Source organism: Podarcis raffonei, chromosome Z (assembly GCF_027172205.1).
Source record: "Podarcis raffonei isolate rPodRaf1 chromosome Z, rPodRaf1.pri, whole genome shotgun sequence".
NCBI classification, from domain to species: domain Eukaryota; kingdom Metazoa; phylum Chordata; class Lepidosauria; order Squamata; family Lacertidae; genus Podarcis; species Podarcis raffonei.
In genome coordinates this window covers 36,034,455-36,106,543 of record NC_070621.1, presented here as the reverse complement: position 1 = coordinate 36,106,543, position 72,089 = coordinate 36,034,455, and the positions used below count along the sequence as shown (strand labels likewise).

The following is a 72,089-nucleotide window of genomic DNA, read 5'->3' as shown; positions in this document are numbered from 1 at the left end:
TAAAATGCAAACCTCTTAACTCTGGCTGTGGACACCTGAAGTGTTGTGTGTTTTAAGGGCTACCCTATTCCTGTCACCACCCTGGGGCGGTGAAAGAAGGGCAGGTAATAAATTTAATCATCAGCATCATCACTGGGGGAGGCAGAGGTTCACCATCCTCCCCTTAACTGGAAATTCCAGGGACTGAGGCTGCAACATTAAATCATCCACTGAGCTCTGACCCTCCCCCTATTCCTATTCTTAGCAGAAAGGAAGAATGATAATTGTCCCCTTTTTCTCTTTCCACCTGCAAGCTTTTGTTTTATCATTTGTTTTCTTTAAACAAGCTTCTTTTCTTTTACACCAAAGTTTCTTTGAAAACCAAAAGTAAAATCCATTGTTTCTGTGTCACGCTATAAAAAGAATAGATTTGTGACTATGGATGGTACTCTGCTATTTCATTAAGAATGTGATCATAAAAAGTAGAGCCAGCAGAGGGAGGGAGGGAGGGAGGGAGGGGGTGCTCATCAGACCATCACAGCAATGAGCAATTCGCTTGTTTTAGTCAAGAGGCAGGTAATAGATTCAGCTATAGATTTTCCTCTTATTGCATTTTTCTTATGATATCTATATTTTCAGAGGGAAATGTGCAGCTGCTTCATGTGGTGAAAAGGAAGATGGGAAGCATTCTAAAAGCATTTGAAGGTACCTGTGCAGTTTGCCAGTCCAAATTCACATCAAGGGCATTGTCTCTCCTTTTTGAAGCATCTGCTTTAAGTAAACAGAAGCAGGCTTTTGTAAGGATAAATTAACATCAGTTTGTCACATAGTAATTGGACCCATTTATATGCAAAACCTCTAACAGCAGCCGATGTATATGTCATAATTAAAGCAGGGGGGTAGGGCGGGGATTATCAAAGTGGCCTTACTTGCATGTGGCAAGGTAAGTGCTTCCTTCATCATTTCATTGGTGGAAGGAGGGAAGGAAGCTGTCTTTCCAAAGGAGGCCTCTGAAAGAACAGCTGATAGAAAAACTGTCAAAAGAGTAATGTATCCAACTATATAGATTCTTGCTCTAAATGCCATATAATCTGTGCATCCAAAAAGTTGAAAGCAGAAAGCTTTAGGTCCCTAAAGACATGCCTTGTGAAAAATAAATGCTTGTGTGGATGCCAAAGCTCTGTGGTGTCTTCTGTGCTTATAATGTAAGAAAGCTGAAATGATAGAAAGTTTTGCTGGCAGTTCAATCTGGTGATTGTAGTGAGGCACCTGCCTTTTAACAGCCAATCGGACTAAAGAGTATCCATTTTCATTCTCAGTCAAGTGTGCAAGGAAAAATTATGCTTACCCACATAGAACAATTTCCTAATCTTTCCACCTGAAAGAAGGATAGATTTATCTTTTCCCAAATGGAGTGGTGCTTTAAAATAAATAAATAAATGAAGAAATGGAATAGAATTATGGATAAAATCATGCCAAAGCAATACTGATAGGAAATAGACAGATTTACTTTAAGGTTACCAGATGTCTCCGTTTCGCGGGGACAGTCCCCGGATTTACAAATCAGTCCCCATACAAAATCCAGTTGAAATCCATTGGGAAAAATCTGGTAACCTTAATTTACTGAACTCTTTTATAATGAGCACACAGAAACATTGGAACCACAGGAGGAAGAGTGAAGATGAGCATCCTAGCCCCATCCCTCATCACATCATTATCACCTACCAAGAATTAGAGGCAAATATCTGCAGTGGAGAACCTACTCTAGTTAACCCTATACAACTAGAGTAGGTTCTCCGCTGCAGATATGGTACAGAACCCTGGAAAATCAGCAGCAGAAAAGTCTCTCTGCTTCAGAAATTATTCCTCCAAATCATGAAGTTCAGTGGCTGAAGTGGTAGAGGAGAAGTGGTTAGCAGCTTCATTTCCAATTTCTTAAAGTGTAGCTGTGAATCTTTCTCATGGCCTCATTCTCTTCTGAACAAACATTGCCAAAGGCAACCAGGAGACATTCTCAAAGTTCAAGGGCATATTCCAGCCAGGCAGAAACACTCAAGCAGGGCATAAAGAAGGCCCAATGTGGGGGTGTGGCCTAAGGAGAGTCCCAAAGATCAAAGAGACCAGGAGCACAACCTTTGAATCCTGGGCCTGAAATTTTCCACCCCAGCTATAAGGGATTAGAATGATTCAAGAAGGCTAGAGATGAATACATAAATACAGGCAGTACAAATCTACAATGAAATGGTCCTATTTATTTTCCTACCTACAAACTAACCACTCTCTTATTTAATTTGCCATCAATTGATCACTGATTCCTATTGTTTATTGATTCCTAACTTGCCCGGTAAACTTATTTTGACTCAGTTAGTCCTATGACTAGCAACCAATAATATATATTCTATGTAGGAAACCCGATTTACAAAAAACATATAGGCCGGCTGGCATATAAATTGATATATTTTATTTGTCATAGCCACAAGCTATTGGTACAAGGATTTAAGCAGGAATGGTATCTCATGCACAATCATGTTCCCATACCTTCTTAACCAAAAAATGCTATAAATGAACCGTGATAGAAGTCATCCTTGATTAATTGACTAAGGAGACTGGGCATCATAGGGGGGACCTGTACTAATGCATTTTTCACTAATGGCTATGTTGGGGAACTAAAGGAAGATAAAAATTGTATGAGCATTTTTACTGATTTATGCACAGATGAAAACTGCCAAGGACAAGCAGAGTAACAGATTTAAAGGAATTTATAAGACTGAGAATTAGATTCAATTATATTTCAATCTGGCCATGAAAAGAACAACAGAAATTATATATAGGGCTGATTTTTTGAGGACTGTTACTTAGAGTTCATGTAAGTTTAAGGATCTTTAAAAATTGCAAATGAAAACATTTTGAGAATTAAGTAACACTTTTAAAATAAATAAATAAATGGAACTTCCTGCTCTTTAAAAAAAAAAATTGCTACACATATGCCTCATTTAATTCTCATCCATATGAACCTCCCTTATTTTGAGGCCCTTCTAATAGTGTCCTCTTCCTTTTGGGGGATCAGATATGTGATGACCAAGGACAGGGCTTTCTTGAGTGTGTTCTTTCCATGGAGGACCACAAGGTTCTGGATCTTCATATTTTCAGAAGCAAGAAACACTTTTTCCATGTACCCAGGCATGTGCAATGTGACAGGCTGGAAGGGGCAGATGTCTCTGCCCTTCCATCCAAGACAAGCTCCTCCAGACTCCACCTATGTAGTGATGCTCCTCATTCTTTCAACACAAAGTGTGGGTGGGTGGTCACAGAAAGGGTGGTAGCTCACACAAAGCTCTATATTGGGGCATTACAAGGATGTGGAGAGGCTGTCACTTGATGGCAGCAAACCTGATCCAGATAGTCTGTCTGCCCCTTTACCATCCTCCCTGGCTGCTGTGAGAAAACAGGCTGCAGGTGTGGCAAAGGCTGAACCACTTTGACATAAATTGCTACCGCCCAGCTGGGGTTTAAATTGCTCTGTTACATCACAGAATTGAGTGGAGCCTTGCATGTCATCTAGGCTAACTCCCTGCTTGATGCAGGAAATACAGGACAAGAGAATCTCTAACAGTTGGCTGTCAAACTTGTGCAAAGTGGCCTTTTCTTGGGGGGTGGGGAGGAAGTGAGAAAAAGACAAAACTGGAAGAAATATCAACTCAGCTCCAAATGGAGCCAATGACCTCTGTCTCTGAGGGAGTTTCCCATGCCTGTCAGAGGTGGATTTCAGGGAGTGTGACCAGTTTGCCCACACTGGGTACCAAGCTGAGAAGGCATCCTAACAATGGCATCCAATGGAAGGTGAGAGGTGGAGGGGCACCAAATTTTGGCATCGTACAAGGCACCACTGAAATATGAAAGCCACTGCTCCTCTTCAGTAATTGGTTCCATTTAGAGCTGAGTTAAAAAGTAACATGTTTATCAGATTCCTGAGATGTTTACTTTTTCTCACTCCCACCCCCTAAAAAGCCACTTGGAATATTTGGAAAGCACAGGTTGGAGAAGTGGGATCTGGTGCCTGTGGATCCTCATGGGAAAATCCAGGGGAGTGAATCCATCTCTTCCTTGGGGATACTGCTACATTTCTAGCATTCCTGCCCTCTGAATCTTGCCTTCTTGCTTTGCATTAACCACAGCTTTAGAGTGAGGTTTCTCAAAGGGTTCAGAAAAATCATATCTAACCATCTTTCCAAATTAGTCAACAACTTGGAATAGAGAGACATTGGATGCCAGAGCAATGAGGTATAATTCATTTGAAGGTGATCTTTGACAGCTCTTCTTGGTCATTTCCAATAAACATCATTTTGGCATATTAGTATCTCCTTTGACTGTAGAGAGACACTCCAGTCAGAGGCATGGATAGGCTTTCCATCAAAGTGGTCTTGTTGACATATAGAAAGCTGTACTCGAGCACTTTGAAATGTTTTCTCCTGGTTTGCAGAAAATCCCATCAGTCAAAATTACAATCCTTTTCACTGAAACTCCTGAAAGAGGCCTTGATGAATCATCACCAACCAAGTACCAGTGGGAATCTCCATTCTCAAGAAATTTGCAACTAAATGAAAGTCTCTGATCTAAACACCACCTGTTTGGCAGACTGCCTAAACTGCATTTCTCCAATATTGTGACTGATGTCTACGTAGACATTTTCCCACCACCCTGAAGAAGTTAACCACCAGTTATTTTATTTGATTCAAACAGCCCAACTCTGAATTTTTCATTATAATGTACGATTCAAATAAAGAATATCCCAGTTGTGTTTTCTGGTTGCTGTTCAACCCTGAAGCGGTATCCATTCTGAATTAGATTAAGTTGAACAAGAATAATTTCAGTGTTTCTGAACTACCGGTTTCATTTTTCCTTCTTCCCAAAACCTTCTCAAGCTCAAATTACTTTCACTAGCCTGTAGGTGTTCGAGATGTTATTTCCAATGTGTCAAATATATACTGTCTGGTTTCCACTCTGCCTGTAGCATAGCAAGATTGGTGAGGCCTACATGACTGTGTTAAAATATGTTAATGCACATCATCTCAAAGCTGCCCCAACTTCCTTTGCATCTTGGACCATAGAAGTTAAAAGACCTCCGTAAAAGATATCAATCATTGTCAAGCAGTACTCGTGGTTAGGTTGCCAAATGAAGCAATATTTTGTTTCTAGACCTGTAAGAAGGTGCATATGTTGTGTGGTAGATTCTGCTCTATCTATGCACTATGTAGAATCTTCTGCACTGGACTGTATTCTTGTAAGGAATGCATCAAGGATAAAGCACTCATATTTCTCACCATTTTTACCATATTATTAGAAATCACTAGTTGTTTATTATACTTCATAGACCACTAGTGGTCTCTGCTTCTGTCATTAGGCATTGACTGGACACTTGAGCAGGCTATAGCTGTGGGGGAAGGATTCTGTTGTCCCAAAGAATGGTCCACAAAACCAGAGGCATATGATAACTGAAGACAAAATGGTGATCAGGTTGCAAATGAAGCAAACAATACATTGTCCTGTTCATTGTGGGCCAGATTTCTATTATTTATACCAGGCGGAGTCAATTCAGAATCTTCATACAGCTCACCAATTGCTTGCAACTGCATGCAGCTGGAAGCAAGTTTTCCACACATTTTAAAACTTTTTAAAGTTTTAGGCAATGGGTGTGTAGGTGTAAACAATACATGAATTCAAAAACTCATGTGGTATGGCTTAATTTCTGAATCAGAGGTGTGGAGTCAATCTTGTCTGAAAATCCTATTTGGGCCCTCCATGGATGCTCCATGTCCATAGATGTGCAATGGAGGAAAAAAATTAGAGTGCAAGAGATGGTGACACTTTGCACATGTGCAACTGCATGCTTTCCTAAATAAGTGCTGTTCAAGTCCTATTGTGATTAAACAGCAAGGTTAAAAAAATGCAGTCCTACAAGTAAAAATGTTACCAGCTTTCCAAGTCATGTGCCAAAGGTAAGAAAATGTTCTTGTTCAGACAAAGCAAGCAAAAGTAAAACACTGGTTTTCAAGAACTTTTTTAAAAACAACAACAACACTGATGTAAACTATATTTTATAGATTTAAGCTTTGCAAAAGGTTTCATCATGCTGTACATTAGCAACAACCTTTTTACAAAACCCCCCCAAAGAATCCAAACCACACACACATACACCTAAACACACACAAACACACACAGAGAGAGAGAGCATTTTTAAAAAATATATCCAAATTCCTGCTTATGTGATTAGCCTGGGGTTTCAAAAGAAAACTGACCACAGTTCCTCGGTATTAATCTGAACTGCTAATTACCTGCAAAGAATCAGGGAGGCTGTTCATTACTGGAATTAATTTACCATACAGTTGAGACATGACTATTCATTCCAGAAAGAAAGGAACAGGATTAGTTTTTATTTTGTTTGTTTGAAGCAAGTACTGCTACCAGAAGGAGAAAATAATAATAATAATAATAATAATAATAATAATAATAATAATAATAATAATAATGTAAAAACACAAAGTAGGATGTATGCATGAGGTTTTCATCCGATTGTGCTTCTTAACAAAATTATTGTGCCAGATTTGTGTAGTTGCCGTAATCTGCAGCACCTGGAGGGTAAATGCATTACTGAAATACATTTGATATGTTGAAGGGTTTATGATTTATCCACTATCTAAGAAGGTACTGGCTGAAATGGCAACTACTTCAAATACAAGTAACTCATGAGAGCATAAGAAGGACCTGATGAATCAGGTCAATGACCAGTCTAGCCCAACATCCTTTTCTCATAGTGACCATTCAGATACTTGTAGGAAACCCTCAAGCACTCTCCCCTGCTGTTGTTTCCAGCAATTGGTATTAAAACTCCAAATATTTGTACATGTTGCTATCTGGCAATTAGCAATACGAGAAATTCTTCATCCTTCCCTATTGGCAGATGCACCTTCAAGGCATTTTCCTACAATGGGAGTTTCCATATCATGATGGGTATACAGGTCCTCTATGAGTGAATACAGAACACTGAGGAACACCAGCAAAATTGGGCTATATATGTGTATATGCACTACCTGTGTGCTTCCCATGGGCATATGATTGGCCATAATTGGTAACCAATACAAGTCTAGGTAGGTTTCTTTCTATTTGATTGAGCAGGGTTCTCCTTGTGTCTGCTGTGTGAGCTTAGTTCTCAGTGGCTCCTATCAAAATTATAGGGGTAACAAAATGGACTGTTAATAAAAGTCAAAGTGGCAAAGCCAGCCTGTCACCCTGACCATTGGAGTCACCAGGAATAGGGTGCAGACTTTACCCTCACCCCATGATGGACTTAAATGCACCCCACTGTTTGCCTATGTAAGTGAGCAACTACCAATTGCATCTATGGGGGAAAGTAAACATCTGACTTGATAATAATGCAGTTGTGATGGGGAAATGTGCCGAACATTGAATGACATGGACTCTAAAAAACAGATCATCTATGCAAATGCAATGTGACCCCTCAGCGGATTCCTGAAATGTGCACTCTCCTTCCATGTTTACTGCCCTTTCACAATGATTACCTCTCAGGCACCTGTATTAGCTCTAAAGCAAAAATGCTTTAATTACTTGTTTTTAACTGTTTTTATTGATTTTGATTTTTCTTGTAAACCTCTTAAATGCTTTGTTACAATCAAGCAGTATATAAATTTTGTAATGTAAATAAATATATGAAAGTGCTGAGTCTATCTATATCCTTAGTGTGCCCAAGCAATGGTATTCCAGATTTGCATTTCACACACACAGGGGTTTGGTCGGTCCCCCCTGCATTCCCAGTGTACTTTCTCCAGAACCGATCCCATTAACAAATCCCCCCCTTCCTTTTCAAGCAACTGTAAGTAACAAGAAGAATGACAAATATGAAACACAACAAACAGTGTTCTCAGTTCTTATACCTACTGCCTCCTGGAAGCATTGTAATTTTCTGACTAGCTCTTGAGCACTTCTACAACAAGAGTCTTTTCACTACACACTGCAATTTATAGGTAGGAATGTACACAACATCCATTTAGCTGGTCAGCTCCCCAAGGGGGAAGGGCAGCACTGTCAGGAAGTGCCAATTGCCTCATTTGAAGCTTTGTTCTATAAGGGGAAGCAATTATTAAAACTTTGTACCAACTGAGCTTCAGCACTAATATTTTAATACAAATTGACATTTGTCCTACCCACCTACCAGTATCGAGCCCCCACCTACCCCCCATGCCAAATACTGACATCCCCTAAAACAGTGTCTTGTGTCAGCCATGACAAGGCAGAGTTTACCTCATTGCACAGAGAAGTCAATATCCCAAGTGCAGCAGTCTGAATTCTTGCAAATTTCTGAAGTGCTATAGAAATACATGCACACATACTCATTTTAGATTGAGGTGTGAGGGTCTGAATATATGGCTTTGACATTCTACGGCTTCCATCTCTGCTGCGTTTCATTTAAATGAACAATTTTTTGCCCAAGTCAGAAAGTAAGTGTGTGTGTGTGTGTGTGTGTGTGTGTGTGAGAGAGAGAGAGAGAGAGAGAGAGAGAGAGAGAGAGAGAGAGAGATGCAAGTAGGACCTTAAGAACACGTTGCAATCTGGCTGCTCCTGTGAGTTGTATCCAACTTTAGCTATACTCAAGAGTAGACTCACTGAAATTAACAGACATGACATCCTTAGGTCTATTCATTTCAACTGGTCTACTCTGAGTAGAAATTACTTGGCAACAACATCACTCCCTCTCTATGTAGCTGTATTTTGGCTGTGTGTGGCGGCATGTAAGTAGCAGCAATTTTTCAGGACCATGGATAGCTGAGAGTAAACTCAAGCTCACAGCAGACTTTTGGAGAAAGAGGGGGTTTCACATGCTGCCCCAGCAGTGTCCTCTTTACCAGTAGATTCAAAGGATTCACACAGCAAGGCATCCTGGATCAACAGCAATGTTGTCCAGCAGGATTGAAGTAGGAGATGCTCATTAGGAGCTCGGTAAGCAGGAGCGCTATCCAGCAGCAGCTGGACTTACAGGACTATCCTATTTTCAGAAGAGTTGTTGCAAAAGCTTTACAGTGATACCTTGGGTTACAGATGCTTCGGGCTACAAACACTTCAAGTTACAGACCTGGAAGTAGTACCTCGGGTTACTTTGCTTCAGGATGAGAACAGAAATCGTGCTCTGGCGGCGCGGCGGCAGCAGGAGGCCCCATTAGCTAAAGTGGTAATTCTAGTTAAGAACAGTTTCAGGTTAAGAACGGACCTCTAGAACGAATTAAGTTCTTAACCCGAGGTACCACTGTATACTGAGCAGCTTAATGGTGACCCTGCAGTCCCACTTTTTCCTGAAATAGGACCAGTATAGAACTTCATAACAACAACAATTTAAAAAGAAAATGGCTAGCAAGATGGGACTGGATGGGCCAGGGGTAAGGCAGAGTTAGAGAAGGACAGGATTATTTGGGAGTGGGGAACCTTGATGTTGGGGATATTCCAATTTTTGCAGCTTTTTATGTCATTCCCTCCTGCATTCCCATCTGTTGCTGTACCTTTATTTATTTCACCCCCTTCCTGGGCTTCTTTCTATTTCATAGAGTGATCCAAGCCAATCAGGGATAACATAGACATGTGGGTTAAGAAAGCAAATTTATACTTAGGGCATTCCTCCCCCCCGGGGGGGGCTGGCTACAAAAGTGATCATAGCCATTCAAAAAAGGACCATAGCTTAGTTGCAGAGCATTACCTTCATATGCAGAATGCCATAAGTTCCATCTCCAGCATCTCCAGGTAAGGATGGGAAGGTCTGTGCTTGAAACCTGCCAGCCAGTGCAGACAATATTGAGCTTGATAAACAAATGGTCTGACACAGTATAAGGCAGCTTCCTATACTCCTAAGAACCGGATAGAAAAGAAAGAACCACTAACCGGCTGCAGGGCACAGGTTGGGGGAAGATGTCATTTTCTCTGATTGCAGTAGCCTGCTAGGGCTCACCCACGATTGCAAACAGTCCCACCATAAGTCTTATGCTGCAAGTCTATCCTTGGGTAATCAGGCAGGCCTTGTGTAAGACTTTTTAAATGGAAATGTTCAGTCACCATATTCGGGGCAGGGAGGAATTTGCTTTCAGACAATATTGGGCCTGTCTGCAGGTTTTGCCTACCTCACAGCAACTTTCACAATACATTGTGTTGGATCCTTATTCAAGGTAGACAGGGGAGAAGATCAACAGCATCAGCCCCCTGATCTAATATTTAGGGTATCCCATTAAGGGGATCCAGGGGGAAGTGCTTCTGTCTGGACACCCAGATGGGGGCTGTTGGGCCATAGCACACCCAAAATAGTGGTCTTGGAGGGGTCGCTCTGATTTTTATGTATTTCATAGGGCGATTTTTAATCTTCATTAACCCTGCCAAAATAATCAACCACCGGGAGGTTGATCGATACAGGATACAGACCCAATGCCTGTTCCAAATCCTGCTGACATCTGTTATCAATAAAGTTGTGGCTTGTTTTATCCCAAAATGGTTATGCTGTGTTCATTACAGCTTCACCATGCCTTGGCCCCACTACCTATGGTGTCACTGTGCCTCAACCTGCAAGCATTATGCCTCTGAATTATCAACTGTTGTTGGGGAATAACTGTGGAAAAGGGTTGTTGAGCCTATGTGATCCAGCAGAGCTTTTCATATTCTTCTGCTTCTCCCCGCCCCCCAAACAAAGGTACCAGAACTCCAATCTGAACCTTCCAGCTCAGATCAGTAGTGAGGTACATGTGAACTTGCTGGGTTTTTTCATGCAAATAAAATGTGCACTTTCCATCTTCAGTTCCCCTCAGCCCCCTACCTTTCACCCCATGCTAAATTTCCAGTTTGATAACTTTCATAGCAAAGAGTGAGGAAAATTGATGGCCTGGTGACAGTACCTAACTGTGATGCAGAAGTGTCAATTATGGAGGTGGGGGATAAGATTTTTGAAGCAGGAGGTTTCTAACTTTGAAATTTTTATGTAAACCAAGCAAGCAAAATGCATATATATACACATATATATATGGTGTGTGTGTGTGTAAATTGCTGTTGCATTTCTAGTAAGAGATTTTGCTTGAACAAGAGTTGTTTGTCTGCTACTGCCGTGTCCTACATATAGAATGCCCTAAAATTTCTCAGGCTGGAGACATGCTAAAATAGTCCTACAAAGAAGGAGTATGCATTTGAGAAATTGCTGAGGGTGCTTAGATGTTTCACTTAAATAGTATGCTATTTAATAGCATACTGGTATGGGGAGTCTGTGGCCCTTCCAATGTTGTTTGACTACAAAGCCTATCATATGTATCATTTTCCAGCTGACTGGGACTAATGGGGTCATCTGAAGGTCACAGGTTTGCCTCCCTGATATATCAAATCTCACTGATGTGAGATTGGAGAGGTGAAAATATCCTCCTATATTTGTTTTTCTTTCTAAAAATAATAATAATCAGTGAAATGTATTTAACATTAGGGGTCCCATTTTCTTGGGAGTAAAACCCATGGACTCATTCAGTAGACATGCATGATTAAACTGTAAATACCACTCTTCTATCAAGTATAGAAAGATTCTTATTATGCAGGACAGTACTCATTTTTTTAAAAAAAATATGAGATAAATGCCTGAACAGGGGTCATGTTTTCTCCAACGCAGAAGTCCAAAGTCACTAATAAGACGTTTAAAACTAAACTCTCTGTAAAAGACAATTAGGAGAACGAACAGCAGCAGGATAATCACTGATCATAATAGCAGAGAGGTCTCATCAGGATGAGGAAACTGCTATGGTGTGTGTGTGTTTCATTCTTATAAGAAGTTATTTATCTGCCTACAGCAGATTATTCTGTCACACTATTAAAACATCATTGGCCCAACACATGAGGCAGATCATTCCCCAGATCATCCCCCCCCCCTACTGGGCAACTAGTTCTCAACCCTTCTGTTTGAAGTTAGAACCAACATTGCTTTATTAGTTTTGTTTCCTGTATTTCTAAGTTCTCAATGTTCCTTGACCAGACCACAAAGAATCCAGCGGTACCCTAAAAACATGCATTAGAACTTAGTACGACTTCACTGAGGGAGGTACTGCAAGATGGTTTTTTTAAAAATATAAGACTAGTATGATGGACAAATCTGTCAATTTCAGTTCTCCCAAGCTTTCCATTTTTTCCAATCTTAAACTGAGTTCTCCATTTTTCCATATATTTGTGATTATGTCCTCACAAACATTCATCAGAATTTTAGTGTGAATTTTTCCTCATAAGCCTATTTTTATATGCACTTTTGAGTAATATACACATTTTTAAAATTCATTTTCTCTAAAAATAATGCAGTATATTCGTATAATTGGTACACATTACTTGACTGGAAAACTAGAATGCAAAATTCAAAGTGCAAACTTTGAAGGATAGTGTTTCGGTTCACATATTGTTTCAAAATATATGAATTTTGTATTCTCCTTTCAGGCAAACTGAATCAAATTTCACCCCATCTCTAAAGACTAGCCCTGCTAATCTTATTGGATGCATCTTCTCATATTTAAGTGTACTGGCATGCATTTCTTTTCTCCATCACAATCTCTGACACTCATCTTTTCATTAGAAGTTCACCCCATCTCTTCTGATAACTCTCTTAGAACACTCCAAACCCTAATAATCCTGTGCAAACTGGTCTGTGCTTTCAGTACAGAATACAGCCTGTGCTACAATTCCACTGTGAGTTCTGAGAAGGAAGCAGGGAGGAGGAAGAAATTGCAAATCCATTAATCTAATATTCTCCCTCCTTTTTGTCATGGAAACAGAAGAGAGAGAAAAACATTTCTCTCTCCTTTTACACACAATTTTACATTATCTTTGCATGCTAAGGATGTCTGTAACAGAATCATAGTGACCCACAGGGAAATCTATCAGTTATACATTTATGTCATAAAGGATACATTAATGTCATATTATTGTTACAGGGAACGAGGGCTGTTTATTACCCTCAAGAGAACATTTTGCCTATATTACCCAGAACCCAACTATCTTACTCATATGGTATACATATAGAGAGAGAATATACAGAAAGAGTGTTTGTACACACACACACACACACGCACTGTACTGAGATGTTTAACTGTCTGCATGGTGGAAATTACTCTACCATGCTATTAAAAGACAGATTGCTGAGGGAATCATGGCATAGAATATTGACATATTTCTATTAGCTTCAAAGGAGAGAAAGTGATAGATGCTAATGAAACTGTAGAATAAGGAAATAATTGTGATATGCTCATAGGTGGAGTATGTGACTAGGAGTGCCTATTTCCACCTATGGCTTGTTGGCCAGTTACAGCTCCTATTGGGAAGCTATGACTTGGTCATGGTACTCCATGCTCTGATACCTTCCAGAACGCAGCTCCCCTTGAGGATAACAGAGAAACTTCAATTGGTTCAAAATGCTGTAGGCAGCTTGCATTTAGAACTCATATGATCTAAAAGAGCTGCATTAGCTGCCAGGTTATTTCTTGACTCTAAATGACTTAGGCCCCAAATATGTGAAAGACCACCTCCTTCCCAGGTGCAAAAGCAGAGAGGGCCTTCTTGGTATTTTCACCTGTCTCAGTGGTTTAAAGGGCTGTGGCCCAGGATAGGGCACTGCCTTTATGGAAGGGAGGAGCATGGGGATAAAAAAAAAATAGTTTGCAGTGCCTGTGAATCAGCTCAGACCTCACCTACTGTTGGTCTCCCTGCCTTCCAATCCACTACTCCCAACAGGCAACAGCGGCCACCACCGTCTATAACAGAGTAAGGAGTCTGCAGAGCAAAAGTGTGAAATCTGCAGAAGATACTTGGGAGCATTGTGCTGACAGGAAGCATTTCCAAAGTCATTTGTGGTGATTTAAGGAATGTCACAGAAATGAAGCACTCATAAAATGGAAACTTGCTTAGTTCAGATACAGGGGGTGGGGCCTAACCACTCTGATTAATTCGTAGTAATCATGCAAGTGAACATCCCTCCTTCCTGCACTGCAGAAAGTACAACACACAAGAAAGGGAATGTCAGTATAACCATAGTAACCTCAGTAATACAATTTAGAAGTGACACTCTAATCATATACTCCCATTATTCTGAGAAAGAAGTGGAAAACATTTAACAACAAAATGTGTTATGGCCATAGCCATCTTCTAGAGCTCTTCAGATAACACCTATTCAGGTAAGGACTATTTGACAGATTAAATTGTTTAGGTGCAGTGTCGGAGCTTCAAGCTCGGGGGGGGGGACGGCGGAGAGCAGGCGGGGGCATGGCTGGCGCATGTCCCAGGGGCATGACATGCTACCTGCAGGGGCGTGGCGTGCCACCTGCAGGGGCATGGCACCCAGCACTGGAGGGGCAGCCGCAATGGCACCCCGCTGGGATTGTGCCGCCGGGGACGGTGCCCTCCCCCCCGTTCCTCCGCCAGTGTTTAGATGTACAGCTGTTGAAAACCTCCTAATGAAGGGGAGTCTACCACCTTCTGTGGAAGTCCATTCCACTGTTGAACAGCTCTACTATCAGAAAGTTCTTCCTAAAATATAGTCAGAATCTTCTTTCTTGCAATCTGAATCCATTGGTTTGGGTTCTACCCTCTGGACCAACTTTAAAAAGGTACTTCCAACTTCCATGTGACTACCCTTCAAATATTTGAAGATGGCTGTTATATCACCTCTCAGTCTTCTAGTCTCCAGGTTAAACTTATCCAACTCCCTCAAACATTCATCATAAGCCTTGGTTTCCAGACCCTAGACCCTGCCTTCCTCTGCATATGTTCCAACTTATCAATGCCATTTTTAAACCATAGTGTTCAGTACTGGACACAGTACTCCAGCTGAGGCCTGACTAAGGCAGAAGTGAGTGATACTATTACTTCCCTTGGTCTGAACACTATACTTCTGTTGATGCATCCTTTCACATATGCAGTAGTATTCCAAATATTTCCTTTCTCTGATGCAGAAGCCCTCCAGCTTTTGCTGGACTCCAAAGCCAGTAGTCCCAAACAGCAAGATCAATGATTAAGACTGATGGGAGTTATTATCCAACAGCAGCTGAAAGGACACAGGTCCCCCGCCCTGCATGATAGAAGTAGTCTACTAAATTCATTATATTTTATTTCTTCATTAAATAAATTATTCACTTAGCTCAGTTGGTTAGTGCATGGTGCTGATAATGCCAAGGTCGCGGGTTCAATCCCCATCCAGGCCACAAGCATATCCCTGCATTGCAAGGGGTTGGACTAGATGACCCTCAGGGGTCCCTTCCAACTCTAACTTATGCGATGAAGGAACCAAAAGCAGCAAACAAGTCAAAAGTAGAATAAAATCAAAACTTCCTTTAAAAAAAAAAAAGGCGAAAAGCAACTAAAAAGAAAACGATCACCTTACTCTCATAGCTCACAATTTCAGGGTTTCCTGGAACAGATCTTTCAGCAACCAAATGCCTGGTTAAATAAGAATGTTTTAAGATTCTTCCTTAGCGTTTATAATGAGTGAGGCAGACATACCTCACTAGGGAAGGCATTCCACAAATGGGGAACCACAGATGAGAAGGTCCCTATTGTGGTTTTCTGAGAATTGGGCACCACCAATCAGGCAAGCCCTAAGGATCCTCTTCTCATCTGACCATTCGTTGTTGTTGTTTTTTAAAAAATTGTCGGAAAATGTTATTTATGGATGCCACTACAGTGGCTCATGTTTTGTTAATGACTGATGTTTTAATGTGTTTTTACTTTTTTGTTGGAAGGTGCTCAGAGTGGCTGGGGAAACACAGCCAGAGGGGCAGGGTATAAAATAATAATAATAATAATATAGCAAAGCAAGCAGAACAGGTACTCTATCACTGAGCTATGGCCTTCCCAAATTATAACATATTTTTGTTATTATTTCCCTTTGTTCTTTTAGGATGTTGTTTTAGGCATTGCCACAATATCCCACATCTTTATTATCCACGAGAGAGCAGATTCACAGTAACCTTCCCCAGGTTCCCCAATATACAGGTCCTGAATCCACCCGCTTGACTCCTTTACTATAAAGATGGGCTGATGCTGTCTTTTGATACATTGTAGGTTAAGTACAGTATGTGAGCTTCAATATCCTTGCAGGCTATGCTGCATGCATTTAACCATGCTGTGATTTATGCATCTTTCCATCTTAGAAATAAATTCTCTTTTGGTGTATCATTTGAATCTTTTCCTCTTGGGGGACTACAAAATATCCCGTCCATTTCCTCTGAGACATCCTTTTTTCAAGGCTGGTTCACTTTCTGTTCTTAATCTCAATTGGGGACTGGTGGGGCGTGCGTGAAAAAGCATGCCCCACACGGTTATCTCTTAGCATCTGGCAGTGTCAATTTCTGTTACTGAATGCAGAAAAACTACCCATTGATTTTCCTTTGGTGTCACTGTAGCCGGGTGCTCTCATGTTTTAATAGCCTTATTTATTATTGGCCAACTGCTATTCTGTCTGCCACTCTAACTGCACACATTATTTCAATGCTAATAAACATCCAATATGCCCCCCAAACATTGACCACTACAGCCTTTAACAAGACACGTTTGCAGATTTAACTCACAGAATGCAGAACGTAGAAAAGACACCAAAGGGAATCTGATCATCATTTGTTTTATTTTGTTTTATTTCTTGCTCTAAGGTTTCAATTTCCTGTTCCAAAAACATTATCACACTATCGGGGGAAGATTTCTTGAAGGCTGCAGAGAATTAACTCTGTCTTGCATGCTGCCTTATGTCTGCTTTTTCTTCAGTTTGTGTTTTATTCTCAAAGCATTCGAGCGATTGCTGCTCCTTTTGCTGACACTACTGTGGCTTTGAACAGCTAGCCAGAGATAGCAGGTGATAGGAGATTAGATAAGAATAAGCTTTAGAAAACACAAACAGTACAGTGATGCTTGAATAGGAAGTAGAATTTATTTATCCCAGGTCTGTTCTTGTGGATGGAAAAAATGTCTTGAACAAATGAATGTTGTTTTGCCAGCACACCCTTAAAGAAGGCTGAAGAAACCATAATGAAAAAAGTTACATTTATTCAAATACAATATAGAAGATCTGCAAACAGCCAAACAAACATAATTAGCCAAATAAAAATATAGCATGGGCAGTGAAATTCCCCACTCCTGGATGTGTTTGCAGGCTTCACCTGTGGCCCCACAGGAAAGGATTATAAATAATTCTTCATCTTTGCTATAAGAACTGTGAATATTTGAACCTGACAAGTGCACAATGGCACTAGCAGGTCAGTATTCACCCCATTGCAACTCCCAAATCTAAAGGGCACCCCAAGGACAAAAGTCCAAGGTGGCATATAGAGAGAGTGCCCTTACCCCAGTAATGCCTCAGTTATTTACACTCAATAAAATAAAACAATTTCCCTTCTGTCCTACTTGTGGGTTTTAGAATTATCCTTATTTGGGTGCAGAACTGTGGCAATCTTTGTGCAAATAGTTGTTTCTTTGGTTTAGTGCAGAGCTTAGTTATTTGTTAAATTTTAACCTACCTTTCTTTCCAAAGCCTGCTTTGTCCACACAGCTTTCATTAGCCAGTATTCTCAGGGCTATGTAGTCTGAAGCCAGATGGTGCAGCCACCTTACTGAAGGCAAAGAGGGCTGGGTCAGTGCCTGGAGATTGCCAGGGACAGGGGTCACTAGCAGGGTACCTGCAAGTTACAAGAGAGTCTGACTAAATGTTAGAAAGAACATTTTGTGGTAAGAGTTATTCAACAGTGGGATGGTCTCCCTTGGGAGGTTGTGGGCTCTCCTTCCTAGTAGCTTTTTAAGCAGAGGCTGGATGGCCATCTGTCATGGATGCTTTGTTTGAGATTCTTTTATTGCAGGGTGTTGCGCTAGATGACCCTCAAGGTCCATTCTGGCTCTACAATTCTATGATTCTGTGTGCCCACAGAGGCTTTCAATGGACCCCACATGGTCCTCTCCCACACTGAAAGTCTGGAAGGAAGCATCCTATTGCATCCAGTAAAATAGTTTGTGATTTGTTGTGGTGCCTGTGTGGTGCCCACAGTGGTTTCTCTGGCTTTGCAAAGATGCCCATGGGTACAAAAGAATTGGAAACCACTGGTTTAGGAATTTGTGTAAGAGCCCAAGTTCCATGACAGAAGAAATATAGGATATGTTTAAGCGATATATTTTAAAAGTCAATTTGCATTTAGCAAATTAGGAAGAAAACTTGCTAAAAGCTCCATTTTATAACTCTTACACAGTTTCTCAAAGTTTCATCTGAATAAAAGGAAACCACAAAAGAATCATGTCCTTTTTGGGGGTAAATTGCAAATGCATGAAAAAGTTATAATAGCCTTCAAGTGATGGATAAAATTACCACACTGTCCATTATAATTTTCATCTTCCTTTAAATTAAAAGAAAGATAATTTTCATGATTAACTCATTTCTTTTTAGCTCATCAACCCTGTCCTACAGCTATATTTCCAGGGAAATTGGCCACTTAGCTGTTTCCCAAGTGATTTGACCTTTATTCTTGTGGCTAAATGAACAATCCTTTCTCAGTGTTGGGCTAGCAACAAGAGCTCTGAAGGGGACTTTCTTGCTATTAATATTGGTCCAGTGACCCAAGAAACAACAACTGAATGAGAGAACATCTCAGATCTGAATATTTATTTTCTTTGCCTCTATCATGGGTTGAGTAGCTTCCAGCTGCTTAGCCCCACTCCTCTGCCTCAGAAGATATCAGTAAGCTCTTCTGCCTAGTAGGTAGATGTCTATGGGCAGCACCATGCAAGATCAAGAATAAAGTCAAAAAATACCACCTAAACAATCCTGACACTATGCTATTTCTCCTCCTGATTCCAGACTTGAATGAGATTTCCATTTTGATATTCTTTGTAAGCCACCTTGAGAGCCTCTTGGGGCAGTAAGTTTAATAAATTAATAAACATTGTTCCAAAGAAAGTGGTAGAATAATAATTTAAAAAATGTTATATGTATTCAATTGATCAAACATTGGTCATTTAAGAACTTTCTCATTGACTCAAAAGTCCGTCCGTCCCATTAATTGAGCAGCAATTACTTTTTGCAATTATTTTTGATAAAAATAATTAACAAACAAACATCAACACAAAAACAGTCATTCTCTTTTGTGAGAGTGATTCAGGCTTCAGTCTTAAACAAAGTTATCTGAGAGTTGGGCCCATTCAACTCAATGAGACCTGCATCTCATGTGCTGTAAGGGAGAATGCTTTTTTAGAGGTGAGTCCTTTGGCCTGTCTAACCTCACCCTAGCTTCTGCTATAGGATTCAGACATCATTCCTCACCCACCATAGTAGTTGGAAATCAAGGAGGGGGTAGAACCTCTGAACTCATGACTCACCAAAAGGGGCAAATAGAACTGTGAGTGAGGGAAGCCCTTTTGCTAACCTCTAGATATCTTTGTTCTTCCAGCTGCTTTCAGTCTAAGTATGGGTCATACTTTCACTCCAGCAACACAGATAGTGTTGTAGTTAGTCACGTAGGGGTGTCCACACATTACATTCAACAAGCGCACAATCTATGTACCTGTGTGCACAGATGGTTGAGCTGTACACCCATACAGTTGTTCACATGTAACATTCAACCAGTGTACACAATATGTACACAACAACTGAGCTGTACAAATCAAAAAGTGTACATTCTTTCACATAAATACTTGTGCATGTATACAGACAGATTGCACCTGTGTTGACTGTTACATGTCAGCAAGCCTAGTTTATCCCTGCCTTCATTAGTATGTATACAACACCATGCATATAATAATAATATTAGTAATAATAGTAGTATTTGAAAACAAGACATTCCAAAGAGTGTCAAGCTGTGCCTTAGAGCTACCAAACTCCCATAACAAAGGCACAAGGCTTATTTTACTTCAGCTCAGCCTAAGGAAAGTTTCAACGCTTGCCAGACTGTTCACAATTACTCAGGAAACGAGGTGCTTGTAGCCAAATATATGTATGATTGTTCTGTACAAAGAGGTGATTTATTTCTGCTACAAGGGCATTTGTTCGCCCAATATATAAAATAACATTTTTCAGAAACTTCAAAGCCCCAGCGGTCAGGCAAAAATAAATCCTCAGACTAGTTTTTATGTGAAGCAAGAGTAATCATATAACCCTCGATTCCCACAACAGTCCTTTAAGAGATCCTCCCCTATTACATTTTTATACAATGCTCGCTTCCGTTTCTTCTGTCAAAATACCAGCTCGGCTGCACTACCATCTTTAATCAGCAGACTTCTAAATCTTCCCTGCAACTGGAGTGGGGGGGTGTTGTGTGGGTAAAGAAGTGTGTTATAAGAAAGCTATTCATCACGTCAGGCCAAAACAAACTGGTCACTGTGCAGGAAAGAAATTATTTTTCAACCGCACTTGTTAGTCATTTATAAAATTGAGCAATACACACAGTGTATATTTATGGTCTGGGAAAGAAAACTCTGCCCAAGTTATTTTTTACAATAAAGGAGAGGAAGTGTAGCTATTTGGCTTGGAAACAGAGAGCTAAGAGATATATTTGTATGTATAAGCATGTGCATATGTATATCACAGTTATCTTGTTGTCTTCCTTCGGAGAAAAATATTTCTCTCTTGTCCTTTGAAAATGTCTTTCTGGATTTTAAAGGTGAAGTGCCTGCGATCTTTGGAGGAGACTGAAGATTTCTCACAAATTAGGATATGTAGTACTGAAGGGGGGAAATGCAAACTTTGATGAGCAATGGCTGAAAAACTTTTCAAATTATGAGGGATCTGTGCTTTCCAATTTTTGGAAAAATCAAAGTCTCCTTCCAGGTGTCCATTCAGTGGATCTGAGAGTATTTATTTAAGTGTAAAGAAGTATTCTTAAATCCAGAGGTTATTTCCCTCAATGAAAATTAATTTGTTGGGGCAAGGAGTGAGGTCTATTTATCTTTTTAATAACAAAAAGTACATCCCACACATCTTTCAAATAAATTCTAGGCTATTAATAATCCAAAGCAAAAATTAAATGTAGTGGTCCCCATTAAAATCATCAACACAGTGGTATCTCGGGTTACATACACTTCAGGTTACAGACGCTTCAGGTTACCAACTCCGCTAACCCAGAAATAGTACCTCGGGTTAAGAACTTTGCTTCAGGATGGGAACAGAAATTGTGCTCTGGCGGTGCAGCGGTAGCAGGAGGCCCCATTAGCTAAAGTGGTGCTTCAGGTTAAGTACAGTTTCAGGTTAAGAACGGACCTCCAAAACGAATTAAGTACTTAACCCAAGGTACCACTGTATGTATGTAAAAACCAAGACTCTGCAGCAAAATCCAAACCAGACAATAACAGATCTAAAACATTGAAGACCCACCAGCAAAAAGAGAAAACATGGGTAAAAGACTCTTTTTTTAACAGCAGGGGTGAATAATTTGTTTGCCCTTGGATAGCTCTCCAGGAAATTCATGCCAATGGTGGGTGTGGCAAAAGGTGAGCATAGCCACTCTACACACAAATTCACACATGTAGGATTGCCATATTTTGAAGAGCAAAAATGAAGACACACTTACCAATTTCTAATTTTACCTATGGATCGCTATGACAACTCTACCCATGAAAAAGAGGACATGTCCTGGGAAAAGATGACATATGGCAACCCACACATATACAAACATGCGGGACAGAATTAAAATGAGTGTGGGAAATGCAGGACAATGAGGCTTTGGAGCATGCTGTGGACCTCCAGATGTTGTTGGTCCCATCAGCCCGAGCAAGCACAGCCAATGGTTCAGGATGATGGGAATTGTAGTCTAACACTTTCTGGAAGGCTGGAGGTCCCCCACCCCTGTTTTAATGTTTTGTTTTGTTTTGTTCTACGAAGCAGAAGTCTTCTGTTAAAAGTTTTTTCTTTTTTTGAATCAAGATTGAGATAATAGTTAAAAAATCTGCTTAAAAAGCTGGATGTTAATGCTACTGAGAGCAGCTTCCTTGTTCAAACATTGGTCTTAAATAAGGACAATTGTGTCTGATCTCTCTTGAGCAAAATCATTATGGCTGTGGTGCAGCAGGTGCAGTCAGCCAGACGCAGAAAATACAGAATAAATTTATCTGGGGTGGCTCCTTAAATCTGGAGGATCCTCAACTCTGATACGAGCCTTATCAGGACACTGCAGTCATTTCACCAGCGAGTGAAGAAACATTTCTTTGTCCAGGAGGAGCAAGTTGAGTTGGACACTCAGGGCTGTCTTAAGCATATGCAGCCCCGGGATGCAAAGATCCCACCCCACCCCAGTTGCCCAGTCCCAGGCACATAGGAGGGTGGAGCCAGTCAGCTGCCTCAGTGTTTTGCTGGCTTGGTCGCCCCTAAACTCATGGCACAGAGCAGCAGAAGAGCCCACCACGGCGCTCCAACTGACAGGCAGGCTCTTCCCCAGACTCAGCTCTCAGGCCCCAGACTCTTGGCCTGGCACCTCTGAGAGCCCAGCACCCGGCAATCCTAAAAAAAAGGTCAACAACTTTGGTCGGCCCTCACAGCTCTTCACTTCATCAAATCTGGCCCTCTTTGAAAAAAGTTTGGACACCACTGGCCTATAGGTAAGACCCCCCTTTGGACACTAACATTTCTGCATCCATGGTTGATTTTATTTCTAATTGAATTCTGCATCATGTTTTGCTCTTTGTTTTATTCTTGGTTTGAATTGTATTTCCACCCTGGAAATAAATGTTTTATTAAATAAATGTTGCCAGTAGTTATTATTGGTTTATTTATCACAATTATATACCAACTTTATCTTCCAATGAGCTTAAGGTGCTATACTTGGTTTTCTCCTCCTACCCATTTCATCCTCACAATAAACATGTGAGGCAGCTTAGGCTAAGAGATGTTGACTGGCCCAAGGTCACCCAATGAGCAACTTGGCAGAGTAGGGATTCGAACCTTGGTCTTCCAGGTCGTGGTCCAACACTTTAACCATTAAGCCACACTGGCTCTTATCATGATGGGTTAAATTACTGAGGAATAAAATATGTTATCTTCTCTAGATCAGTAGTAGAGCATCTGCTTTGCATGTGGAAGGTTTCAGGTTCCATCCCTGGCTTCCTCAGTAGGGCTGGGAGACACCCCTGTCTAAAAACCTGGATATACAGTGGTACCTCGGGTTAAGTACTTAATTCATTCCAGAGGTCCGTACTTAACCTGAAACTGTTCTTAACCTGAAGCACCACTTTAGCTAATGGGGCCTCCTGCTGCTGCCATGCCGCCAGAGCACCAATTCTGTTCTCATCCTGAAGCAAAGTTCTTAACCTGAAGCACTATTTCTGGGTTAGCAGAGTCTGTAACCTGAAGCGTCTGTAACCCGAGGTACCACTGTATACTGCACGTTAATGTAGACCAATTAACTGACTCAATATTAGGCAGTTTCCTACGCCTGTATTTTTACCAACTTTTCTCAGTGCTTTTAAAAACATCAAAACATGCAAAAATCCCAAGCAGCCAAATGTTGAGAGGGAAAATCAATAGCAATTTAAAGGAAGCCTGTCCACCATTACTGACCTTCTAATTCAGAACCCCTGGTAAGCTTCCAAGGAACCTTGAACAGAGGTGTGGGGGGGGGAGAACCACTTCTCTAAACGATCTTTTACTACGTGAGTAAAATCAATACTTTTAAAGCAAAAAGAAGAAGCAGATAGAAACAATACTTGCTTTTAGATGATGGAAGCCTGCCTTGTAGCACGCTGGTCTTCAGCTGGTGGGTCAGGACCTATTTACTGGGCCATGGCCTGATCTAAGGTGGTCTGCAACAACAGCACTACCACCACAGAAAAATACAATAAAAGATGAAGAAATAAATCCGCAAATGGGACTTCTGGGTGGGTGGCGCCTTCGGCAATGGCTGCCTCCCTCTGAACTGGAGGGACCAGCTCCGCGCGAAACGGGTCGTATCCGCTGCGGCGAAGCGGGGACCCTCTCAAAAATCACAGGCGGATGAAGCCTGTGACCATGGGACTCGGCGGGCACCTTTAGCGCCCCCCCAACCCACTAAGGAACCCACCAACGGGCTCCGAAGTGAAGAGGGGGAAGTGGCGCAGTGCTGAGAGTCACCGGCTATTTCCGTGGAGCGAAGTCGCATTGCTGTTGCCGGAGAGCGCTGCCTTTTTCCTGGAACAATTGGGACTTTAAAACAACAACCCGTGAGTAGTATGGAAATTGGATTTTTTAAATATTCTTAAATTCGGCACTGATCGGGGAAGGTCCAAACAGGAAGTCTGCCTCCCCTTTCTGTAAATATTCTAAAGCAAAGAACCTCCAACTAAGGTCGTGGAGAACTTTATTTTTTGCAAAAGATTTTAATTCTACTGATTGAGATTACAAGAAAACTTATCTGGAAGCAGGGGAACCTGCGGGAGAAGAACTAAATTTAAAAATTGATGTGCCACCCCCCCCCCGGACCCGGGAGTGGTCTGTGAGAGCCGGTTGAGGAGTAATTGAACAATTTGACAGCTGTCAAGTTAGCTGTCAAGATACAAAAAGACGACTTTGTCTCTGCTGCTTATATTGGTTACAAGTTTATGTTTTAAAAGAAGGAAGGACTGCTACAATTTAACGTATGGAACTTTTGGTTTTGTGCTGAAAGGAGTAAAAAGAAACTTAAATCCCCCTTGGGACATTGCATTAAGAACCAGCTGAGAAATTGTTTTCTGACCTTGATACGCTTAAGAATGGCAGTTGGTAAGGAAATACAGTCTGAACTGAACAAGACTTTCTTTCTCTTGGGAAAGCTGCAAGGTCAAATAGGTGTTTTGACTACAAATGCTACAACTTTGGGCACAAGAGCTAGTACTAACAATGAACTTGATAAGAACTTGGTACAGGAATTTTACTTAACTGAACAAACAGAGAAAATTGAGAAGGAGAATAATGTTGCCTTTGAAGAGAAAAAAAGGGGGGACTCAACCCAGCAGATGCAAAAGGTGCTGAAGATGGAAGCCTGGCCTGAATTGGAAAATGAAAGATGGAGATACCTCCTTATCTGGAGATCATATGACCCTTGGATTATAAATTTGATTCAGTTGGAAGTTGGAGCTATGGGGACATTTGGAATCCTAAGGAGAATGAAACAAGATGTGGAATACCCTATAGGCCTTACTTTCAAGTACGTAGGCCTGGCTGGAAGAAACATGGATGCTGCAGGGCGGGAGTCTCATCGAGATTTGGTCTTGAATATTAAAGACTACCAAAGAGACTGGCAGAGGAGCTATGAGAGAGACTTAAGAGCCTCGGACATAAGATTACCGGGTTGATGGTTTTATTTTGAGATTTGTTGGGGACTGAAACGGGGAAGGGGGATGGGTGGAATGAAAAATGGGAATTTAAAGTGTACATAATATAAGTTGCTTTTTTGTTTTATTTATTTATTTTGTCTTATTTTTAGGAGAACTGGAAATTGGTGGAAGGGAACTTTCTTTCGACCTTAGGGAAATGTTTTAAGAATAAGTACCGTTATATAGATTTGGATGAGAATTAAGTTTGGATAAAGTAAAAAAGTGGTTTTTATAAAGGAAAAATATGGTAAAATCAAGGTCTTTGTGATAAGGACTTGCTGAACTAACAATTTGAACTGGAACATAAGGATTTTCTGAACTAATAATTGGAATTGGAATACAAAAAAGGGAGGTATGAGGAGGTCGGGGAAATATGTTAATGAAAAATAAGTATTGGAAACTTTGTGTTTTTAACTATTTTTTATTCTTGTATTTTTGTTATTTCTTTTTTCTTTTTGATTCTTTTTTATATTAATATTGAAAACTTTAATAAATATCTTTAAAAAAAGAAAGAAAGAAATCCCCAAATGCCTGTTTAGATTAAAGATCGCTCCTGTGTCTGAAAAGGCTGCAAAACAGTCCAGGCTCTTTTTAAAATTAAAAAAAACAAAAACCTGTAGGGGCCCCAGATCCTCCTTTGGCCCATAGGATATGGGGTAGAACTCCGTCTCTTCCTTACCACCCTACAGTTTTCCTACAAAGACTGTCTTGCCCATAGCGCTCTTTGACCCTGAACACACAGCTTGCTGCAATGGCACATGCACAGGAAAAAAGCAACTTCCCGGGAGTGATTTCAGCTGGAAAATTGGGAGAGGGGATTGTCAGTTACCTTCCTATCAAAATCCTACACAGCAAAATTCCACACAGTCACTCATCCAGCTGCTAATTCTTAATTTATAAAACAATTATAGGCTAGACGACCACATGGGCTTCTTCTAAAGGAGTTGTTTTCTTCTGTGTGTGTGAAAAGGAAAAATATCTATTCTAAGATGGTATACATTTGTTGTTGTTGTTGTTTTATTTCTTACACTCCCTTAACTATAATGGATGGAAGGTGAAGCTGTGGGATGTGAAACACATAGCAGTCAAGTACAGCTCCTTCCTTTGTCTCTTCTCTATTTTTGCTCTTCTACATGTTAGCAGAAGTGACTGCCTGTTTGCAGTCACTTAGGAACTAACTCCCTTATGGGATAGTTCCACATGTGTATATAGTTTTGTAACCTAAGACTGCCTTCAGGGATACAACTGTGAACTGAATGAATGTGAGTAAACTACTTTTATATTGACTTTAATAAGACTCTCGTGTCTATTCTTTTTAAGAGGGGCAGGATGGGATCTTACCAGGAATCTTATACTGAGAGACTCAGATGAGACTGAAACAAGTAAACCGCTGTGTGTTTAAAGGGGAATGTTACTCTGCTAAGATATAGAACTTGCTAACGCAAGTTAGGAAGGATATCATTAAACAATATATCCTCTCCTGCATCCCTGAACATTCCCACAAAAGCAATGTAAAAATACAAATTAAAAAGAGTTTAAAGCAAATTACTGTCACAAGCAGAGGGTGTTAAGGGCTACTGTAATGAAGTATTTTTGCAAGTACCGAATTTTTCCGTGTATAAGACTAGTTTTTTTTATTCAGATATCATCTTTAAAATTGGGGGTTGTCTTATACATTGATTGTGCAATGTGGGGATGTGGGATTGTTTGCTGCTGTGAGTGGTAGATTGTTATTGGTGGCTGTGGCAAAGGGTTGGTGTTGATTGGCTGTCACTGCAGCAATTGGGCGGGTGATTTGCTGCCTTTGTTGGCGAGGGGACAGAGGACAGGTAGCTTTTGTGAGGCGTGCGAGAGGCATTATCGGTCTTGCGGGTGAGCGATTTTCGGCATTCCCCCCTTAAAAGAGCTCAACAACTGTGGGCCACCCCCACAAAAAAAGCTCAGCAACTCTGGGCAATCCTCCCCCAAAAAAGCTAAACAACTTTGGGGAATCCCCCCATTTTCTTAATTTTGAGTCCCCAAAACAGGGGGCATCTTATACAAGGGGGCATGTTATACATGGAAAAGTACGGTATATTTTCACCCAATCAATGAAGTTTTTCAATTGATTCAAAATTGCTGTTTTTCAGCTGATCAATCTATGGCAGAGTCTTATGCATATCTACTCTGGAGTAAGTCCTAGTAAGTTCTGTGGGGTTTTGATTCCATGTGAAAATGGATAGGATTGTAGGCTCAACCAATTAGTTGATTAAAGTTGCTGTCCTAGGAGATATTCTGGCAATTTTTCAGAGGACAGAGGTGTACATAGCCTTTTGTCCCCTCTTCTTCAGGAATCACTGAAAGGTCTAACAGTACCTGGTGTGTGGAGAATATCTCATCTGAAATAGATATCCCACCCTGCACAAAATCAAACAAATAGAGGCCATCTCTTGAATTCACTACAGTCACACTGAAGACACCCATATAGTAATTCTTTCTTAGTAAATATTTCTAACCCGTACACGGGCTTTGCCCAATAAAATTATCCGGGATCAGATCAAATATATAACTTCAACTAAAAGAGAGAAAGTGGGTGGAAGCCTATTTTAATCTATGACAGAGTTTCAATTACAGTATTATTCTTTTTGATATATGCACATACACTCGCTGTGCATTTACCCCTTCCCCACAGAAAAGACCAATTAGCTTCATATCCATTTAATCTCCCTCCTCAACTCACTCTCCAGAGCAACTTGATATAAAAAAGACATGAATCACTAATGTAACTAGGATATTAATATGTTAAACAATTAATCACACTGGGTTATATTCAATGTTAGTGCAACTCGGAGAAGAGACATTGTAATTGGTACAATGACTATAGGTCCAATAATTTCAGTGGGTCTACTTGAAGTATAACATAGTTGGGTACAGTCCAATGGTGTGTTGTTATTGTTGTTGTTGTTGTTGTTTTCAAAGTCTGCATAAAGTGTGAAATTTCACACTAATGATTTAGGGGATGTTTTCAGAAATTTCTAAATATATGTTTTGGGTAATTTTGGACAATAAGGCGTGGTGGGAGTTGTAGTCCAACAACATCAGGAGGGCACTGCATGGGTGAACCTAATTTTGCATAGATTTTAACCCATAAGAATATAAATAGAGTCCTGCAGGACCAGACCAATTTATCCATCTAATCCAGCGTTTCTCAAATTGGGGTCGCCAGCTATTTTTGGACTACAACTCCCACCATTCCTAGCTATCAGGGCCAGTGGTCAGGGATGATGGGAACTGTGGTTCAAAAAGAGCTGGAGACCCAAGTTTTGGAAACCTTGAAGTCTAATCCAACATCCTGTTCTCATAGTGACCAATCAGATGCCTGTGGAAAAAACGCAAGCAGAAACTGAGTGCATCATCACTCTGCTCATCTGATTTTCAGTAACTGGCACTGATCACATTCTACAAGTAAAAGGCATTCCCTTGGTCTGAAAGGCTAAAGGCTACTGCTGTGATGAGTTATCTCTTACTATTCAGAAACCAGTGCTACATCCACTAAAAACACTATGGAAGCTGTGTGTTGCTTAGATTTCCAGCTGTGATCCCAGAATATCTGTGCAATAAATTCTTTCATAGGCCAATATGTGACCATATTTGTCAATGTGGATCATGCCAGATAGAAAACATTGTGCAGTAGATCATGTAGCTTCTTGTCACCTAGGGGCAGATTCCTCTATTCATTTCATAATTATCTAAGTCAGCCAGACAATTTGAAAATAAGATGGTTGCTGGCTGATTTGGACAAGTTTGATTCCTGCAGGTTCACTTTATAGGTACTAACAATAAGAAAAGTTACAAACTACTTTTTTTTGAGTGCCAGGTGGATTTTTTAAAATTTAAAATAATTGCTGAACTTTACTCTCTCTCTCTTTTTGGCAACTTGCATTTCTGTAAATTTATATATTTACCATTATTTTTTATATTACTTTTTTGTGAGTAATAGCCATTGGCTATAAACTGTTAAAAAAAAATGACTGGACTACTGAACATTATGGTCTCCACTGGATCAAGAGGTTCCTTGACTAAATGCTTTTAGATTAAAATAATAATGTGTGTTCTTTTAAAAAAAACACTTTGTAATAGAAATGACATTTTTATCACCAGTGAGATATTTGCTTCTATTGTAAAGCTGGCTAGATTGTGGCATGGTTTTTCAATATAAGCGATGGAACAAAGAACCTGTATTCAAGGAAAGCTCAACCTTGGATTTCATATTTTTAAAGGAGTGAGCCTAGGAATACAAGGAAGTCAGCTATGTCTGTTTAGGAGGATGTTCATTTAATAAAGGAAAAGTCCCCAAGGCCATGTTAAGCTGCCAGGTTTATAATTAAAAACACACACACAAATAAATCCCTTCAATTCCAAACGCTTAAAATAGACTTTGAGCATTGAGTTGATGCCACAAGGAAAGCTCATGTTCAACTCTCTCTCTTATAACTGTTAAAGTGGGGGGAAATTACAGATGAGTCTAGGACAAGCTGAATGAAGAACGATATTGCACTATAATGTTTCAGGCCAAAAATTACATGGTTTTGTTTTCATCAGAAAAATAACTTCTAACAGCCTGTCATGGTTTACTGGGTAACAATGGATAAGACTCCATGCCTGGGTTGCATGCAGTCTAAAATGGTAAGATACAAGTTTGCTTACTCACTAAGACAATTAAGCCTATGTTATGCTGCGCACAAAGACCATAAAATCGGGTAATGTGGTTGGGCAATGCCACAATCCCTTCTCAGCAATGGAATCATGAGCAACTGTCAATCTTGATTTGCACAAGATGCCAACTAGCCCACAGTGGTACATGATCAGATATTACCAAAGAGACCTTCAGGTGTGCACAAAAGGAATCTTAAGGAACCATTTCATACATGACCCTTTGCATTTTTAGCGAACAGTTATTTGATATGATACCAGCCATAAGTGTCAGGGTTCTCCTCCATCAAAAAAACATTGCTGCCTCAGGAATCAGTTTTGACACTCAGAGTGACAAAACTAGTTAACAAGTTGATTTTGCAGTCAAATCTTTCAAGGGCGAAACTGCTTAAATAAGGCAACATGACAACTGAAAGATACATGGTTCTGCTCTACAGGTTGCCTAGTTAGCACATACTCTTTCTTGGTTCTGGCTTTATTAGTAGTAATAGTAGCAGAAATAGTTCAGAAGGGAAACATTCTCCACTGCATAAAAAAACACACTATTGCACACTATGTAACATGGCCAAATGAGGCTTCTCTATTTGGACTTTGGGACTCTTCCTCAGTCCCCAGGAATGCAATCCTCAACAGTCCTGCTGTGCATCATCCTTTAGTGCTTTTGCCTTGATCCTTGACCTCTCTCCTTCATTGCCTATGTAGAGATGGGTTTGTGTGAGTGTGGAGACTTCTAACTTCTGCAGGCTGGAAAGTAGACTACAATAAAAAGTAGGAATCATGTACGTGGCTCCATCCTTCTGGACCTACCCACCCCTGGCATAAGGTCCCAATACGTTTCCTCAAGAAAGAAAGCAGTCCCCAGTCTGAGGAAGGTCCCCCATCCCTAAACATAATGTCGGAAGCACCAGCTCTCCACTTTTATTCAGAAACATGTGCATCTGCAAGGTTCCACTGACTTCAGATACAGACTATAGCAGCATCAGATGGGCAGCAGTAGGGTATAATGTCTTCTGTGTTTAGACAGATTTTAATGGTTTATTTTTCTCCCAGGGGGAAAAACAGCTCTAAATTAAGGAGAAAACATGAGAAATTCTTACACTTATTATGTTTGTGTTAATCCAATGTCTATGTTTATTTATTTATTTATTTACATACCCAGATCTGGCAGATGGCAAACCTTAGCTTGCAAATTAAGTTACTTTACTTCTAAATGGTGCATCTTCTAGAGAAAAATTGCAGACCTAACCCGCATATACATGTGACAAGGAAATGCAATTAGGCAGATAAATTTAACTACGAATGCAGTGGCTGCTTCAAATGAAGGAATGAAGTCTACCTTTCCTTCCTGTGCATTACAAATGGTTCAATTAGAAATGTAGCAATGCCATTTTCATAGATGTTTAAAACATATATCAAATGCACTGCCTATTATGAAATACATTTTTTCTGTTGGCTCAACTCCCATTGAGATCTACTTCTAGGAAATGAGTTTTTGTAAAATGTTGGCAATTGCTTGGGTTCCATCCTCCCCCATGGAGCCATTCTCACAGATCCAAATTATATCTAGATATATTTTTCTGTTGACCATAATCCACAATCAGTTAACCCATGCATCTAACTAAATGGTTGTTAATTTTTTTTTATTACAATGGGGAAGAAAATATGCCAAGATCCATTTTACCATGGTAAAGGCAATTGTGTATTGATTGATTGATTAATTAAAGAATTTAGATGCCAAACATTCATAGCCCAGCCCAGCAAGGCAGTTCACAACATAAATAAATTAGAGAGAAAGAGAGGATAAAAACTAAAAACAACAGATACAACCAACCATTTGAAAGCAAGACTAAACTAGAAATAGATTTTTGTCACATGAATTTCAACCACAAAGTTAGAGGGTCATCATTCTTAGCTGCAAACTTTGCCTATGTGACAATCATCATATCACCAATGAATCTTGCCTTCCCATTTGATCCCCTGATGGGACAGGCTTGACAAGGTAACTTCATACTCTGCAGACAAACTTATACACAGTGATTACAATTAATACAGTTCAGAGCATTTCCTATGCACTGCAGAGTAGCTGGAGCACCCAGTCAGATTACTATTAATAATAACATTCATGTTTCCTTACTATTGTGACATCATTCAACTTTACATTCAACTGATTATCAGGCTGATTATCAAACTAGGCAGAATTTCCTTTCCGCTGCCTTTAATAAGAGTTCTGCATAACTTTAAAATGCCTCCAGCATTTTTAGGGGCCCCAAGGCAAAGGAGAATATGTCTTGCAGATATAGGACTTGGCCATCTTTTTCAAAACTGTTGACAAGAGAGTGTCCACCATATCAGATAGCAATAAGCTGCCTTAGGAGGTGCATGCTACACTCATTTCTGTACACTTTAATCTTGCCCAGCGTCTTCTCTGCCTGCTGCCAGCTCACAGCCCACTCAAACAAATGCTGCAGTGGCTGTCAGCATGAGCAGAGCAATGTTTGCTGGTCTTTGTGCTCTGGTGTGACTGCTTCTTAGAGAAAGATAAGTGAGATTTTTGTAAGGCCAGTCTGAAAGTAAATGGTGGATATGAAACAAACTAAAAGAACTGGGAAGTATTAAAGAGGAAAAATGATTTGTATAGATTTACATGCTACCTCTCTCTCAGAATCCAGTAAATCAGCTAGAACCACAAGAAGACTGATAATTGCTAATTTAAAGCCAAGTATTATTGTCCACTGTCCTATTTTTATGTTTGTTATTTCAAGTACATTGCAAATATATTTTCATATTTGTGGATCTTATTGCTGATTGCATCTGACTGCGGACCCATCTACGCTATATATTTAAAACGGTATCATACGACATTAAAGAGTCGTGGTTTTCCCTCAAAGAACCCTGGAAGTTGTAGTTTATTGGTGCTGAAAGGAGACCCTGATTCCCTTCACAGAGCTACAGTTCTCAAAAGGGTTTAACAGTCGTCAACCCCTCTTACCAGGAAACTCTGGAGATTGCAGCTCTGCGAAGGGAGTAACAGCTATTAGCACTCTTAACAAAGTACAGTTCCCAAGATTCCTGGGGGAAAGCCATGGCTCTGTAAAGTATTATGATGTTGCTTTAAATGTATAGGGCAGATAGGGCTTCCCTCTTTGTTTGCTTGACCAGTTAGGAACTTTTCCCAGCAGTGCTGTTTGTGATGCACTGGAAGAAGACAGCTAGACAATACAGCCATCCATCCCTGGCCAGCAAAACACTGCCACCAAGAAAAATGGGGGCATCTAGGGAAGCGCAGGAGAAATGGCCCAGGGAGCTGCCACTGCTGCCTTCTTACTTCCAGTATTTACTGACTGGGGTAGCAACCTTACTTTGTAGAATGGTAGTATCACCCACGGAACATGCCGCCTCATTTGTGGGTACCAAAATGAATGGAAAAAATGTAGCTGGTTTTCAGCACTCACCATAGCCTAAACATTAACAACTCCATAAGATGTATTAACCTTCTGCAATAAGACCTGTTAAGCCCAATTGTGTCGATAACTTATATATCCACTCCCAAATGTGGATTTAATATGGACCATAACGCTTGCAAATTACAGAAGCAATTGTCTTCAAAACAGCACAACACCATAATTCATTCAGCTAAAAAACATTGCACAAGAGCGTGAAATTAGGTTATATTTAGACCCAGTTTCTCTATCAGAGAGTTTTAAAAATACTGTTTTCTTGGCAGCAACCCTCTGTTGAACGCTCTAAATTAAAGGGTGAGTAGGGGAAATCAATCCAGCCTCTCACCATTTATGTAGTTACGGGAAAGGCACGTTCTTATTAAAACATCTAGGGCACCTTTCTGCAATACTGTCCTTCTTATGTTTTAGACTCTACAGTGTCCATTATCCCTGATCATTCCTGAGCTTAGGTGGTGCTAGAGATCAAGGAGAAATTAGATTCATTTCACATCTAAAGGCAAACCTATCTGATTTGCACTTTCTTAACCAATATCCAAAATGAAACAGAGCCATCCTTTTGGAAATTGCACTTCTCCAAATTTGTAATGCCAAGTAATCTGTCTCTCTCTCTCTCTCTGCTCTGTGCATGCGCAATACACACACACACACACACACACGGGTAAGGTATGTATATAAATGCATGTGTCACTACATCATATTAGGGTAAGGGGAATTGCTTTACTGATATGTGTGCATTAAACAGAATTACATACACAATGTGCATATTAAGAGAAATTCACAATAAAAATGATGAATTTTCAAGAGGACTTTTCAAATAAGAATTTGGAAACAGATGTTATAATGTGGAAAAATGAACTTAAGATTGGAAAAATAAGATACTGAGAGAAACAAAAATCAACAGATTCCCCCATCCCTTGCTGGTGCTCTTGTGAGTTGAGTCCTAAACATGTGGTTGCCACAAGTTTGGGGAAGGTTTATCTAAGGATATATATTCCTAGCTGCACATCAGCTTTCCCTCCAACTTGCTTACCTTCACCAAGTATCCTTTCTCCCAGCTTGCCAAGAACCAGATCTAAAAACATACCACGAAATTTAGCTTTTCTTGATGCAGAGTTTGAAATCACATGGGTGAAAAATTGTTTAGGACCACATGCACACAGCCCTTGTATTATGTGTGTGTGTGTGTGTGTGTGTGTGTGAGAGAGAGAGAGAGAGAGAGAGAGCACTGAGGTCTCCCCTATGCCGCTGGGCTACAACTCCCCTCACCCCTCACCACCAGCCATGCTTGCTGGAGCTGAAGGTAGATGGACACCTAAAGTGCCTCAGGTTCCCCATTCTGATCTAGTGGCTAAAGGACTTTGTCTTGTTCTTGCAGAGAATAATGGCCAATCTCCTCAAATGTGTTTGCTCATACTACCTTTTCTTGCAACAGAATTATCTTTTGGCAATAACTACACTCAAGTATGGAGGCAGGAAATGTATATACCCTAACATAGCAATAGATTAAAAAGATGGGGGTATCACAGATAGGAGATAGGTAAAGTCTTTCAATGCTTCGATTCCTAGCAAAGTGCTGAATATTGCAGGAAGTAAAGATTGTGACTTCCAAATGCTGGCAATTTGGCCAATCTCCAGTTCTAAGTTTATAGATAAAAACCTATAATTGCCATGAGAGTGGGGAGAAAGCAAAGAGAAAGAGGTGTGAGTTAAGGACCATCTGGCTCCCCAACTGCAGGGAAGAAGATTAGATAGCATGGATTATTAAAAACTCTCAGCCCCTCTATAATTAAATAGCTGGAGCAAGTTTGTATTGATGATACCCCACCATACCTACTAAGTCCTGGTAAAAGCTACCTCCCAACACACACACACACACACACTTTTAAATGCCCGGCTGTGTGATCATTATCCTAGGCACAGGACATAATTTAGAAACCAGAGACCAAGCTGACATGTCGTACAATTAAAATATACTTCAGCTGCAATAGTATAGAGCCAGTAATTCCATTTTGACTTCTGGGTGGTAAGTCAGCAGACAGATGAATAAATACAGTGAAGGTAATAAAATGTTAAAAGGGTACAGAAATGATTTCCCCCCTTTACACTAGCATTCAGTAATTCAGGGAAATGTTTTGGAGCCAAGAAATGTTCTTTGTTAAATTCATAGTGGCTCTCTTAATTAAATGACATTGATTATCCAGGTCAAAATAGTAATTTTTTTTCTTGTTAAAAAAAAGTAGGAGACAGGAAGTTGGTTTCTACATTTTGGATATGTAAGGTGATAGATATGAAGAATGAGCCAGATGTCTTTTGAAAAATAGAGCTTTGTACAACTTCCCTCCATATTCCTAAATCTTGACAATTTCATACTGGAGTTCAATGTGTACTTTTAGCTCAATCAGATAATTGAGTTTAAATTGAAAATGGATTCAGAATTCCCAAACACACCAAGAGAAAGGGCTCAATCAACAAAAAGATGCCTTTGAGCTTTGCTTCAAAACATTGGCAATTTCCAAACATATGAGAACATTTTAATTACAACCTTTGCCACCAAAATATTTCCAGTGCTGCCTTTAGTTCTTTGAATTATCATCATCTTCTCCAAAACAGCGTTAAGAAAATGACGTGAAATTTAACATGTTTGCAAACCATGTGACCCCACCACTGGGATTCACTTTCCACCCAGTTTAGCTCTAAACCATTATTTACCATGTCACTGCAAAGATGAAAAAAGTAACTAGGGTGGGTGAGAAATATAAATATTCTGATTCAGCCTTGTGGAAACCTCTATGAAATTAACTGGCCTTTGTTGACCTGAATCTACATTGATCTTCTTAAATTCAACATTCTGTATGGTTCAAGGGCAGTTTCCTTTTGTCAGTGGCTCGCTGCTCTGCAGCGGCCTCTGGTGTTGCATTTAAATAACACATTTTAATGTTATAAACGGCAAGTGTAGATCTGTCCTTGGTGTAGAAACCTCTGACTTTTGCATGCCTCAGGTGTAGCCTACTGGGCATAGCTAGGAGTCTGGCTGCTTTTACATCTGACCCCATGCAGCACTAACAAGCGCGCGCACACACACCCCTGAACGTTGTTCATGAAGGAATGTGGTCCATAGGATAGAAATGTTTCCACAGCCCTGCTGTAAGCAGCAAAGGGGAAACAGTCTTTTACCTTTGGGAAAGTGGGAAGAGTGGAAAGCTGCCATGAATTGAAAGTAAGAAGTGTGACTTTGCCATTAAGTTATATTTAAAGTGCCAAAAGGTGAGGAGGTTCACACTCAGTTATTACTGACTGCTAGCGCAGAGGAAAAGAGGAAGAAAACAATAAACATTTTGCTCAGCAAGCTCTCCAACTACTGCTGCTGTTTTTAAAGCAGATTGTGCTTGGGGAATTGGATTATCTCAGGACAGATTTAAAATGGCACCAAAGCCGAGTTGCATCCATAATACTCCCGCACTCTGTGCCCCTTGTGTGGGTAGAATTTACATCTCTATTCATTAACCTTGTTTGTAAACCATGTTTTTGTTTTGTTTTAATAAATGATACTGATTTTACAAGCTTGCACCACTTCTCCTCATTACAGAGATTCTAAATGACTTAAAGCTGCCCCTTGCCGTTCTCTGGGGATTGCTAATAACACAACCACTCCAGAATGTAATTATCCTCATTCCCACAGCCAAATGAAAGAAACTTCTAAAACCTTCACTTTCAAGTTAAGGCTCGGAGGAATGAAGAGTTTAGAAGTTCCTTTAAAGTTATTTTGCTCAGTAGACAAAGGTTATTCATTTTTATTAGAACAATCTCATTACACAATGAGCTGACTCAGCTTTGTTCTTTAGTAGATATAATGTAGATTATGAAAATCAGGAGGACACATGCCACGGCAGCTATTGGCTTAAGAACAAGTTATAGAAAGCTCTCTCTCTCTCTCTCTCTCTCTCTCTCTCTCTCTCTCTCTCTGTGTGTGTGTGTGTGTGTGTGTGGTGGTAGCTTCTGCAAAGGCTTTGATAGTTCATCCCAGAATAACTATGCTAGACCATGTCTTGTGGTGCTTAACAATATTTTAACTCAGGGGTGAGAAAACGCAAGCTAAATGCAGACCTCTAAAGCTCAATTTCTGACCGTCTAGGGACGGGGGAGAAATTTGATTCAGTTCACATTTAAAGGCAAAACTACCTTATTTGCACTTTCCAAAGCAGTGCAAGTATTAAAATGGACAGAATTTGTATTTCTGAAAATTTTGTGATGCTGTTCTCCAACCAAACATTTACAATAATGCATCTGTTTAGGGGGAAATGTGCATGCAAATTACTATATCAGTGAAAATAACATTCAAAAATGCATTAAAATGTGTGCATTAGTCAAAACTGCATGCAAGAATGTATTTACTAGGAGAAATTATAAAATTCTGACAAATTTTCATGGGGATTAAGAAATGGCTCAGGAAACATGGGGAATTAAATTTAAGGTTGGGAAAATGAGAAATTTGGGGAAGCAAAATGGACAGATCCATCCATTCCTACTCAGGACTCTAGGCCACAACCCTCACCAGCCCTGCTCTGTGTTGTCCTTGAGTGCTTTTGCCCGGTTGAAATTCATCCTTGAATGGTGATAACTCATTTTTCTTGCCTAGGTTGAGAAGGTATATATGAGTGGCCAACGACTGGGTGTGACTGACCACAAAGAAGAATGGCCACAAGGATTACCACATTTTGTGGTGCTTGCTTGCTAGCCTAGGGCACCATATCAAGTGTAGGAATATGCACCACCATAAACAGATGTGGCCTTGACCAGTAACATGATGCAGTATTGAGAAATGGGGAAGGTAGAAGTCGGTGCGGAATTAGTGCTTCATGGTCCTTGAAATATTTTGTACGGGGTGTTCTCTTTATTTCTTTGTATCATCAACACAAGTTGATCAATGATAACCACCCCATAAGCCACTTAGAGGTTTTACAGTTAAGCAGTATATAAGTTTTGTAAAATAAATTAATGAATGTGGAATGTGTACCATTCAGCCTGGCCAACCATTATATCACTGACACAGTGCAAAGATGATTGTGCTCTTTTCTGAATGTTTCTGAAAGTTTTTGTTGGTTGGTTGCAACCGATTGTTTAAAAATCCACATAACATATAATTTGATCAATAATTGGAATACAGTGGTACCTCGGGTTACATACACTTCAGGTTACATATGCTTCAGGTTACAGACTCTGCTAACCCAGAAATAGTACCTCGGGTTAAGAACTTTGCTTCAGGATGAGAACAGAAATCGTGCAGCAGCTGCAGCGGGAGGCCCCATTAGCTAAAATGGTGCTTCAGGTTAAGAACAGTTTCAGGTTAAGAACAGACCTCCAGAATGAATTAAGTTCTTAACCCGAGGTACCACTGTGTGTGTGTGTGTGTGTGTGTGTGTGTGTGTGTGTGTGTGTGTATCCAACAAGCTTTTGTCACTTTTCATTATTACCCCTGAATTGCAGATTAGATAGGTCTGAGCCTGAAGCTTCTTTGTGCATTATTGAGAAAAGAGGTGCAAGGGCCCAGCCAAGTGTGGGGAGGTAAAGTCATATTTTAGCCACTTCAAACCCTATGACTCCTCCTGGGAAGTGAACTTCTGGAGTGGGAACCGTGTTAAATCTGTGTGGGTGCTTCCAGTGTGATTGAAAGCCAACGTTCTTGATCACATGGGGAGGCTCTACTGATGCAGCAGGGCGCCTACTGCAAAATTTCACTTTCATCAGAAAATTTGCACAACCAAAGGGACAGGGTCATAGCTGCATCCCTGCAACACCTATATGCTCTCTTCTCTTAGGTTGATAATGCTAAGGGCTTATGAGAAAGCAGCCTTTCTGACAGCCAAATTAGACAGGGTGCCATTCACACAGTTATGAGAAAAGGAGAAAAACTGGAAAGCCACACAGTGTCATGATTTAACATTTTAATTATAAAAAGCTTAAAATGCCTAAAAAGTGAGCAATGAAATATAATATTCCTAATGCATTTCAAGTGAACTTCTTCTATTAGAAGACTCAACTGGAAAAGAAATATGACAAACCATGTTTAGCACAATATGGAATGAACAATGCAGGAAAATCTGTCAACGTGTTAAATAGAAGAAAAGGGTTTTTAATTAAATGTACTAAAATATCTGCAACTTCCCAATGAAGGGTTACATTAGCGTCATGATCTACATTGTTAGACTACAACTCCCATCATCCCTGACCACTGGACATGCCAGCTGGGAATGATGGGAATTGTAGGTCACCAACATCTGGAGACCTCATTACCTATGATCTATATGATCTATATGCATGTTTCACAAATCACTACAATAGCACATTTCATAATGAAATGTGATTTGCCTATTTCTTATTAAGTTTGTCCCAGTTTTCTGACTCTTGTCTTACAACTCCTAATCTTTCTGTCCATTCAGTCCATTCAGTCTCACAACACATTGAGAGCTGAGAAATCTTTGCAAAATGAAGGACGGATTGCTTTCAAGATCTGGGAAGCTTCAGATATGTTCTTTTAACCTATTTCTTTTCTCCTCCTTGCAGAATGACAAATGGTTTAGCGGTAAAAGAGCCAACTGTCAAATGAATTATATTACAAGCTTTAAGCCTGTAGCATCTCTGAAGCTCCTCTAAAGTAAGTTCATTGAGGACCATGGTCATGGTTGGTTATGCATCCTATACTATGTGAAATTATCTAAGAGTTCCTGTCCATAAACACCTTTGACTTCTATAAATCCTCAGAGATTTTATTTAATCTTCTCTGTGCTTTCCAGATGTACAGAATACATTTTTATACATGGATTACCTCTTTCTTTTTAGCCCCCACCCCAGTTTATGAATCAAACCGCACACAGTTCTCATTCTCTGTAATGTATGCATTTAACCTGTTGGTATCAATCTAGTAAGCTCTTTATTATTATTATTATTATTAAACAAAACAGTTCTGTTCCATGTTAAGTGTGGATGTATGCCAGGAGAAAAACTGCAGAAACACCAACCCCCCACCTCTCTCTCTCTCTCTTTCTCTCTCTCTCTCTCTCTATATATATATATATATACTCTCTCAGCAACTTCCAATCATTTGCTTAACCAGTGAAACAATAGTTCTACCAGTCAGCTTTAACATCTCAACCTAGGAGTTTGAATTTAAGCTGTGCTCTTTTTGCTGCACTATATCATCACTGGTTCACAGAGCAACTGAAAGCAAAAACCTAATTGGGAAAAATTGCAGAGATGTAGATTCAATAGAAATACACTGTCTAGGGAGACAACTATGGTGGCCTCAACTGAAAAAAAGGAAGGGTTTTTTGAGCATGGTGGAAGCCCTCTACACACATACACATACACACACATACACACACACACACACACACACACACACCATCACCTGAGAGGAAGAGCAGGTATCAACCTGATAACTCAGGTTCTAAGTCATGTGTGGAGCCTAGACAGGGTTTCAGACAGATGACATTGTCAGCCGTACCACAAGATGCTGGAGATTGAAATTGTCACCTTTTTCACTTAACCACTGAGCTATACCTTTTCCCTAAAGCATATGAAAATAGGCGGCTGTTTTATGCTGCCTTTGTCCACCTAGCTCAGTACTATCTAGAGTCTAGACAGCACTGTCTAGACTGTCTGGCAACGGCTTTCCAGGGTTTCAAGCATGATTCCTATCTGGAGATGTCAAGGATTGAATATGGGATCTTCTGCAGGCAGAGAAGATGCTCTAGTACTGAGCTACAGCCCTTGCCTGTAGAACTTGCAAAAATGATTGGAGGGCCATGTGGCAATAACATGGTGGGGTGGGGGCAGTCTGGAAGGCCCCACTCTTTGCCTCATGTTGGGGGTAAACATCTGTACCAGACTAGAGTGTAAACAAATATCTATGCACTTGGGAAAGACCTTTAAAACCTGCTGTAATTGGTGTAACCATTCTGATAGATACCTGTGATATTTGAAAACCTCTCAATACCACCACAATTGTGGATTTAAGGGAGAAGTTGACCATCCCCAAAATAAGGTTTGCATCAAAACAGACTTACACAAATTAAGAGGGAGAGTCACTCTAGGAAGCAGGTGATTGCTGTTTACCAAGGAGAACTTGAATCGGCTGTCAAAACCCCTCAGGCTAGATGTTCCTTTTCTGACTTTTTTCTGACTTCATGGGGAAACAGGTGTTATGTAGAATGTTTGCTTGCATTTCCTGTGAGGTGACAGGTATGCTACCCTAGCAGTTGCATTGTCAACATGCTGCCTGTCCACAGCCAGTATTGGGTTTCATAGGAAACCTATTGCTGATTTGGAAAGGAATAATGGGCAATAACAAAAATAAAAACAGAAGAAATGGAAGTGCCAAGAACTGTGTTGTCTCAGCTGGAATATCCTTTCTAATAAAGATTCAGATCCTTTACAAGAAAGGAATTGTTACTCCTGTTTTCACAAGAGTTTATTTAACCAAGTCACACATTTCAAAAGTCAGTATCTGACTTATGGTTCATTCCAGTGGGCCACTAACTATAATGTAGTGTGAAACAGGTAGATAAAAGAGTGCAGATTTGCCAATAGGACTGGGGGGGAGAGACCTTTTCAGCCTGGGGGCCACATACCCTCTTGTCAAACCTTCCAAGTGTTGCATGCCAGTGATGGGTGGAGCCAGATGCAAAATGTGGGTGTAACCAGAGGCAAAAGAGAGAGCAACAAATGTGACATATGCCAGTTATGCAGGACTAGCATACAGTACACATACGTACGCAAACCCACAAATACAATCTCTCCATCTTCCATTCAGGGAAACATCTGGAGGGCAACAGTTTAGAATTAGACCGCATGATAACTGGGACCAGCAATTTAGATTACAATATTGCTGTGTTAAGCCATTTTCATTAGCTACTGGTTTGTTTTCAGGTTTAATTCAAAGTGCTGCATTTCCCTCTCACGTAAACAAACAAACAAACTAAATGCTGTGGGACCTAGAGATCTGAAAACAAGGGTATTGTCTGAAGTCAACTGAGACCTTCACCTTGCTGGAGTAAAGCAGGCCTGAGGCCAATCTACACCTGGATGGGTGATTGGCAAGTACATATACACTGCCTTGGGTTCCATGATGGAAAAAAATGTGAGGTGTAAATGTAAGAAAATAAATAAGTAAATGAACAGCTATCTCAAAAGAGAGAGACATAGGATTCATTTTTCTGATGGATCTGAAACAGTCAGTCCCAGCAGAATTTAACTGAGCCTTGAAAAGTGCGCGGAACTGCGAGTGATAGTGAGGTACAGCATCACATGTTCAACTTCCCCCTTCAGCTCTGTGTCCTTTTCAATGGTGAAAAAGATAAGCACTCTCATGACAAGGGGGAACAGTGGTGCTGATGCTAGCTCAGAGGCTTCATGGGCACCAGGGAAAGACCTCAAAGGTGTCATTGCACCTATGGTTACAGAAAGGTAGCCGTGTTGGTCTGCCATAGTCAAAACAAAAAAAATTTTTCCTTCCAGTAGCACCTTAAAGACCAACTAAGTTAGTTCTTGGTATGAGCTTTCGTGTGCATGCACACTTCTTCAGATACACCTATGGGTGTGAGCCCCTGTGTCATGGAGTGGCCTGCAAATGCCACAGATAAATGGTCCTTTTTCTGTGTCCAATTAAAGCAGACCCATATGGTAAAAATCTGTTTCTGGCTCTGGGTACATTTTCCGACTGCATCTCACTGTGTTACTTTTTGTAGCCTCCCTCCCATTTCACCCCCTTTTTGACAGATTTTTTTATTATTTTGAAAGCAAAGCTAAAATAGCCTTACAACCTCTAATCAAGCATCCAATGAGTTTGCTTTTGGGTTTTCATTATACTCCCCCCAATAACTACCACAATAAAGAGCAACATTTTCCTCTCGCAGCTGTGTGGTTGCAATCAAATGTATATTGGACAGGGATATGCAAGGGAAAACTGCCAAATACATGAGTGATAACTCAGGACATCCAATATCTGAGCAATATTTAGTTTATCTTGCCATAAAAGCATGTCCTGAAAATTAAAATAATCATGCAATAATGCCATGGAAGAGAGAAAGGGAAAAGAGAGGAATTGGGTGATCAAGGGGAAATGCTTCGTTTAAACTATGCATTTAGAACTCGTGATTTCATGAATAGATTATTTCCAAGCATTTAGGCATATTGCATCAATATCTTCTATGCTTATAGACTTCTGTACAAATAGAACGACAAATATTCAGTCTTTAATTTCCACACACCCCATGCAATAATACTGATAGTATTTGGAAGGGCAAAATCACTTCATAAATCCACTCTGCTTTTAGAGTTCTGAGTGGCAGTAAACTAGTAGACAGATCTTGTATGCTTGTGAGCATTGGCTAGCAAGTAAATTAAATAATTTTCATGGAAATTACTAACTGCTGTCTTGGAAAAGGTGTTGCCTTCATTCACATTCATGCTGAGGATCATCATTGGCTATGGATGGAATAGAAGTTCGATTCAGTTCTCATCTAGTTTGCACTTTCTTAAACAATACATGAACTGAAACACAGGTATCCTTTGATATTGCATTTTGCTGAATTTTGTGTTGCAGTTCTCCAGCCAAGTAAAGTATACAGAAATATGTTAGGGAGAATCATTTGCAAAACATCATTCATAAATGTATTTATTATAAGATATTCATACTAAAATGTTGGTGTTTTGTTTTTTTTCTAAAAAAATCATAAATTGCTGCAGAGGTGTGGGAAACTGAATTAAAAGATCTTCCCTAAGATCCCTGACTGTTATTTCAAACAACAGCCTCCGGTGGCAGAGCAACATCTCAAGCCATTATTTCTTCAGATGTAACGATGGGTGGGGGACTTCAGGCCCAAGGGCCACGTGAGGCTTTCCAGCCATCACTACCTTGTCCTCTATACTCTCCCAAGACCATGTCTCCCCAGGTCACACCAGGGACCCCCTCACCGAGTCATCTTTCTGAATGAAATGTGTCCTTCAACTGAGATAATGCCTCTTGCTTGCCGAGATGGAAGAGGAAGACATATGTCTGTGTTTGCAAAAATGCCTTGTCTTTTGACTGGGTGCTATAGGAGCCAATTCCTAGGGGTCGTGGGGGCTTCAGCCTCCACAATAAAATATTTGAGGGGCCTGGGTCCCTGCAAAGGTGATGGGCATTGCCATTCAAATGGTTTGTGTGCACCATGTCATGCAGGGCAAGGCTTACCTGGTCCTCCACAATATTTTATTCAAAGCCCTCCTTGGTGGGTGCAATAGACAATTTAAGTTGTAAGTTGCTTTGAACTTCTTTTTTAGGGAGGGAAAGTGCCATTATGTTGTATTTCAATGTTGTAACCCACCCTTGGATCTTAGGGTGAAGGGCAGGTAATAACTTTAATAATCATTATAACTATAATCACATCCATTGTTCTGCCTATGGCCTGACCTACCCCTGAAATGTGGGTCTTCGAAGGTTGCCCACAAGGGAATGTGGCCCTTTCACTCCTCTGCCTGAAACCACCACTTGAACAAATTCTGATTTGCAACCAGCTTCTAACTCTGGTCTCAAATCTTGGCATAGTGGACACTCAAGCCCATGTGAAGAAACTTCCCTATGCATAGAAACATAGCATGTTCTGGAGAGGCCTTCTTCACAAATGGAGAGAATGCTGCTGCGTTCAAGCCTGCTTACAGGCTTCCCACAGGCATCTGTTTGGCCACTATGAGAACAGGACGCTGGACTAGATGGGCCTTTGATAAAGGGGCAAGCTCTTCTTCTGATCTTATGAGCACATGGCAGGCTCATATGGAACACAGCTGAAGGAAAGCACTAGCAACATTATTTACTCCCAATATACATTCATAGATCCCCAGGAGCTAAAAACTCCCCTAAATTTCCACCTGAACATTTGATAGGATATTTTCTATTCCTATTCCCAGTGTTATCTGCAGAGAATTTTATTTAGAGGTCAAAAGGGGGGGGGGAGAATGTGAGGGGGGAGGGAGAGGGAGGGAGAGAGTGCAATCTCAAAGTAGAAATAAGCATACAGCCTATGAATCCTCAGAGAAAAATCCACATGCAATTAAACCTTCTCTGTGCTGTGATATATATAGTTCTCTAGGTTAGCATTTCTGGGCTTGTAATGCTAGACTTCTTTTATAATAAAACAAAAAAATAAAAATTCATTTAATTACACCATATGTAGAGCTTATAAAGTGAAAGCTGGTTATAAATATATAATGCATGAACTGGTATTTTCTCAAAGCTGCCAATGCACACTGGCGGTGTAATCAAGAACTCCGCAAACTACAATAATGATAACCAAAGATCTATATCTAACTTGCTGATTCCCTATTAAACCAGTGACCGTTATTGTGCTTTGTGTGTTAACACATGGTACCATCAAAAGGCAGTTTAAAAAAAATGTATTTAAGCCTGAAACTCTTCACTGTTCATTACTCCTGGAAGTGAAAGCAGTAACTACTTGACTCGCTCACTATCATTACATTTTTTTTTATTACCCATTGTGTGTGTACTGCCATCAGTTTCCACCATCTGTTTCCTTAGGTTTCATTTTTTGCATGATTATCCATAAAACTCACATCTTTTTCATCTCTTTTTACATTTGCTAAACCTTCTTTTGCTTAGAAATATGTACACAAATTTTTGATGATCAAAATATATTTGTTTTCAAAACGCAGAAGTCTATGCACTCCAACAGACCAAGAGTAAAGCCTATTCATGAAAAGGCACTTCAACAGCTGAACCTGTTTGAAGATCAGCCTCAGTTGCGCACAATAATCTGTGTGCTTTAAAAGTGGGGGGGGGCTGTCACATCCCCACCACCATTATATCAAGTCCCTGTGCACCTGTCCAATAGACTATGACTAGCAGAGACTGGGAAATTATTCCAAGCTCATATCAGATTAAGTTGCAAATGATCCAAGTTCTTACAAATAAAACTCCAGAAAAACTCAGTTCAAGGCTTGACACGTGTAATAGCCCTTTGGACAGATCTGGCACTCCAAATGTTCTTGAACTCCAACTCCTATAATCCCCAGCCAACATTACCAATGAACCATGGGTAATGAGAGTTGTAATCCAACAACACCTGGCTGACCACAGGTTCCCTATCTTTTCCTTAGGAGAATTGCATCAATCACTGCTGGTCCTGCTGGAATTTCTCAGTTAATGGGAATGACAGACAAAGTTTGGCAACAAGGGCTTGGGGACATAAGGATGGGATTGGAGAAGCCAGAGAATTTGGTGGCCTGAAAAGCTCATCAGCCACTTAGAAGACTATTTTGGAAGATGAAATGATAAAACATCACCATCCCTTCTTTGGATTCTTTGAGTACTTCTTCACACAAAGCACTCATGGACACCAACTTAGATGATGTCAGATGAGGCTTAGACAAATTCATGGAGGATAATGCTAACAAAGGCTACTAGCCATGATGGCTACACTTTGCCTCCATGGTAAGGCTTCTGAATACCTGCCAAGCTTCAAGAACTCAGCTTCCTTTCCCCTTTGGCAGTAGATAAGCAGAACAAAGAGAAATAAGTCTCTTACCAGTTAGAATTTTTAATCACAGTGAGAGAACAAAAAATCCATTCCTAGGAATGAAGGTGCTCCTAATTAAGGGATCCACCCACTTCCTCCCTAGTCACCCACATAACTACCATGTCTTGCAACCTGATCTCACGGCCACTGTGCTTCCTGTGCTGCCACCTTATCTGCTCTTCTTGACCTTGGGCTCAGCGAAAGTGAGTCTGTTAACTCTCCCAGTTCTCCTCCTCTTAGCTGTTCCCCATCCAGTACTTCCCAGCTTCTGCCTTCTGAACTATGTCCCTCTGCCAACCACTGTTCCAAATCTATACTGTCCTCCAGCTCCTGGGAAGATTCAGGATCCTGATCAGGGGAGCAGGGGGAGCTTCCCACCATTACTCCTCTGTGCAGCCCTCCTCAGTGTGGTCCCTGACAATACCAATTGCTGGGAAGTGTAAGAGTGGACTGTGCTCTTGTGCTCAGGGCTTGCTTGAGTGTTTCCCACAGACATCTGATTGTCTGTGAGAAAAGGATGCTGGAGTAGATGATCCATTGGTCAGATCCAGAAGGCTCTTCCTGTGTTGTTATCAGATCCTGGCTTGGATGAACTACACTGGCAACTGCAACCAATTCTGCTTTATAGGGATCTCTTTACATAATAATAATAATAATAATAATAATAATAATAATAATTCATGCACCTGAATGAGCTCTTTACGGAAAGGGCAGGATAAAAATGCAATGCATAAAAAATAAAATACACCATGCACTTATCCATATTTAAAAGCCATGTTTTAAACACCCACAGTATAACAACTCCTAATAAAGCACATGCACACGTAGTAATTGTGTTACTCATAAGCCCCTTTTTAGTCTGTGGGTACACAGCAAATTCACAAGAAAGTACGCAGATTATGCAGCACGCCCATTGAATGAGAGCCAACCTCCCACTGAGTTAATAGACTCCAGCAGTTTGTAACATGCTGTTACCATCCCGTCAATATCAATACACCACAATAATTACGTTTCCCTGATATGCAGCGATGCGATAGAGCGTAACATCTCTCCTGCTTTCAGGAGAATTCCTGCTGCCCTAGGCATAACAGAAAATGACTCCCTCTTTCTGTTAGAACAATTTCCTACGTGATTTTCTTTTGCCCTGGGCAACTGCTTTGCCTGTCCAGAGAAAAGAAGCCGTTATAGGGACACAGGGCATAAAGTTATCTATCTGGCCGTCTGGGACAATTATTTGCAGATGAATGCCATTTCATGATTGTTCTTTATACAAGCCAAAAGTATCTCAACTGGTCAACTCAAAAAAGCATATTGTTGAACTGGAAAATGTAAAAAAAAGGGGGGGGCAACTAAGATTATTTTTCTTGCTGCCCACTATGAAAAATTACATCTATTTGTTTTATTTCATAAAGTTTCTAAACTGTTTGGGGGAAAGACCCTAAAAATGGCACATAACTTCATATAACCTATGTCATTAAGTTTCTGTGCGCTCTGACACTCATCGTGGTACTTCATGCACCAGAAGTGGTTTAGTCTTGCTGGTCACATGACTGGGAAGGCTGTCTGTAGACAAATGCCGGCTCCTTCGGCCTGAACGTGGAGATGAGAGTCGCACCCCATAGTCGCCTTTGACTGGACTTGACCATCTGGGGGTCCTTTACCTTTACCATTTTACCTAATGCCATTACATAAATTATGCTTTCAGTACATTATTTCACCCCATTCATTTGAATGCAAAAGAAATGTAATGAAAATTGTGGGAGGGGGACAAAATCAATTATATAGCATTTGCAGACTGAAAGCAACCACAACAGTGAATGCAGATTGTATTGACTAGTAGGCTCATAGCACGAGTGGCGCTGTGGTCTAAACCACAGAGCATAAGCCTTGCCGATCAGAAGGCTGGCAGTTCGATTCTCCATGACAGGGTGAGCTCCCGTTGCTCGGTCCCTGCTCCTGCCAACCTAGCAGTTTGAAAGCACGTCAAAGTGCAAGTAAATAAATAGGTACCACTCCGGCGGGAAGGTAAACGGCGTTTCCGTGCGCTGCTTTGGTTCACCAGAAGTGGCTTAGTCATGCTGGCCACATGACCCGGAAGCTGTCTGCGGACAAATGCTGGCTCCCTCGGCCAATAAAGTGAGATGAGCGCCACAACCTCAGAATCGTCCACGACCAGACTTAACGGTCAGGGGTCCCTTTACCTTTTACCTATAATTGTAGAGTTGGAAGGGACCACAAGGGTCATCTAGTCCAATCCCATGTAATGCAGGAATATTTCACCCAAACGTGGGGCTCAAACCCATGACCCTGAGATTAAGAGTCTCATGCTCTACTGACTGAGCTGTCCCAACGTCTCCACCTATGATGAAATGTGACAATGTGTGGGGCTATTTAGTTTAGAGAAAGGTAGTAAGAGAAAACATCCATCCATCAATCAATTCAATTGCATTTATGAATCGCTTCCCATAAAATACCTGGATGGAAGTGATTTCACAGTAACCGTAATGAACAAAAAACAAAGCAAAAAAATCATATTTAAAATCAATTTCTAATTCAATACAGAAACAGACTGAGATAAAGATCTCCATTTAAAAGCTTATTGAAAGGGAACATAGGTGCCCAAAACTCAATAGAGACAGCATGTGCCTGATAGATGGAGTTCCCATTAGAGATGTATAAATCTATGCATGTTGTGAGAAAGTGGGTAGAGATACATTTTCTCCTTCTCTCATAATACTAGAACCTGGTAGAGCTACCCATTGAAGCTAAACGTTGAAAGATCCAGGACAGACAAAGGAAATGTCATTTTTACAAAGCCCATATCAAACTATGGCATTTGTTTGCACAGAATGCAGCAATAGTCATCAGGTTAGATATATTTTAAAAGGGATGAGGGGGGAATCATGGAAGATAAGACTACTAGAGGCTCCTAACCATGATGGCTAAGCTCTGCCTTCACTCTTGGAGGCAGTATTGTCTCTGAATACCAGAGGAGTCACAATTGGGGAGAGTGCTGTTGCGCTGAGGTCCTGGTTGTAGGCTTCTCATAGGCATATGGTTGGCTACTGTGAGAAGAGAACATTGGACTAGAGATATTGGACTCAATTCCAGCAGGGTTCTTCTTATGTTCTTAAAAAGCAGAGGTTGTTTTCGTCATTCAGAGGAATGCTTGTCCCTGCATCTACCTGATGTGTTATCTGCTGAACCCTCCTCCAATTAACCCCAACATTTGCAGTGTGACAGGTTGCAAACAGGGACGGAGCATTTTTGGTTGTGGCTAGAGATGCTTGAGAGATGCAAATCTTCATAAAACTCACATAAATCAGCAGTTCCTGGAGGAATATGAGGACTGGAAGATTCTGCGCATCTCAGAATTCTGTGATGCAATATTTGGCTCAAAAAATCAACCAAAATGTCTGTCTATATGTACATGCTTAGCTAAAATACTGAATGTTGAGAAATTATATTTGTATCCCACTAAAAACTGAGTAAAGAGATGGTGTTTGCTCATGGTAACCGAATAAGCTTCAGAGCTGGTATGGGTATTTGAAACCAGGTGTTTTCATTAAAGCACAGTGTTCCATTTTAGACTGTTCTATCATTTCTAAGTATAAACCAGGGATGGTGTTCTTATGGCTCTCCATACATTGTTGAACCAATCAGCTACAGCCAATGCAATGGGCCAGGGATTATGGAAGATGTAGTCCAACAACATTTAGAGGGCCACAAATTCTACACCCTGGTAGACTCAACACAGAGTCTCAATAAATTGTATATGATAATAACTTACTGTGGAAATAACTTTCAGTAAATGCAACAAACCTCTTCCCTGTTACATGTTTTAAAATGATGAAAGGTGTGAACATTTTAATCCCAACAGCACTGAAAACAAAATTGAAAGGATATTAAGAGTGGTGGGATTCTTATTTTACTAATTTTCATAGTGTTTCCTGTTTTTAAAAGTCATATTCATTTCCAGTGACAACAACAAAATCCAGGCTTTCGTAATAGTCTTGTGGCGGGAAGAAGTGTATGTAAAAATTCACTCTCAGCAGACAGAATTTAGTCTGTGATCCAGAGAGTCAATTAGGTGTGAGAGCATTTCTAAGGAGAAACCAAAGGGAGATAGTGCACATCTGAGATGACAACATTCAAAAGGGAAAAACTATTGCAGCCCATGCGTGCTCTTTCACTTTTGAAACTAGCTATTTGTATGTTTCAGATTGGTTTGTAGTTAGCCTGTGAAGCTTTCAGAGACTGTCTCTCCCTAACCTCAAAGTTTCAAGGCCATCAAGTGGCAGAATCTAGGCCATGTGTGAATGCAAGAGTCTTCTGGCCAGGCAGCCCATCCTTTTAAGAATCCATAAGAATCCAAGAGTTTTGAAATGCATATTGAGTTTCCATGGCAACATAAAATCCCTACATTCTTATAATCAGAAGCTGGGTTTCCACTGATACTGGCGCGAGAGCTACACAGGTTCAATCATTTATTCAAGAAATAGAACTACAATCCCTATTTTATTTTTGGGGGGGCCATTTGCAGTGAGGCCAAGGTCGCTGGGGCAGGGGCACATGAAGAAATAAAATGACATGACTACATGTTGGGATCAAAATGGCTCAACCTTTATTGATTACAGATGTCAGTAGGCTTTGGCATACGCAGTTGGTATGTATCCTGAATCAACCACCCCAATTGCAGGCTAATTACTTCACCAGGGTCAATCCTGAATTAAGAATCCCCATAAGTTGCACATCAAATATGGGCAACCCCTCCAGGATAGCAGTAGGGGGGTTCCATGGCCTGTTAGCCCCTGTCTGGGCATTCAGATAGAATCCTTCCCTTTGGATCCCTTTACTGGGGTACCCTGATACTTTGATCAGGAAGAGAGGGTCATAGCTCCTTCCCACCCCCTCTGTTTAGACTAAGGATCCAACTCAATGTTTTTTCCCAAGTTGCTGTGAGCTAAACAAACCCCTCCAAACTAGCCCAATCCTCCCAGGCCCCAAATACAGCGGCCAAGTAACTTCACAGCAAAGTCATGCACATATGTTGCCTACTTAACTTCGGGCAGGGCCAGACTTTCGGGGTGGGCAGGTAGAACATCTGTTGCTGACTGCACTGCTGAAGACAAGAGCAGCCAGTTTAAATGGGTTGGAGATGGACCTGAGTAAAGCCAGGTACAGGTAGGCTTCAAGCAGGTCTGCCCTAAAAGGACCACCCCCTAAATTGGCTATCATTGGCCCATTTAAATTTAAATTGAACTAGAGCCTCAAAACTCCACATGGTCAGCCAAGGCTAATGACAATGCCAGCCAGTCACATAGGGAGTTTTTCAGGCCTCCCCACCCCCCACTTGCCAGCAGTTGCAGCCACAGCCGTCACCGCAAAGATGGTGAGTGGTCTTCTTCTTAGATAAATAGATTGCGTGTGTGTGCATCTGTCTGTCCTCTCTCTCAAGCTTGTTTTATTCAGATTTCTACAGAAAGGAAAGAAACCCAAACTAAGCAATGGAAACTGAAACCCAATAGCTCACAAATACACAAAACTACCATATACAGTGGTACCTCGCAAGACGAAATTAATTCGTTCTGCAAGTTTTTTCGTCTTGCGAATATTTCGTCTTGCGAAGCACGGATACCCTGGGTATTAACGGTTTTAAGAAAAAGGAAACAAACTCGCAAGACGTTTTTGTCTTGCGAAGCAAGCCCATAGGGAAATTCGTCTTGCAAAGCAACTCAAAAAACGAAAAACTCTTTCGTCTTGCGAGTTTTTCATCTTACGAGGCATTCGTCTTGCGAGGTACCACTGTAGACTTAAAATAAGCTCTACTTCCACCAAGGATAGAAAGAATGATGCATTAATGTGGGAGTCATAAAGCCATGGCAGAGAGCTTGTAATATTGCAGGGTGCCCCCTGACCTCGGCTGACCAGCACCTCTGTGCCTTACAATGTATTGGAATGTATTGACCTTATATGGTGATGGGCGTAGCAAAAGCCATGACCGGATGAGGTAACGTGAGACATTGGCAGACCGGCCATGCAGGCTGAGGGGAACAAAGGATAATAAAAGTTACCGGAGAGGGAGAAGAAGTTGGAATGAGCTGCCCTCCGTCCATGAAAATATTGCTGGCTCTCTGTGTCTTTATTTTATGCTAAACAAGCGCCATTTGTGATGGCTGGCTCCGACAAGTGGTGCCCCGTGTGAGGCTGAATAAAAGAATACGGCTGAGGCTTTTAAAAGAGAACCGTGAGAGGCAACTTAAAGAAAACAGTCTGAGGCAGACTAAGCGGATTTTAAAAGAAACTGTGAGAGGTTCTTCGATCCAAGCAGTGGATATCATCGGCTCACTACGTCCGGCAAGGGTTGCACAGAGCTGAAGCATCTTAAAAAAAAGATCCCGGTGAGTTCGATCCCTTTTTTAAAAAATCTTATTTTAGAGACATGGGCAGCTCTTTCTCTACTCCCCAACAGAAATTTTTAAAAGATTTAAAATTTCTCCTCTCCTCCAACAAATTGGAAGTTCCAGAGGGTGATTTGATACAGCTCATTCTGTGTATTGATGCACATTGTCCTTGGTTTCCTGCAGATGGGACATGGGAATTAAAACATTGGGATAAGATCGGAACACATTTTCATGGGCACCCCAGCATAGGTGTTCGGATTTTAAATGCATGGTGCAAGGTTCGTTATGCCATGGGCTCTTTATCACCAAAAAATATATCCATGGCTGCATTGCCAACACAACCTTCAGCTTCTTTAATTCAGCCTGCTGTCCTGCCGTGTGTTCCAGCACTTGCTTTGCCAGCAGCCCCAGACCCCAAACCTCCGGACTACAGTTCCTCACCAGAGGACCCAATCCTGCAAAAATACCGTGGTCTGGCTGGAAATGACCCTACTCTTTCAGCGGCAGAACTAGCTACCCCTTTTCAACGTGCAGTACTTGCCTGTTCCTTAATTCAGGATACTGTGGCATTTCCCATCATTGTGCCCCCTGCTGGTGCTCCAGCAGGAACTCAAGCCCAGCACCAACCTTTTGACTTTAAAATCTTGAAAGAGCTGCAATTGTCAGTCAGGACAAATGGACTTCAAGCCCCATTTACACAGGCTCTTTTGGAAGCCACATTAGCCCAGCTTTTGGTTCCAGATGACATCAAGCTTTTGGCACGTACAGTGTTACCCCCATCAGCTGGTGTTTTGTTTGCCCACGAATGGGAAACTGCCTGCTGTGTTTATGCCCCGGCTTTGTTACAACAAATCAGAGGAAATAATCCAAATATTACCCTCGCAGATGTCATAGATGCCATGATGGGGCGTGGCCCCTTCATTCAAGCTTCAGTGCAAGCCACACTGCTGCAGATCTTATTGAGGGATACTGCTCTTGCTGCTAAACAAGCAATGAGAAAAATTCCAGAACCCACTAGTATTCAGTCTAGATGGGGTTCAATCAGACAAGAACCTAGAGAATCATATTCTTCCTTTATGGACAGGCTGATTACAGCAGTGAGTCGCCAAATTGAAAATCCTGAAGCCAAACAAATAATTATCAAACAATTGGCCTTTGAAAATGCCAACGAGGATTGTAAACTTGCATTGCGCCCGATAATACACAATCCTGCCACAGACACAGCAGCCATGCTTCGCATTTGTCAGTCTGTAGGTACAGCCACCCACAAGCCTCATCTGCTGGCAGCAGCGCTAAATGAAAACCAGCCTGTAGCCACCGATACAACTTGTTTCCAGTGTGACAAACCAGGATCACCGATACCCCAGTGTGGGTAGGACAGTGGCCTCTACCAAAAGAAAAATCCGCAGCAGCGGCAACAGCTTATTTCTGAACAATTGACTTTCGGCCACATTGAACCATCTTCATCCTACTGGCTCCAGCAGACAGGGAACGGTTTGCTTTTACATTGCCAGTATATAACAATTCGCAGCCCACCCAGCGATATCAGTGGATTGTCCTGCCTCAAGGCATGCAGAACTCCCCTACACTTTGTCAACATTTTGTGGATGAAGCATTGAAACCTTTCCGCATGCGCCACCTAGAGGTGCTGCACACGAGCTGCATTTGGCAGTGTTTGCCTTCCTCACCATTTGCCTTGCCATCCTTTGCTGCACCGTTATACAAGGAAGAGAAGCAGACGACCCAGTCCAGTTGAAACCACCATATTTCACCTCATCGGCTGGCAAGCAGTTGTCAGCATCCTACTCTGGCTGGCAGCACCCACGGCTCAGCCACTCTCGAACTATAAGAACAGCGTTGTTGAATAAGACGTTTAGGAGAGAAAATTATCATAAGATATGGAGGGATAATATTTTTGTACAAGATATGATTATGTTTACCAGTTTATTGAATGCTTCTAGATGCTGGCTGTGTATGCCTGCCCCATTTGTTTTCAAATTAAAGAGGGGAAAGAATCATGGGGCATATATCCAAACTGTCAATATACATTGAAATTCACGTTTAATAGCTCTTGTTCTCTTACAGGAACATACAGTGACCAATCTCAGTGCTATAGGAGCGACACCAGTGCATGGCTAATAAACTAGAAAGGAAGCCTACCATGCAGCTTGGAATCAGAATTCTTATATTCTTGGCTTCCGGATGGAAGTTGGCTTCGACATTTATTGATTTTAGTGATCCTAATAGTAGTTATTTGCGTTATTTTGTGTTGCTGTATACAATGTATTCCTTCTTTAATCTCGCTTATCACACTTGATATAACCGTATTGGTACTGACATATATGACTCTGATTAATAAAATAAAGAAAGAGGGCATGTGGGAGTCATAAAGCCATGGCAGAGAGCCTGTAATATTGCAGGGTGCCCCCTGACCTCGGCTGACCAGCACCTCTGTGCCTTACAATGTATTGGAATGTATTGACTTTATATGGTGATGGGCGTAGCAAAAGCCATGACCGGATGAGGTAACGTGAGACATTGGCAGACCGGCCATGCAGGCTGAGGGGAACAAAGGATAATAAAAGTTACCGGAGAGGGAGAAGAAGTTGGAATGAGCTGCCCTCCGTCCATGAAAATATTGCTGGCTCTCTGTGTCTTTATTTTATGCTAAACAAGCGCCATTTGTGACGGCTGGCTCCGACACATTAACAACAATTTTAGAGGTAGATTTGTATGGAAAAATCCAGTTCCACTCTCCTCACATTTCTCTCTCTCTCTCTCTCTCTCTCTCTCTCTCTCTCTCTCTCACACACACACACACACACACACACGCACACACACAAATACAAATATTTACTTGGTTTGGAATTCTAATGGTTGTTGATATGCCCTCCAACTTTAGATTATTAAATATTAAACAATATTTTACAGGTAAGTAATTTCAGGGCAGGGACAGCCAATGTAATGCCATCAAGATGCTGCTGGACTTCACCTCCCATCATTCCCAACCAGCATGGCCAATAGCTAGGGAATATGGGAGTTGGAGCACCACAACCCCTGAAGAACACCACATAGCCTACCTCTTCTCATGGCTATCTGGCCCACCAAGACTTTCCTTGTGTTTTCCACTGGGTCTGGCTGAAAGTTGTGTGAAAAACTGGGGTGCCAATACCTATGATGGAAAATGTTACTGTTTTTCAAAATAACAGCTCTCTTCTGACACCCCTAACAGGAAATATGCTTCCAATGACTTGCTTTTTAGATCACAATAATGTGGTGTTAAAACCATGACTTCCCTGAAAGGTCAGTTTCACTTAACAGCAAATTTACTCATTACCGAAGTTCTGCAGGGCACCTGATTGTTAACAGAATGACACCTGTGTAGAATATTGCGAGCCATGCCACACAAAGAACAGTATAAAACCATGGACCAAAAGTATTTATGTGAACCAGAAATGAACCCATATGGCTGATATTTTGAGAGTCATCCTCTAAAGTTTCCCTTCGATTTCACCATAAATGGCTCCCTTCTTCTTCATCATACATACTACCTGACATTTATCTCAAACCCTTCCACATAGCTAAAGTACATGTTATTTACTGTTATCAGAGACAAAATGTAGGATCTGCAGTACACGTTACCATGTAATTACCATTGCCTGAAGCACGTTGCCATGCACTTTCCTGGGGAAATGATGTGTTATTTTCACAGTAACTATGTAATTAGGAATTTTCTCTCTATACCTACAGCAGGAACACAGCTTTGAGATTTAACAAAGATTGTTACTTAGAAAAACTCTGTTCTGTATTGATAGGGATGCCATATCAACACTATTATGAGAATAAGAGAAAGTTCTGAAATCCTGTGAAGTTAACATAGAAACTATTATCCTTTGTCAAATTTGGAGTGTATATTCAATTGAATTGTTTTTAATGAGAAGCACAACTGGGGAAAGTAATTCTTAGTAATTGTCACACATAAGCATCACTACTTCTATATTTCCTCCTTTATCAAGCTCTTTGCGCACCTGTATCCAGAGCTCTGTGTGTGTTTATGTGTGTAATAATGTGACAACACACAGTATGACCTGGAAGTATTTATGTTCATCTGAACATCTGAATACAGGGATTTCTGCCTCACAGTTGCTCTGGAGCTTCTGTAATAATTGCAGGGATTATTGCACCTTCAACATACAGGGCATGGTCTTCTTTCAAGGTTTTTACATCTGGTGGTGGGACTCACCTGAATACCTCTCCTTCTGGGGACTCAGGAGCATTATGTAAACTACAAAAATCATAAATTGCCAAATGCTAACCTCATGCCACTTAAGTAGTAAGAATTCTAAAGTGCCTGACAAAAGATAAGAAAACTATTGGTGCTGTGTCTTTGTAACAAAGTTGATTGCAGGTTGGTGAGTCTTTGTAAGATGGCAAAGTGAAAAGAAGAAGAGACTGTAAGGACAGTGATGCAGGTGAAAGCTGACACGCAGGAAAGAGAAATCTATGTTTCTGTCATGAAAGCTTTGATGGAGTGTGTTCGTGACGAAACAGTAAAATCAAATGAAAAAGAAATTCAAGATAAAATGTGCCTGATTAAAGCTGTGCTCAGTTCTAATACTGCCTTGTAAACTGTTTCTTCCTCCTCCCCATGCAACATAATCTATAGGGAGTACTTTTAAAATGGTAGGACCACTTATGCTCTCACTTATTCTCACAAGACCTTGCTGTACAATTGGATGCATCTTCCTCAGAGAAATAAAGATAAGAAAGAGCAGCTCACGTGCCTCTCCAGAAGTGTGTCGCTAGAGCAACTGCATCTGCTTCTGTCCTTTTCATTTTTGTTCAGTAGATGCAATTGTTTAAGGATAGTCTCAGATACAGCAGGGTGAACTTCTGCACCCAGATGCTCTGAGGATAATTTGTGCATTCATCCTGCAAAAGAAGACCCTTGAAGCCCAGGAGGACTGATTAAGGATTTAGAACTCAGGGTGTTCTAAATTATGTGCCATAATTTAAAGCACATCCAAAATAATTCTGGGAACTGTAGCTCACACCCACACACCCTAGAGTTATAATTTGCAGGACCCTTAACTCCATTTCCCTGGATTATTTGGGGGAGAGAGCATGCGTTAAATATGCTTTAATAGAAAGCTGATTAACACTGCCAAAAATTTGATTCATCTAGCTCAATATTCTCTACACCAACTTTCTCAAATATAGTGCCCTCCAGATTCTGACTCCCATAAGTCCCATTCATCACTAGCCAACATTTAAGAACAGGCTCGTAGGGGGCTGGGGGCAGTTGGGTACACTTGCTGTGGGCCTTGGAGGACTAAGGCAGCCAAGGGGCCCACCAGGAGTCTGCTGGACTTGCACTGTCATGCCAAGAACAAGATTCCTGTCCTGGGCCTCAGACAAGCTCTACATGGGCCTGGCTAAGAATGATGAGAGTTGACATTCAAAACAGCTGGATAACCACAGGTCTACATAGACTGGCAGTGGCTCTCTAAGGTTTCAGTCAAGCCCTTCCCAACCCTTACCTGGGAGAAGCCAAGAATTGACTCTGGATCCTTTTATATTCAAATCATGTGTTGTAACTAAGAGTTATAGCTCTTCATCACAATGAAGGTGGCAGTCTTCAAATGCGGACCTATCAGCAGGAAAGTACAGGGTGAGCAAGTTATCCTCACAGGAATGGTATCTCACAACAGGGGGGTCAGGAACCCCCCCTTTTAAGTCTCTATCCAATGTGATATAAAATTAGTCAGCTGTTACCATTTCTAGCCCCAAAATGAAGATACTTCTGGAGTTTTCTGGTGTTCTGAATCAACCAGATAACAATGGTGTGTGTGCATGTGTGTGTGTGTGAATGTTTGTGCATGTGACTGAGGCTAGGACATACTATACCTAAATATTTTGCTCATTTTTAGAGCCATCTGCCATTTTCTACTTAAATATTTACAGTATTTAGGTTCGTTGTGATATTTCTTCTTCCCATGAATGCCTGTTGACCTTCAGGTGTGGAGATTAATAATATGGAATGCATCATATCACTATCCAGCTCATCTAGAGAGTTTCTCAAGAGCATCTGGTTGGTCACTGTCAATATAAAAGATAGTACGCTAATGTGAACACTTGACTGGACCCAGCTTAACAGTTCCTATGTGATAAAAAGGATACCAGTTCATGAAAAGCATCAACACTAGTCATATCCTGGGGAAAACAATTTAGCTGAACAACACACCTCTCTCATAACAAGCCTAGACAACTTAATAGCTGCAATTGCCAAGCAAAATGACTCAGGTAGCTACTTTTCTAAAATAATAATAATAACAAATCCACACTTCATCATTAGAAAAAGGTGTTAAATCCAAGTCAACTAGCATTAATGTCACTGTGACATCTTTGCTTCCTCTCAACCAATAAGAAGCTGTCTGCTGCATACTAATTAATTATTCATTGAAAAACAATTACATGTGGATTCAAAACAGAAGCCAAAGTAACAGGTACCAAAATGAATTTCCAGTGCATTTCAGGGTACTTTAGACAACTGAGCCATATGCATCTCATAGTGCTTGAAGTTTGTTGCTCCATAATAGTTTGGTCTTTACTTAAGCACCTGTAAGAAACCCATGCATTCCTAGTCAAAAATACACACCACTGAGTTCAATAATACTTACTCCCAAGTAAGTGCATGTAGGATTGAAACCTATGTTGCATACCACTCTGGCCTAGCCAGCCCCCTAGATCAGTAAATGAACCCCAGAAATAAGCTGACAGGACCTTTGAAGTCCCAACAAAAGGGGTTCCAAAGGGAAGTATTACCTGATGTCACTACGGCATCAGGTGATTGTTGGGTGCAGAAGGGAAGTGGAAGGAGCTATGGGGACTGGCTGGGGGTAGGAGGAGTTGGGGGATGTCAGGGCAAGGTGTAAAGGGTGGGGTTGTTGGGATAGCAGGTAGGGGTTTAGCAAGCAAGTGGTAGGTGGAGTCGACAAGCAATACCAGTGGGGGGTATGCCCTAGTAATACATTTAAAAACCCGTGACTGCAAATCTAAATCCAGTTTTCTGGGAGTAAAAAGGTAAAGGACCCCTGGATGGTTAAGTCCAGTCAAAGGTGACTATGGGGTTGCAGCACTCATCTTGCTTTCTGGCTGAGGGAGCCGGCGTTTGTCCACAGACAGCTTTCTGGGTCATGTGGCCAGCATGACTAAACCGCTTCTGGAGCAACGTGACACTGTGACAGAAGCCAGAGCTCACGGAAACGCCATTTACCTTCCCACCACAGAGGTACCTATTTATCTACTTGCACTGACGTGCTTTCAAACTGCTAGGTTGGCAGGAGTAATCCCCATTGCACCCAATTGGACTTACTTTTGAGTCAACATGTCTACAGGCTGTGCTGTAAAATGCTTATTTCAAATAATCTGTCAGTAACTTCCTTTCAGAATTGTCCCATTTTCTCTACCATTCTGGAGAACTTCAATATTACCAAGCATACAGATCTCACAACTTTCTTTCCTGGGAGTGTGGAGGAGGAACACACCATAAACAACAGAAAATAGAATCCATCATGTGGCTAACCTGCAAGATGCATTTGCAAGCTTTGTTGCCCTCTTTCAGAACTGTACAACTTCATCCTTTGCCAGAAGTTCTTAAGTTCTCTTCTTTTTAAGTGAGATCAAAAGCTCTCTTTCTCCATGCCTGAAGGAAATGAAGTCTGAAAGCTAAGCCCTTCGGCTACCCCTCCAGAAACATGATACTTCCTCAGATAAGCTCAGCCACCTTTGGAAACGGGATACCTTTCACCTACCAAGCCAGGTGGCATCATTCCTGGAGTCACTTTTGGACTTGAGATTCTGATTCAACAACTTTCTAATGTTGTTTTCTATCCCTCTCACACTTCAATTGTGCCATTTCTTTGCCTTGTAAAAAGATAACTATGATCTCATCTTCTGTTCCCACCAAGCCCCTTTATGCATAAACACAAGGACATTTGTTTTGGTTCTTGAGGGGCTTCCTTTTAAAGTTTTATTACTGTGATATTTTCTATACACTTCTATTTTGCTAAACTTTACTAAAAGTAATAAGGTTATTTTGCTGGCCAAGCCCATCCCATGATGGTGTGAAGAGACAAAAACAGCAAGCTTATATGGATATTCTCATAGGGTTCTGCAAAGATCAATCACATCTGTGCATGTTTTCTCATCCTCTGTTTGCTCATTAAAATAATCAAAGGAAGACTCAACCTTTAGCAACACAACATATTCGTTCTAGGGTTGGCAGGTTATGTTTGAGAAACCCACATATGGTATAACAACAGATCCTAAAGCTTAGCAGGATTTGTGTTGTCGGAACTGAAAGAGAGGGGGGGGAACTCAAAGCTATGCATGATTTTTCAATGACTTGCTCCTCTTTACCTAGCACAAAAAGTAAATACCCATTGTAATCAGTATTTCGGCAGACACAGTCCCCAAAAGGGTTTGCATTCATTTGTAACATTTTTGAGAGGCCAAGGGAGCAATTCTATGCAGAAGGAGCTGGTGTAACAGAAGCTGGTTTAAGTTAAGCAGTTGTAAATTTACACCAGATCCAAAACCTGTTCAACAGTGAGGCAGCTGCTGCCACTCTGCCTAAATCTGGCAGAGGGAAAGCAAACTTTTTAAAATAGTGTTATATGCCGGGCAGCCTGGTCACATGATCAGGATCAATGGGTTGGGGATATAGCCTAAGTTCCCTTTCTTTGGTCGCACACACCCTATGCCCCTAGAGCACTTCTTTGTGGGGGAGGGGGAGGATTTGCACTGTCCTAGGCTCAATCAGCTAAACCGGGATGTGCAGATTATGCTGGCATATCTTCAGCTGAGCTATGAGTGGGGACATAACCCTGGCTGAGCCTAACTGATCCAGGAAGCAGCCAGCTGAGCCAGAGAGCCACTTCAACCTAAAGCTGCTAATTCTAACACTTCTTGCCACAGGATTGCCTTTGTTGGTTCTTAAAAGCATGTTACATTTTTAAAGGTGTGTCTCTACAAATATATTTGAACACCTACAAATGTAAGGTATATGAATGAAACTAGCATGGACACATTAAATTAAACATACATGTGCCAATTAAATGTGCACATGTGCTAAAAAGCTAGGATTTGACATTAGCTCCCAACTAGCACAGCTACTTGATTTGATCCTGTGTAATTATTGTGATTGATTTGTGGGCCACCTTTCCATAGGAAGTCATATTCAAGATGCCTCACAATTTCAAAAGAGTTTATAAAACTCAAAACTTATCAAAATTAAAATAACAATATAATTAATTAATATTAAACTAGTGAGAATATATCATATTAAAAAATACACAATAAAATAAAATAAACCACCCACCAATCATTCATAATAAAAGTAAAGGTAAGGTAAAGGACCCCTGGACGGTTAAGTCCCGTCAAAGGTGACTATGGGGTGTAGCGCTCATCTCGCTTTTCAGGCCAAGGGAGCCAGCATTTGTCTGCAGACAGGTTCCGGGTCATGTGGTCAGCATGACTAACCTGGCACATGGAGGACAGTGACGAGTGCCAGAGTGCATGGAAACACCATTTACCTTCCCACTGCAGTGGTACCTATTTATCTACTTGCATTGGTGTGTTTTCAAGCTGCTGGGTTGACAGAAGCTGGGACAGAGCAACAGGAGCTCACCCCATTCTGCAGATTTGAACTGCCAACCTTCCAATCGGCAAGCCCAAGATGCTCAGTGGTTTAGACCCGTGTCCCCATCATAATATTATCATTCATAATAAAAACACAAAAACATACTTTCCTCTTTCAATGAGCCTTTTACGTTGAGAGCTTTCCCAATCCACGTCGGTATTAGGATTGTTATTTTAAAAAGTTTAATATATGTTGGGATACTGCCAGGGAGACAAAGTCCATCATGGCCCCCAAGCTGGCTGCCGGACGATCCATCGATCTCCCGTAGTCACGCAGTATCAGCAATTAGTGACATGAGTTTCTAGAAATAGCTTGCCACATTCCGGAGCTCATGCACACTCTATCAGCAGATAATTCACAGCAGAAGTTGCACGCAGGAGAGCATTATTTACAAGTTTTATTCAGTGTTGATCAGAACAAAGAAAAACATGACTGCCTGCTTGCGTGTTCAGGCACAGAGAGAAACGAAAGCAAAGACACAACAGAAACATCCTGTGAAACAGCAAATACGCAGGCTGTGACACAAACATCCTGCTCCCTTTTAAGGTGGAATGGAAATATCCTAACAATATATACTTTTATTATTTGTGTTTATGTTTTGTTTGCTTCCCTGGACTCATTTGGGCTAAACAAACAAATTTACATGACATCAAACTAAATGCTTACGGTGAACTACACTATTTGATGATTCTGCAATAAGTTAGGTCATTGCATCTTATTCTGTAGCTAGCAAGGTCTTACAACTACAGATCTTTCCCAGACTTTAGATACAAGCCCAGTTCAAACCCTCACCAAAAACATGGCTTATATGAACATAAATGAACAGCAATGAGCCTCAGGGTCAAGTGGACCGTTTCCTCTCTCCTCCTCCTTCAGAAGAGAAGAATGAAAACAAGTATTCACTATGCATGAACTCAAAGAGCTATGGTTTCTTCCAACCACAGTTTAAACAAACTGTTTATCTTGGTAACTTGGATTAACAGATTAGCTGAAAGAGCTTGTCGGAACAATTTGCAGTGTGCCATTCACACCATCTGTGACATCTGCCATTGCATCTACCATAGAAAATAATAACTTCATTGTAGAAAAGCTGGGAGCACAAAATAAGACATGCTTGGCATTCTGGGTGCGCATCCATTAAAAAACTACCAGTGCCATGTGGGAATAACTGTTCTAGTCTCCATTAAAGACCATGGTGATAAGATTGCAGCCTGTTATCATTCTCCTTTCAAATCTTCTGGCTGCTACAAGCTTCTTTCCGCGAGTCCCGCAGCTGGTGATGTGTTTGAAATAAAATTACATATACAGACACAACCAAGGGGGCCTCTCACCATTGCTCCATTTCTTCTGCTTTGTATAGCAAGCATAGCAACAACAAAAAGGAGCTTTTCTTCATTTCTCGAGAGTCGACAGAGATGTGCAGTGACTAGCAATCGATGCCAAATAGCCTTGCTTTCTGCAGCATAGAAATTCACATTAGTTTTAAAAAGCATTTTAGATTTGTTGTTCCTAAAGGGGAGGTGTGGGGTGGGGGGAGCTACACAGCATAATCCAATCTTAATTCTGAAATCAGCCTGGTGATCCACAGCATGACATTCTGGCAGGTTAATGCTTAAGCCTTTGCTTCATCTGAGCTGCATGCTAGGAAAAGTCTGGATATAAGGTTTGCTCAGGTGTGTGTGTGTATGTATATATATAGAGAGGGGGTGGTTTGGGATGTTGGCAAACTTAATAGCTGGATTATTTAGGTATGGCTGTAACTAAGTTGTAAACCACCTGCCTTGTATGCAGAAGGTCCCGGGCTCAATCCCCAGCAACTCCAGGGAGGACAGAGAGCAGGGCCGGCCCTCGAGCAGCAGGATCCACAGGGGCAGCAGATCTGGCCTCCCAGGAATGCATCACCCACTGCCACTGCTGCAGCAGTGGCAGTAAGATCTGTAGTATGCTCCTTGGAGGCTAGATCTGCTGCTTCCTCAGAAGCAGCAACCACCAAATGCCACCTTTAGAGTATCCTCTTAGTGAATAGGATGCTTCCATCCATTTGTCAGGCTTGACCCAAGGGTGGAGTTGTGGCCTGCTCTCAGCATTAGGCCGCTCTGCAAGAATGTTGCCTCCACAGCTCCCTTGTGCACTGGATTCCAGCATCAGAGAGGGGCGGCAGCAGTGTTCTCTGCCGCTTCTGCCCCCTGGGTTGGGTCTGGGTCAGGTGGGTGGCTGTGCCCTCACACAAACCCTCGGCCAGCCCAGGAGCAGCCCTAAGGAGAAGGAGCCACTGCTGCTGCCACGCCAGCCCCAGGCCCAGGTGAAGTTTCTCCTAAAAAAAAAAATGTGCCTGGGGCTCCCCTCCATCCCCAGCCCTGCTATGCCACGGCTCATGCACAGCCACCATGAGAACGAGACACTGGACTAGATAGGCCAACGGCCTGATGATCCATCAGGTTCTTCTCATATTCTAATGTTCTTGATCAGAAATATATATTTCTGTTCTGGATCTCCAAGATTCAAATCCATTTCATTTTCCACCTACCATTTTGTGTGACACTTTTGTGTAACACACCAAATCATGGTAGGGATACTTGCTTATTGGCCCTTAGATAGCAAGACATTATTGAATTGTGTCCATTGCAAGCAAAAAAACCAACAACCCAGCACACACCTCTATTCTTTCAAGTGGTACTTGCATGAGCACATGGGTAAAAAGCAGATTCATGTGTGCACATATGTAGACATGTAAGCAAATCTAGTACTGTGTGAGGGGGGAAAGGATATCAGAAACACAGAAGAAAATGATTTGCAGAATGAGTCAGAGAAAGAGAAGGGCATACCAGAAAGACAGAGAGAGAAAGGGGGTGGTCACTTGTTACTCTGATGCCACCCACCATTGGCCCTTCTCAAGTTACCTCCAAAGGGGTGTGGCACTTGACAGGGAGGTTGCTCTAAAATAGTTGGCTGAGTGGTATGGCATCTGCTTTGCATGCAAAAAATCCCAGGTTAAATCCATGGCATCTCCAGATGGAGCTGGGGGATAATCCTGTTCTGAAACATTGGAGAGCTGCTGCAAGTCAGTTTTGACAATACTGAGTTCAATAAACAAATGGTCTAGCTCAGTATAAGTCAGCTTTCTATGCTGTACGTTGCTATGCTTCAAAAGGATTGCTGAGGCATTTTTCTTTCTTTCTTTCTTTTTACAGGAACTGATTGCAACCCCCTTTTTAACCCAGAAGGGGTTAAGGGGGGAAAACAGACTTTTTTTTGAGAGGGAAGAATTACTGTTGTGTGTTGCAAAAACAAGATCACCCACAAGGGACAAAAAGGCATTCGTATTATTAACAGTTAAATGCATCATGGTCTCTGTTTAAGTACAATTTTGATGAATTGGTTCTAAAAATAGTATTGATCTGGGTAATCAATCTTACACCTTTTGTCAAAAGGGAACCCCCGCCCCCACACCAAAACTACATTATTGATTACCTGCATCTGTACTATACCCAAGAAAGGAAGGAAAAAGCATTTCTAGGCAACCCGGGCTTTGCTACCACTGAAATCTAAGGCAATATTAAGGGGGGAGGACCCTCTTTATTTCACTCACATTTTCCACTAATTCTTCATCTCTAACAAATGGTCAAGCTCAGTGAGGCTCAGCCAAGCAATTTTCCTAACCACCCAAGTTAACACAGCACACAACAATGACTTAAAAAGCAAATTACATTTCTAAATGCTCACCTACAAAATATAGGTTAAGGGCACCTTAGCATTTGCTGCAAAAGAACAAAATATGTTGTGAATCTCTATGTTCTGAAAAAGTGGAAACAAACAAGAAACTGCACAGTGGATACTTGATTGCTTCCAACTGATTTCTGCACACTGAAAAGAGCAGATCAGCCTTCCTCAACCTGGCAGCCTCCCTATATTTCGGACTACAAGTCCCATTATCCCTGATCATTGACCATGTTGGATAGGGAGAGGTAGTCTGAAACACCTGGAGGGCAGCGTGTTGGGGAAGACTGGTGCAGGGGTAGCATATTCTTCTTCCTCTTGTAGGAACATACAAAGCTGCCTTTTGCCAAACTGAACTTATAGTGCATCTATAGTCCAACAAGTCAAGCATCCTGTTTCCAACAATGACTAGCCAGATCTTTTGTGAAGCCCACAAGGAAGAACAAAAGGCAAGAGCCCTCTGCCAATGTTTCTCTCTCTGCAAACAGTATTGAAAGGTGCAACTGGGGCATGCAATAACAAGTTGCATTCTACCCTCACTTCCTAGTAGTTATGCTCTATTCAAGGTTCCTGACAGTAAGCCATCTCGTCCTCTGAGATGCTATCAGCTGTAAAGAGCTACAGCATTCTACCTCTCCTCCAATTTTCTTATTTTCCTTTTACTGCTAACAGTTGAAGTGCCTTGGCTACCTGCCAGTGTGATGTGATGCCAGTGTGGTGTAATGGTGTAATGGGAGCCCTGAGTTCAAGTCCACACTCAGCCATGAAGCTTACTGGGTGACCTTGGACAGAGCTATAGCCTCTCAGCCTTACCTACCTCACAGGGTTGTTGTGAGGATAAAATGTGGAAGGGAGAATCATGCCAATCACCTCGTGCTCCTTGGTGGAAAAGGCTGCATGTAAATGTAATAAATGAAAAATACTGAAGATGCCCATTTCGGCTGGCATTTTTCAGACCTTGAAAATTTCATTTAACAAGGAACTACAGTGGTACCTCTAGTTATGAACTTAATTCATTCCGGAGGTCTGTGCTTAACCTGAAACTGTTCTTAACTAGAGGCGTGCTTTCGCTAACGGGTCCTCTTGCTGCTGCTGCACCGATGGCACACAATTTCCGTTCTCATTCTGGGGCAAAGTTCTCAACTCGAGGTAACTCTTCCAGGTTAGCAGAGTTTGTAACCTGAAGCATTTGTAACCTGAGGCATTTGTATTCTAGTTCCAGTTCAGTATGCCCCCAAAGAATCTAATTGCCACTCACATTAATCTTTTTACAAAACAAATTAGTTGCTATGATTGCAGAACTGTGAGCAATCCTGGGGCAGCCACTGTCTTAAACTGTGCAGTACTGTCTTAAACTTTCTATACTACCTGATTTATTTGCATGAGCTTATAAGCCCTGAGGACTTAAATTGAGTGGTTGGACAAGGCTGCCATGTCAGAACTGCCATTTCCAGCACCACAAACCTTAGCAGCAGAGTCTTTCCTATGGTTCACACCCCCCCCTAGGATCTTCTGCAGTCCAGGTGCCTTCGAATTTTCTAATTATTATTGTTTATTTGCATATCAAAGTAAAGAACTGAGGTAAAGCTTGCCAAAATGTGATTAAGGGAATTACACTCTTTACTTAGTGCCGCCAATTGCTTTCTTGTTGATTTTAATGAGTTCACTGTATATTCAAGGTGCTACAGGAGGCCACAAAACAAATTTGTTCAACTTTGTTGTCTATTCTTCAACCACAATCAATTGGAGGGGGGTTAACTCCCATATTTTCCTGCTGGTGTAGACTCACAATCTGTAGAGAGGATCCTGTTCTCCAAACTATATCTACAGCTGCTGCAGAGGTCTCGTGATCTTGGTTTTAAGCTTCCAGATCTGGAAAGATATATGGTACATGGGTTTTATTATAATTAAAGTAAAATCCATCTTCATTGGTTGTTTTTTTTTTGCCATGCATGTGGTCCAGATTGGGGGGGGTACATGTTCGTTCTGGGGTGATCACCACAGAAAACAAAAGACAAAATACTGAGGAGCAAAAGATGCACACCACATGCTGAAGAGGCAAGCCCATTTTTCAGTTTACTTTTTTTAAAAATTTTGTGGCTTGTCTTCTTAGCAATGCAAACAGCTGCATGAAAAAAATCCAAGCACCTTGCTTTGTGCATGGTTTAATGAATAGTTCTGCTCTTTATATGTGTGTATAGCTTTGTTGGATCATGACCACAAAGAATAAATGCACAGCTTAAAGTCTAGCTCAGATGCTTAAAAGGAATCCTCTCCCTTGTTGACTGTAAGATTAGAAAATACGGACATTATATATATCACATATAATATATGCGGAGGATGAGGCGAAGTGTCCCACTTCATTGTTGTATACCTTTAAATTCAACTTTCTCTAGGTTGCATCCTGGCAGTTCTATTTCCAGATGTTTCAAATTTTGCAAACCGACACCCCATCCAGAAATGTGTCGGCGCCAAACTACTTTGTGCCCGGAGAGAAGCATATAATTTCATACCTATCAAGCAGGCTTTCACTATCTAACAGTTTCTGAAACTGCTACATTTCTTTCATCTTTCCTGCATAGGCACAATTGCCTTCTTTCCAAAGAAGCAATTCTGAAGGGAAGGAGAAGGTTTTTTTTAAAAAAGAGATTCTGAGAAAGATGGCAGCTGGAGTCTGCTGCAGAAACTTCTGAAGTCGCATTAAATTTTTATCAGATGTCCAAAGGGGGCACTGTTTGATGCTAAGCATTTTTCCCTCTCCTCTCACCGCCCCCCCCTTTCCCATGTACTTTCAAACAGATTTAGTCAAGCCATTTTAATATAAATTATTCCTCTGATTATCGGATGTTGCTCTAAACAAGGCAGGTAGTAAGTAGTGATGTTTGTTTGAAGAGATGTTGGTGAGGAGGGTCAGGGGAAGGAAGGAAGACTCGGGAAAGCGCCTTTCAAAAATAACCAACTTGACTGAGTATGCCATTTTTCACTTTGCTATAAGGAATGTGTTCAACGGAGCATTAAAGCCCAGATTACCACAGAGACATCCCAATGCTAGATACCAAGTCAGGAGACATCCCAGTTACTTTCCTAATTTATGTGTCCCGTCATATCCTTCTGCCAAGGCTGAGTCCCATGACGGATGGAACAGGCTAATTCGAAAGGCATATGCCGCACTTCATCTTCTCTCAAGATGCTGAGATGGTGGCAGAAGCTGACACTGGAGCTAAAAGATTTATGGTGATAAGCAGTGTGTGGCCTGCCAAGGCGTGCATTAAACAATGACCGACTTCCTCACTCATTGAGTACGCCCGCTAATTAGACCACAGATGCCACATTGAGTTAAGTGTGGCACCCGTGTGTCGAAGGGGGCGAGTGAAGTTGATCAGGCATTTTGCAAACAGCAATCACTCAGGAAAGCAGCCTCCTGAGACTCAATGTGTTTTTATCCTGTCATGTGCAGTGTATGTTTTATAGCACTTGCAGGACAGTAGGGGGTGAACAAATCTGTCAATTTTGTTTTCTTTTGGTTCTCCATCCCCACCCCCCACTGCCGCCACCCCCAAATGTTAAGTGCAGTTATTTGTATTTCTGCAACTTACTGCAATTCTTTTTCTGTCCTCATGAAAATTCATCAGCATTTTAGAGAAAATTTCTCCTAACATACACATTTTTGCACAGCGTTTCACCCTAATGGAATGCATTTTCACTAATATATGCATTTGTATGCACACTTTACCCTAGTTCCTATACATTACAAAAGCATGCAAACTTTCATTTCAGCTCTGTATTTTGGCAATATTGCTCCAGGTCACAGGAGGAAAGGAGGAAGCCCCTCCAAACCCAAAAAGAAGCCAAGGAGGGTCCAAATGATGCTTTTTTAAATAAAAAAAAATCAAGTCATAAAATAAATATAATTCTATAAATTAATGAAAAAACAAATGCACTTGCTAGCAGGATATTCACATAGGATGCTGCCTTATATACTAAGTTATACCAACAGTTCACCTGCACTCTCCAACATTTCAAGCAGGTGCTTCTCCTAGCTCTGCCTGGATATGCTTGGAATTGAACCTGAGGCCCTCTGCATTCAAAGCTGATCCTATATCACTAGGCTACAGCCCTTCCTCAAAGCAATTTTAGCCCTGATCAGTACCTGGACAGGAAACCCATCCTGAACTCATTGAGAACAACTGCAGTGTACCAAGAATATCTGTATTAGAATTTCCATTCATGTCCTGAAACTCATTAGCTTGTTTTGGCTCAGATACGTCCTCTTTCAATCTAATTTACCTTGAATATGGTTGTGAGGAGGGATGCGGGTGGCGCGGTGGGTTAAATCACAGAGCCTAGGACTTGCCAATCAGAAGGTCTGCGGTTCAAATCCCCGTGACGGGGTGAGCTCCCGTTGCTTGGTCCCTGCTCCTGCCAACCTAGCAGTTTGAAAGCACGTCAAAGTGCAAGTAGATAAATAGGTACCGTTCTGGCGGGAAGGTAAACGGCGTTTCCGTGCACTGCTCTGGTTTGCCAGAAGCGGCTTAGTCATGCTGGTCACATGACCCGGAAGCTGTACGCCAGCTCCCTCGGCCAATAAAGCGAGATGAGCGCTGCAACCACAGAGTCGGCCACAACTGGACCTAATGGTCAGGGGTCCCTTTACCTTTACCTATGGTTGTGAGGACAAAATAAGGCTAGCCTATGTCCCCTGCCCTGAACCCTCTGTAGCATAAATAAATTGCTCAAGACTGGCAGGAGGCGAAGAAAAGAAGCCCAGTTAATTAAGAATGTTGTTTTTTGTAGCAGGTACAAACATCGTAATACATTGAGCTGCATCAGGGATTTATGAATTCCCTGGAAATATTACTGAATTAGGCTATCTATTATGGGTAGGCTTGGATTTAAACCTTCCACTGTGCTGAGCTGCAGTCCATGGAACCATTTAGAGACACCTTTCAACCCAACTAATACAAGGAATTTGAAAGATTTGTTGTATTCCCAATTCTTAAGAGGGCTATTTATAACGCTTAGTCAAAGAGTGCATAAAAGCATCCTTAACTGCTTTTTAAGAAGAAGATAAAATTATCTTTCCATTGCTACCCAAATATATTACTCTGATTTTTTTTTTTTAGCTTCAAATTTGTTGTTTTGTAGCTCAGGTTGCTTGTCTCGCTGTTTTACCATTGCTACCTCTTCAGCACTATGTCTACAGCTTATGGCAGACATAAGCATG

The 72,089-nt window shown here is 41.1% G+C and overlaps 1 protein-coding gene across 1 annotated transcript; it reads left to right on the top strand.

Annotated features, from left to right (window-relative positions):
• Nucleotides 1–53,472: 53,472 nt before the first annotated feature.
• Nucleotides 53,473–54,854, top strand: LOC128406289 (uncharacterized). The gene is made up of 2 exons (XM_053373567.1): nt 53,473–54,054; nt 54,127–54,854. Exons 1-2 carry the CDS (start codon nt 53,484–53,486, stop codon nt 54,819–54,821), a joined length of 1,266 nt encoding a protein of 421 aa, XP_053229542.1. The 5' UTR covers nt 53,473–53,483; the 3' UTR covers nt 54,822–54,854.
• Nucleotides 54,855–72,089: the final 17,235 nt, after the last annotated feature.

Bases quoted from the DNA above. Each gene is read 5' to 3' on its own strand.
- LOC128406289 (XM_053373567.1), top strand. From the start codon at position 53,484: ATGGGCAGCTCTTTCTCTACTCCCCAACAGAAATTTTTAAAAGATTTA. The intron at 54,055-54,126 runs CTCAAGCCCAGC...GGACAAATGGAC, and splicing joins TGCTGGTGCTCCAGCAGGAA to TTCAAGCCCCATTTACACAG.